The sequence below is a fragment of the Pristis pectinata genome, chromosome 12 (genome assembly GCF_009764475.1).
Source record: "Pristis pectinata isolate sPriPec2 chromosome 12, sPriPec2.1.pri, whole genome shotgun sequence".
NCBI classification, from domain to species: Eukaryota; Metazoa; Chordata; class Chondrichthyes; order Rhinopristiformes; family Pristidae; genus Pristis; species Pristis pectinata.
Genome location: NC_067416.1, coordinates 46680554 through 46752642, shown reverse-complemented (window position 1 = coordinate 46752642; position 72089 = coordinate 46680554). Strand labels below are relative to the sequence as shown.

The 72089-nt window shown below is 42.1% G+C and overlaps 1 pseudogene; it reads right to left on the bottom strand.

Moving 5' to 3' along the window:
• Positions 1 to 32435: 32435 nt before the first annotated feature.
• On the bottom strand, positions 32436 to 63771 carry LOC127576967 (Ig heavy chain C region, membrane-bound form-like; annotated as a pseudogene).
• Between the last annotated feature and the right edge of the window lie 8318 nt (positions 63772 to 72089).

The following is a 72089-nucleotide window of genomic DNA, read 5'->3' as shown; positions in this document are numbered from 1 at the left end:
TCTCTTCTTCCGGTTCTTATAGCTTATTTCCTCTACATTGACATTCCACCGCTCCTTTTTAAATTATCATCTTATATCGTCTGAAAACGTTGTAACTAGGAATGTAAAGCTTACAGGCGTGACCTTCGCACGTTATGTTTCAGGAATAACGAAATTATCATTATTCGTTTTTTTTCCAATAGCCCAGTTCATCTGAATTATGCAGTAACTTCTGCAATAAAATACAGAACGCAATTTCTTTTTTTATGTTACATCTAATGATTAATTTCTCCAAACACTCGATGATAACTTCTGTCATGGGAATAGATTAACAGGTGAGCCACAGGATAACTTCAGTGTTCTTTTTCAACATCTCCTTGGAATATATGCTACACCTCACTGCCTCTTCGGAATTCCAGGCCTATCCCTTCTCAAAGAGAAGGAGCAGTGAATATTAGACATCGATCTTCAAAACATTGATTATGTCAGCCAATCAATGTTGATATTTTTCATTGCAAAACGAAATCCGGGGGTCCGACCCGATGCCGCATGTAGCTTAAAGTTTCGTATCGTAAAGGAACTAAATTAAGGAAATGGCATGTTCGCTGAAAAATATTTCGGAATCCATTTCAGAAATAATCAATAATCTGCTCCAGAACAGTTTCATAGAATCATAGAACTCTACAGCACAATACAAGCCCTTCGGCCCACAATGATGTGCCGACCTTTAAACCTCGCATAAGACTTTCTCAACCCTTCCGCCCACATGTCTCTCTATTTAAAATTCCTCCATATGCTTATCTAGCAATCTCTTGAATTTGACCAATGTACCTGCCTCGACTACCACCCCAGGCAGCGCATTCCATGCATTAACCACTCTCTGGGTAAAATAAAAACTCCCTCTGATATCTCCCTTGAACTTCCCACCCGTTACTTTAAAGCCATGTTCTCTTGTGTTGTGCATTCGTGCCCTGGGAAAGGGGCATTGGCTGTCCACTCTATCTATTCCTCTTAATACTTTGTACACCTCTATAATGTCTCCCCTCATCCTCCTTCTATCCAAAGAGTAAAGCCCTATCTCCCTTAGTCTCTCCTCATAATTCATACCCTCCAAACCAGAAGGATATTGGTAGATCTCCTCTGTACACTTCCGAATGCTTCTACATTCTTCCTATAATGAGGCGGCCAGAACTGGACACAGTACCCTAAGTGTGTTAGAACCAGAGTTTTGTAGAGCTGCATCACTACTTTTCGGCTCTTAAACACGATCCCATGACTTATGAATGCTAACATCTCATAAGCTTTCTTAACTACCCTATCCACCTGCTTTTAGGGATCTGTTGATATGAAGCTCCTGATCCCTCTGCTCCTCCACAATACCCAGAATCCTGTCATTAACTTTGTATTCCGTTTGGAGTTTGTCCTTCCAAAGAGTGCCACCTCACTTCTCTGGGTTGAACTCCATCTGCCATTTGTCAGCCCATCTCTGCATCCTATAAATTTCCCTCTGCACTCCACGACAATCCTCCACACTATCCACAACACCACCAAACTTTGTGTCGTCTGCACTTCTACGCCCTCAACCAAGTCATTAATAAAAATAACGAAAAGCAGAGGTCCTAGACCCGATTCTAGTGGGACACCGATAGTCACAGCCCTCCAACCTGACTGCACGCTCTCCACCACAACCGTCTGCTTTCTACAGGCAAGCCAATTCTGAATCGACACAGTCAATCTTCCCTGGATCCCATGCCCTCTGACCTTCTGAAGAAGCCTACCATGTGTAACATTGTCAAATGCCTTACTGAAATCCATGTAGACCATATTATTGCACTACCCTCATCAATCTGCCTGGTCAACTCCTCAAAGAACCCTATCAGGCTCGTGAGACATGATCTGCCCTTCACAAAGCCATGCTGGCTTTCCCTGATCAGACCATGATTCTCTAAATGCCAATAGATCCTATCACTAAGAATCCCTTCCAACAGCTTGCCCACCACAGACATAAGGTTCAATGGTCTATAATTCCCTGGCCTATCCCTACAATCTTCTTTGATTAAAGGGACAACTTTACCACCTCCAATCCCCCGGTACTATTCCAGTGGACAATGAGGACACTATGATCCTAGCCAACAGTTCAGCAATCTCCTCCCTTGCCTTCAGGAGCAGCCTGGGGAATATTCCGTCAGGCCCCGGAGTCTATCTGATCTAATATTTTCTAACAGCTTTATCAAATGCTCTCTCTTGATATCAACATGCTCTCGGACATTAACCTTACACACACTGTCCTCAGCGTCATCTTGGCCCCTCTCCCTGGTGAATACTGCAGAGAAGTATTGATCCATGCTCGATCCCGTAGGTCATCCCCTTCAATAGCATCGAAATCGAAATACCTGTTATTGAGGGGAGTAGTCTCCGCTGTCCTCTGAACACTCTGCCTGTTCCTTTCTCTTTCTCTCTCCTGATAATCACCCATCTATCTGTATCCTGGACCCTAGAAGTACCTGCTCTAAGGGGAGGGGGTGACTGCCTCCCGATACCAGGCATCTACTAAACCCTCTCCCTTCCTGATGCTTCGCAGTGTTTGAAGCTGCAACTCCAGCTCAGCAGTTCTGAGCCGAAATTATTCCAGCCTCGAGCACTTCCTGCAGATGTGGTCACCTTGCACCACAGCAGGGTCCACTAGCTCCCACATCATGCAGCTTCAGCACATCGCCTAGCCCTCCATCTGAACTTTTGTTTTAGTTTGTTATCTTGCCTTCGACACAGAATGAGATGATGGCATATTGATATCCGCATACATGTTGCATTACCGTAAATCACTTGTTTTAAAGAGAGTGGATTTTACCCTCTTTTGAAATTGTGTATTCCATGTTACCATTGACATGGCAAAGTCAGAGTCCAAATTTTGCTGTTACAGACGGGGTCCGCAGGACAAGTTATCAGACTTTTAGGTCAGTTAAATTTGTAGTGAAGTTGGAATATTGCTCTGCTAAAGACCCCGGTTCTGGAACTTCTTTTCAGGAAATGTCTGAAAAAAGTGTGCCATAAATTTGGAAGATAATTCGAATAGTGTTTTGAAAGTGGATGTTTTACTCACAAGACGCGTGATGAGATTAATAACAGTAATACTTTATTAAAAATAAACATTCCAAATAAAACGTGCAGCACGGCCGCGAAGTAAACCTTCAAATAACAAATGGTATGAGCGATTTAATATTAGTTCCAGATCATTAGCTGACAAACCACTGCAGGTGGCTGAATGGCTTCAGTGCTCAGTTACGGTCCAACACCCACCACATTGCCAGCTGCGCGTTATTTTTCTTTGAGGTAACAAAGATATTATACAACAGTTACGTCCTTTACGCTTTTTATTTAATTGAAAGTGACATTTGTAAAACTACTTTGCTGTACGGTTACCGAACGATGACACCAAAATTAAATTCAGTGTTGCACTGATCCTATCATTTTTTTTAAAGTGAGGGAGCATTTAGGGTAACATTCAGGATCCCGTGTTGCTGTAGTTCGAAAAAAAAACATTATTATGTAAATCGGGGACGAACCCGCCCCATGTCGAGCATTCTCGTATCCGCAACTAAAATCAACATCACTGTTCGGGTTATTATTGAACCATACAAATAAGAAGTGGAACAGAAAACAGTAAAAGGTGTAAGCCAAAGATGACGGGCTATATCACCAATAGCTCCTTGCGATTCGTCACGTTAAAGTTAACAACTGCTGTCAACACCATTATATGATAGTTTTGAAAATGCTGTGGTACAAATCAGTAACTCTCGTGGATAGATTATAAAGGGGTGGAACAGTAAGAAATGCATAAATCCTTCAGGATGTTTGTTCATGAAATCAACAGATTATTGGGTTTTATTAATTGATGCATCGAATATAAATTACAGAGGTTTTATACAACCTGTATTAAACAGTGATTAGACATCACCACGAATCTAAACTGAACGAACAGACTCGAAAGGATGTTAAAAGCGAGAGATACATAAGAGCATGAAAAAACATAAGAAATAAGTGTAAAGTCTGGTCCCTTCAAGGACTCCTGAATTATCCAAGAGATATTGGGTAATATGAACGTGGTCCGGACAAATTGCTGCCTGGTTACTCGAATCCCTGCAGGGAGGGAAAACTAATGCCTGGACATTTCTTCTGAGGATAATGGAGATTAATAAGAAATTTCTTAGAAGTAGTCAAAGATAATTACTATTTTGATAGAAAAGTAAGACAGGATATTTTGTTAAAGATTTGAAGACCGGTGAGCGCAGTTTTAAAACAGTTGTCAATAAAGCCAATGGATGCTTTGTATTTATACACTGAGTCCATACAATCCGCAATGCGGTGCAAAGAAATACAACAACTATTGAAAATTGATATACTGTTAGAAACAAAAAGTTTGCCAGCCGAGGGAGAAGAGATAGGAAAGTTTGACTGGAACTTCAGATTTTCGGAACAGGCCTAATATATTAGCAGTGCAATGTGTTGCAAGATACCATATTTCTCTGAAGACAGTAAATGCTGGCATGCAAAAATGGGATCCGTTGTGAGGTGCGTGAACCCTATTTGTGCTTTTAGTTATGCTATGAGTTTCGCTGAGGGATTTATGCTGTTGTAAACGAAGACAACGCTTTTGGATATGTACTTGTAGAAAATTGTGTACTTATAACCACCTTCTCCCCAAATCCACTTAGAGACAACTTAAGTTTTCAAGATTATTCTTTATTTATGGAAGATTTTTATGTTTTTTTAATCCAATTCAATTCCCGAAGAACAGCATAAAACTCTGAACCATATCATCCGTTTCACTGAGATATTTTACACAGAGTAGAAACGTCATGTTCTTTGAAATAATCGATGAAACCTAAGTACATGCCCCAACACCTCTCACTCTGATCTTATTTGGATGATCTTGTCAATACTTTGATCCTGTGAGTTGGGTGACGGGCGCATACATTATTCCGTTAAGGCTCCTTGTAAATCATATAATTCTGTATTGGTTTATTGATGTGAACCGAATGAGGGACATCGGTGATCTATTTGAATAGAGGCAATCTTTTACCTTGGTGACGTGTATGAGGACATTTTTCTTGTCCTCATTTGAACACAAGATCACAAAGATATGGAACAATTCTGCTCTCGGTTATTTCTGTGCCAAAGCGTCTGCATCGGTGACATCAGTTTTCAGAGAGGACTCTGTGCCTCGGGAGTTGGTCAGTTAACCACCAAAGCTCCAGATATGAGCTGCACCCAGCTTCTCAGCTGTGATTCACTTCCCCTCAGTGTGACAAAGTCTCACGTTCAACTCCCATTCCAAAGATATCTGCACATAAATCTATGCTGGTGAATACCAATTCCATACAGTGAATGCTGCATGGCCGGAGGTGTTGTCTTTCGGGGCATTTGGATGACAGTGTTATGAAGCCAAACGTACCTAAAATAAGTTTAATATCTGGCAATTGTCACATTGTTGTTTGTATGATTTGGCTGCGCACAAATCACTTGTTGCATTTCTGACATTAAACCGTGACTAAAGTTCGAAACCGTTTTATTGTTTAAAGACAGTTTGTGCCGACGTAAAAAAATGGCAATGTTTTCTTCTCGGTTTAGTCATTGTACCTGATGTTTGGCACAATAAAATGTGAACCAGTCCAAATAAATCATGCACAGGCCAATATCTGGTGCCATTAACCATTTTAATGTGTGATCGGTTAGTTCCATCAGCAGAGTTTCGATTTATTAGAAACATAGATTGTTGCAGATGCCATTTTTTGCACCCTCCTTTGGAGCAATCTGTTCTGCCCTATTTCCCTGCTCTTGCCTGCAGTCCAACAAATTATTGTCTATCAATTGCCTGTCTTATTGCTCATTGAAAGCTTCCACTGACCATGTCACCAAATCTTGTAACTGTGAGATCCAGTTCGAAACTAGCCTTTGTACAGAAGAAGCTTCCATCTGCCACTGAAATTTTAGTACCCTCCTCTTCCTTGCCGATGACTGTTGCAGAATACGTATCAGCTTTCGAGCCTTTGCCTTCATGCGTAGATCATCTTATTGGTTCCTAATCAGATGCATTTAGTACCCACATGCCTGTGGAAGGCTTTGGAACTCCTTTTAATATTAACTGTCATTTTCCTCCCTTTTTGTCCTCTTCATCTCGCTTTTCACCTTCCATTAAAGGTGATAACAAGCGCTCAGTTTCTCCCTTGAATTATCCATATTTTTAGTTTCTTTATAATAGAGCATACCTTTCCTTTCCTCCGTGCCAGCGAAGTGTAGGGTATTAAATTAGATTTCAGACACAGGACTAGGTTCTGTTCCTGCCGCGCGTCATCAGCACTGCTCAGAATTGGTCCTAGTGCAGCTTTGCGCTCGTGTACCAGTCTCTGTATTTTTTGCTTCAAGGCTCCAAGTGCTTCAGTGTTTCTGTTTTCCATTAGTCACGATGCAATCTTTCCCTCAGATTACAAGCCAGCATTGACTCTGTGGCAATAAAAGTTATTGTTCAGTGCACAGAGATAAATTTGATAATATGTCATGTTGCCTGAGTTAAAAGCAACTATCTCAGTTGGTGATTTTTTTTGTTAATTTGTACATTTTTGGTTTCTTGCTGTAGCATCCCAATTGTTATGAAGCAGATGGTGTTAAGCTGCATTCTTGAAACGCTGCAGTTCTTATAGTGAAAGTACCATCACAGTGCTCTTGTGCAGAGGGTGTCAAGATTTAGACCTAGAGACTCTAAAGAAAAGAGTGACCTATTTCTACGCAAGATGGCGTGTGTCTCGTCCTTGGTATTGGTTTATTATTATCAAATGTACAGTGAATATGTTTTGTTTGCATGACATCCAGGCACAGTATTCCGTACAAGTGAACATCGAGGGAGTAAAAAATAAAAACATGATGGAGAAGATAGTTAACAGTTATGGAGAATGTTCAGTGCAGGTAGACATAAAATGTGCATAACCACGACGAGGGAGATTGAGAGATCAAGAGTTAATCCTTTAATGTAAGATAATTCTGTTCAAGAGTCTGATAACAGTGAGATGGAAGCTGTCCTTGAGCCTGATGGGACGTGTTTTCAAGCTTGCAGCACGATCTGCTGATGCTTATGTTCACAGGCATCTGGTGTTCTTGTCTGTCATGTTGAGAGAGATCGTGACTTTTTATGGTATTGTCAGAGTTACCTGGATAAGTGACTGCATCTTTAAATGGTACTCTCTGCAGCCGCCGAGAACTGTTGGCGTAGGGTATGAATGCTTAAAATAGTGGCTGCTTTAAAAATCAATTTCGGCCTTGACAGTTTTGAGTTGTCGAAACTGTAATAATCCAAAGAAGTGGACAGTATTCTATCAAGGTCCTTGCCGATGCTGGTAAGTGTTTGCGGTGTCAGTAGATGAGTTACTCACGACAGCAGACCAAGCGATTTACATTCTATTCTAGCCATTGCTCGATCTGTAAAACATCTGGTCAACCGTGACACCCCAGATTGATCTTGAATAACAGAAGGTTATATTCGATTAAGTTAGAGATGTCATCACTTGGCACTTTTTCAATGGAGAATTTGCCTATCAGTTACTAGTCCAGGCTTGACTGTTGTGTCGGTCCTGCAGTACATAAGTATCAACTTTTTTTGATAAAATGACGAGTCTCAGTGGGGCGGCTGGTGGAACTGTTACCTTGCAGTTCCAGCGATTCGGGTTCAGATCTAATTTCCAGTGTTGTTTGTATGGGATTTGCACGTCGCGGTATCACTGCGTAGGTTTCGTTCCCCATCCTAATGATATTCGTAGATAGATTTATGGAGGTATACTGCACGGAAACATGCTCTACAGTCCAACTAGTCCACGCAGTCCAAGATGGCTATTGCGATAATCGCTTTTGCCTGTCCTTGGCCCATTTTGCTCGAAACTTCTCCTACTCCTGTACCTGTGCAAATGTTCTATTTGTTTTAAACGTTGTAATTGGACCTTCCTCTGTCACCTACTTCTGCAGTTCGCTGTGTGCCCTGTGTGTGAACATTTTGCCGCTCAGATTCACTATAAATCTTCCCCACCCCCCTCATCCTGAACCTATACCCTCTAGTTTTCGACTCAACAGCCATGGGGAAAAAAAAGAGTATGGTTAACTTTCATATCCACGCCAATCATAATTTTTTCAAACCTCGATAAGGTCAACCCTCAACCCCCTTCGCTCTGGGGCAAACAGTCCACGCCTGTGCCTTTTCACCTTCACAGTGGTCACCCAACTCCCTGCTGCCTTTACATTCGGATTTACCAACTGGATAATCATCACGCATGCTGCTCAACGAGTCCAAATCCAATTCAGCCTCTCAATGTGGTCAGTCAGGAACTGCAGCTGGACACGCTTCCTTGCAAGTATAGTCACCAGGGACACAGAGGTTTACACTATTAAAGAAGCGGGAACAGAAAGTAAACAGACTTCAGGTACCAAGAGCATAGTACAGCATAAACACTGGGATATATTTTATGACCTTCTCCTGGGTGAATACAGAGGCAAAGTACTCAGTTAGGACCATGCCCACACATTCCACCTCCAAACACATGTTTCATCCGTTATACTTGAGTGGTCTTACTCTCGCCCTTGATTTTGATATGTGCATAGAATGCCTTGGTATTCTCTTTAGTTTTCATTTCCAAGACCATTGCATTGCCCCACGCCACCCCCACCCTATGCAGTTCTCCTAATTGCTTTCTTGAGTTCTTTTCTGGCTTCTTTATTTTCCTCAAGGGCCCTGACCGATTTTAGCTTCCTAAACATTACAGATGCTTTCTTTTTCTTCTTGACTAAATTCACAACTTCTCAAGTCACCCACGGTTCCCTTACCTTCCCATCGTTGTCCTTACTTCTTACTGCAACATACCAGTCCTGTACTCTATGCAGTTGTCCTTTGAACAAACTCCACATATCAGATATGAACTTGACGAAAGACAGATTTTCCAAATTAACTCGCCCTCGCTCCTACTTAATTTTCACGTCAGCTTCCCTCCCCCAATTTATAAGCTGTAGGAATCTTTGGTTAGGCGGAGTTGGATAATTGAGTGCAATTCTGGTTACCACACTGTAATATCGACGTGATCAAACCAGAGAGGATGTAAGAGGATGAACAGAGGTGTTAGTTGTGTTGGAGGGCTTGAAATATATGGAACGACTTGATAGTCTGCGTCTGTTTTTCCCTGGAGCAAAGAAGGCTGAAGTGTGACATAGCAGAAGTAAATAAAATTCTGAGAGGCACACATAGTGTTGATCGCAGAATCTGTTTCCCTTGGTCGGCATGTCTGAAACTAGAATATCTCAGATGAAGTTTAAAGGGGATCTGAGCCGTACATTTTCACACAAATGGCAGATAGTATCGGCAAAGTGTTGCGAGAGGAGTTGGTGGAGACAGGAACACTAACAACATTTAAGACGTATCTGGACAGGAGATTGAATGAGCAATGCATTTTGGGATATGGAATTAGTGCACTCAAGTGTGGATGCTCATCATGGTCAACAGAGACGCGATGGGTCGAAGGCCCTGTCACAACGTTGGAGAACACTACATCTATGTAGAACTTCGTGAAGTAAGGACTGCTCCAGATTTAAGAATTTTAACGAATCTACAAAAGAATAATATGGCAGATGTAGAGAACTGAAAACAATGGAACCGCTCAGGAGTATTGAAAATATACGGGCGTACAAAAACTGGAAGAGAAACGCTGTCATGAAATATCAGTGGCGGACCACATTAAGGAAAATGCCAAAGTACTTTGTTACGATTTTAAGAACAAAAGGGAACTCTTGACCCATTAGGGACCAAAATGACACTCTGTGCGTGGAGCCAGAGGACATGGGTGAGGCAGGATATATACTTACTACAAAATTGTTCCATCTTTCAGAGCGGGGACAGCGAAAGTCAAGAAAACCTTATCATTCAGAATGAAGGCATATTTTGTATCTAAATGGTCTTAAAGTTGGTTAAATCCCCAAAAACTAATGAAATGTATCCCAAGGATGTGGGTGGAAACGGAAGAGATTGTCGTAACCTTGAAAAAGATTTTTAAAACTTGGCTAGACATAGGCAGGTAAAATATGACCGGAGGAGATCAAATGACAACTTATGTAAGAAGAGTAGCAAGGATAAAGTCAAGTTATAGCAGAACGGTGAGTGGTAGGGAATATATTGGTCTAAATTATGAGGAATAATATAAAATAACAATTGGAATGGAAAGAAAGCAAAACTAAAGCCTGTTTAGGGGCAGATCCTAGCTGACCCTCTTTGATAGAATATGTCGAGGAGGAACCAAAAGACATCGATGAGGGGAGTGTGGTTGATATAAGTCATGCTGAATTCCGTTATTTCTGTGACAATGTCCCTCATGGGAGACAAGTGATAAACGTTAGAGTCCATGCAATCCAAGTATGTTTGGCAAGTTTAATACAAAATTAGTATTTCTGAAGAGGTAGACTTTAGTGTTAAAGCCGCTAATCCCGTCAACGTTGTAGCACTGGTCGATAATTAGTCAATAAGGCACTCGAAGACTTCAAGTTATTAGATGTCGAACATAAGAAAAGGAGAGTGATAGTTTAACATTACAAAATATTCTTTGGTCCATATCTACAGTACTGTGTGCAGTCTGGACGTCACACGATAAGAAGGACATGATTGCACAGAAGTGGTGATTCTACAGGTTGATATATGCGTTGAATTATGAGTATAGACTGTGTCAGGTTTCCTCTTTCTTCTCTGGAGTGGAGGAGGCTGTTGACACCTCATGGAGTTACGCAAAATTTAAGAACATTTTTAGGCTGGATGGCAATAAAAAGTCATGGAGTAGAAGTATATAAAATAAAAGGGATAGGTATATGATGAGGGTTGAGAAGATTTGACGTAATCTGGGGAAGAATATTTTTTCACTTAGAGTGTGGTTGGAATCTGGCGCGCATTGCCCAAGTGGGTCAAGGGGACAGCTGTTCTCACGTGCACTTGAATTGCCAATGTACAGGAAGCTGCTGATCCATCGCTGATAAATGACATTACTATATTTTATTTGATGGTTGGTATGGACATGGTGGGCGTATGGGCTTGCTCTGTGCTGTACGACTGTAAGACTCGAACCCTTTTCATGTGTTATCTCGCACTTCAACAAGTGGAGAGGACATGACCGAATATTAAAACTGAATCTGATATAAATCAAATACGCAGCAGCACAAGCGTGAATGCAGTGTGACGGTAATTAGAACGTGGAACATAGAACAATTACAGCACAATTCAAACCCTTCGAACCACAAAGCTGTGCCGAACATGTCCCAACCCGAGATATTACTAGGCTTACTCATAGCCCTCTATTTTACTCAGCTCCATATACCTATCAAATAGTCTCTTGAAAGACCTTATGATATCAGCCTCCACCACCGTTTCCGGCAGCCCATTCCATGCACTCACCACTCTCTGAGTCAAAAGCTTACCCCTGACATCCCCTCTATATCTACTCCGCAGCACCTGAAACCTATGTCATGTTGTGGCCACGAATTCAGCCCTGGGGAAAAGCCTCTGACTATCTACCCTATCAATACCTCTCATCATCTTATACACCTCTATCAGGTCCGCCCTCATCCTCCGTCTCTCTAAGGAGAAAAGGCCGAGTTCCCTCAATCTGCTTTCATAAGGCATGTTACACATTCCAGGCAGCATCCTTGTAAATCTCCTGTGCACCCTCATGATGGCTTCCACATATTTCCTGTAGTGAGGCGACCAGAACTGAGGACAATACTCCAAGTGGGGTATGACCAGGGACCTATATAGCTGCAACAATACCACACGGCTCCGAAATTCAATTCCCCGATTGATGAAGGACAATACACCATATATGCCTTCTAAACCACAGAGTCAACGTGCGCAGACGCGTTGAGCGTCCTATCGACTCGAACCCCAAGATCCCTCTGATCCTCCACACTGCCAAGATTCCTACCATTAATGCTATATTCCGCCAACATATTTGACCTACCAAAATGAACCACTTCACACTCATCTGGGTTGAACTGCATCTGCCACTTCTCAGCCCAACTTTTCATCCTATCTATTTCCCTCTGTAACCTCTGACAGCCCTCCAAACTATCGACAACACCCCCAACCTTCGTGCCATCCTCAAACTTAGAAACCCACCACTCCACTTCCTCATCCAGGTCGTTTATAAAAATCACAAAGTGTAAGGGTCCCAGTACAGATCCATGAATTACACCACTGGTCACCGACCTCCACTCCGAATACGACCCTTCTACAACCACTCTTTGCATTCTGTGGGCCAGCCAGATTTGGATCTACAATGCAATGTCCCCTTCGATCCCACTTATCCTCACCTTCTCCATAAGTCTCGCATTTGGGTACCTTATCAAATGCCTTGCTTAATTCCATATACACTATATCTACTACTCTCCCTTCATCGATGTGCTTAGTCATATCCTCCAAAAATTCAATCAGGCTCGTAGGGCAGCACCTGCCCTTAACAAAGCCATACTGGCTATTACTAATCATATTATACCTCTCCAAATGTTCATAAATCCTTCCGCTTAGGATCTTCTCCATCAGCTTACCAATTACTGAGGTAAGACTCAGCGGTCTAAAATTTTCTAGGCTATCCCTACTCCCCTTCTTGAATGAGGGAACAACATCCTCAACCCTCCAATCTTCCGGAACCTCTCCCGTCTCCATGGATGACACAAAGATCATCGTCAGAGACTCCGAAATCTCATCCCTCGTCTCCCACAGCAACCTGGGGAACATCTGATCTGGTCCCGGCGACTTATCTAACTTGATGCTTTCCAAAACTTTCAGCACTACCTCTTTTCTAATATCTACATGCCCAAGCTTTTCAGGGCGCTGCAAGTCCCCACTACAATCCCCAGATCCTTTACCGTGGTGAATACTGACGTAAAATATTCATTAAGTACCTCCGGTATTTCTCCGCATACATACACACTTTCAAGGTTACCTTAAATCTGCCTGATTGTCAATCCAGTGTGAACTATTGCAGTGACGATATTTTCAAATTAACAAAGTGTGTGTATGGAAATGTGACAAAAGTTTGATGAGTAAAGTAAAGATCATCTTCCTTTGATATCTATTTTTGACACGGGGCAATAGAGCAAAATGTTCACAAAGTTATTGAACTCTGTGATCGAGAGGTATTCCAGTCCAGCACTTCCCCAGCTCTGGCTGAACGATCAACCGAGTGCACTCTCAATGGCTACAGCAACACAATAAATAACGAGATTTGTTTTTACAAGTCAGGTGGAGTTTTGCATTTACATTCAAATACAATAGAGGTAATTATTATTGCGCACCAGTGTATTCGCAATGGAAATGGGCAGACGTTCAAATTCCAAAATATTTCGATGAGGTAGAGATATTTGTGCTCTGAACTTCCGCATATTTTCCCAAGGTCAATATATTTAAACATAGCTGTTCGCACAATGAAGTTACTTCATTGGATTTTGGGGAAATAGCAGTCCCGGTTGGTGTCTCAACCGTGTGTGAAAGGAGACTGGCAGGAACAATATCCTTATTTTCCCCATTAAACAGTGCTTCATTTTTCTGTCATTTCTCTCTGTGTGTCTGTCTGTCTGTCTCCCTCTCTTTATTTGAGCAAGTGATTAGAAATTATCATCTACCAGACTGCGATAATAATCATGTCTCTCGAGGATATGTTCAGTCATCGACCCTGTTCAAACATTCATCATAATTAATTATTTTCCTTTTTAGCAAAAGAAAATAAATTACTGATCTAAAATTATCAGCTTAACTGATGTCACTTATGACTCATGAGGGAGTTTTGTACTCCCCAATCGCCAATTATGTGAAGAAAACTTTGCCGTACTCCTGTGCTAGATAGCCTGGCTCTGATGCTACCAACATGTTCCTTTACACCAGACTCCCGCATGAAGTGAAAGTTCGCTTTCGTTTTCCAATTAATTAGTATAAAATGTTCTAACTTGTTCTTCTCTCTTGAATAAATTGTGTGGTGCAGGCATAAATGCTTTGGCCCATACAGAGAACCAGATAGTGTGGCCTGAATCATGTTGACCGATAGTAAATGTCTTCGGAGGAAACCGGTCGCATTCAGCCATTCAGACTTCAGCAACCTTAACTGTTCAGGATTGTTAAAGAGTGTACCAAAACGAAGTAACTTTTTCCTCCCTGCGAGGTATGGTGAAGGATTTCTACAAAAAAAGGAAATGACGTGGAGAAACCTTCCAACCTCTTAAAAGATTCGAAGCTTTAAAACGCGCTCCCACAACAAAGTACACTTCTCAATTATTCTGATTGAAGCCACTTGATTTAGTAAATATCCTTGGAGGTTATGAAGGGAAATTTAGGTAAGTTATCGAGGAAAGCGTTAAATTCGTCAGAATTTTGATGTTTGATGGAACCTGAACAAGGAGAAGAAGGTCCGATCCTGTTCCCATGTTTCCGTGCTTTCTCCCAAAACTAATCCCCCAGGCTCTCTAAGGGCCTGCACTACACCTAAATGAGCATCGGTCACTTCACCCGCTACATAACACTGAATCGTTACCAAACCAAAAAAAACATTTCGTTGACAAAGTGAAAACAACTGAACTGATGCCTGAAATTTCAAATAAAAACAGAAAATGACGGAAATACTCAACATGTCATGCCGCACCTGTGGGAAGAGAAACAGAGATAACGTGTCAGATCGAAGACACTTTGTCATAACTGGGAAGCAAACAAAAAACGTTGTTCAATCGCAGTTGGGTTGGGATAGGGGAAAGTATATCAGAGCCATGGCCTGACCTGCTGAATATTTCAAATATTTTCTGTTTTTCTTTCACATCCTTTCATTACTGCTATAGTTTTTGTATCAATAACAAGGTCGTCCGATCGGGATCCCGTATTTAGTTATCAGACATTATTATTCCGTTTGGTCCATTAATTCAGTTACTTGTGTGGAATTAAATTATCTTCAGAGGCAATGATGAACATAAAGCCGTCACTTTATCAGAGAAACCCTCATCTTGTTCATTGGTATCTTTAGGGAACGAAATCTGTTATCATTACTTTGTTAGACCTGTTACGGACTCAGTGAAAGTCCCTTTAAGATAAAGAGTGTGTGTGTATGTGTGTGTGGGGCGTGCTTACGTCAATAGAAGATAAAGGACGTAATGACGTTGTTGAAGAAGTCAGAAGCAGAAGGAGAGAGAGAGAGAAGGGAGAGAGACACCAGCCTGCTTGTTTTCTCTATCGATGGATGAGAAACAATAACTGTGTTTGCCACTGAAATCCATGTATGGAAGTTGGAAGTAATCCGGTGGAGTTCACTTTGTTGCTGACCTGTAGAAGGAAACAGGTATTTGTGTGTGGACGACCACGGTTCGGATGCTTTTCGGGGTGAGGAAGTCACTACCGAGTAAACACTGAAGTGTCGTTTGGGTTCCATCGTGGAACATTTGGATTTCGTATGTACTCTCTCTATGTTTTTCTACATCTACATCTTATCTTCAGACAACGGTGGTTGTTGAAGAAGCCCTTGCTCATGTTTCACCTTATGGCTTGCGGAACTGAACTTTAAGAACCATTCCGGAACTGGGAGTTTTGGACTTTGTCACACACACACACACGAAGAGTTTAGTTTTGGGGTTAACGTTCGAGGTTTAACATTTTTGAATTCTAACATACTAACATTTTTACTTTTATTTTACGTATTATCATAAGTAGTGATTAATAAAATAGTTTTTAACACTGAATCATGCTCAGTGTGTTTCTTTTGTTGCTGGTTTGTGACAGACCGAAATGTGAATTGAGATCCACTGCAATGGGTCTTAACGGACTTCTGGTGCCCCTTTAGATTGGGAGAGGCGTACAGCATATTAATCAACATTGGCGTTGTTTACAGCATCACACTTTTCAGGCAAATAGTCAGACTCTTGTTTCATAAGAGGAAATTAAATAAAGTTTTCTTTATTCTCTAGTTCAGACGAAGAGTCTTTGTCATGAAACTTTCTGTCTGTTTTGCCTTCACGTGGAACTGATCTGCTGGATTTCCCAGCATTTTCGGCCGTCATTGTTTTCTTGTTTGCAATGTCTGGTTCTGTCCAGTCTGAACTATCAGAGAGACGGCCCAGAGGGAACAGTACGGTGGTACAGAGCCCGAGGAGTTCTCAGCCCGATGGAATTTCATGGCTTCCGAACAAACAATATTACCACCTACCATCATCCACCTCCCTGATCTGATGAATCAGGGTTTCCTAAGTTTGAACAGCGCTTGGAAGAAAACACTAAAAACACAAACCATTCTATTTTACTGAGTGTAGATTTTTGACACCAAAGACAATCGAGTTGGCCGAGTGCGAGAAGACGTTGCTGCAGGAGGGAGGGTTTTAGATTTCTGGATCATTGGGATCTCTTCTCGGGAAGGTGGGACCTGTACAGAGAGGAGGGGTTACATCCGAACCAGAAGGGGGCCAATATACTTGCGGCGAGATTTGCTAGGCTGGTCCGGGAGGGTTTAAACTAGATTGTGAGGGGGAAGGGAACCGGAGGAGTAGGTCAGAGGAAGAAGGGAATGGGGAAAAGTTAGATCAAACAGGTAGAGAGACTTTGGGGAAGGAGAAGCAGAATAAAGGCTATAAAAGTAGTAAGGTAGATGGACTGAAGTGTGTTTACTTAAATGCAAGAAGTGTCAGGAATTAGGGGGATGAACTGAGGGCTTGGATAAGTATGGGGGACTATAATATCGTGGCTATTACTGAGACGTGGCTGACGTCAGGAGAGGAGTAGATATTGAATATTCCTGGTGTTCTTTGCTTTAGGAGGGATAGGGAAGGTGGGCGATGAGGGGGAGGGGTGGCGATACTGGTCAGGGACATTGTTACGGCTGTGGGAAAGATGGATGTTGTAGAAAAATCATCTCTAGAGTCTGTATGGGTGGAATTAAGGAACAAGAAAGGAGCAGTTACTCTACTAGGAGTATTCTATAGGCCCCCCGGTAGCAGTAGAGATATAGAGGAGCAGATTGGCAGACAGTGTTTGGAGAGAAGCAGAAATAACAGGGTTGTTATAATGGGAGACTTCAACTTCCCAAATATAGACTGGAACCTGCTTTGTGCCAAAGGTTTAGATGGGACGGAATTTGTTAAGTGTGTCCAGGAGCGATTCCTGACGCAGTATGTGGACAGGCCTACTAGAGGGAATGCCATGTTAGATCTAGTTTTAGGAAATGAACCGGGAAGGTGAAGGATCTATTGGTGGGTGAGCATTTGGGGGACAGCGACCATTGCTCCATAACCTTTAAAATTGTCATGGACAGGGACAGGTGAAGAGAGGACAAGTGGTTTTTCAATTGGGGAAGGGCTAACTACGAGGCTATAAGGAGAGAACATGGGAGTGTAAATTTTGATGTCCTTTTTGAAGGAAAATGTACCATGGAGATGTGGTCGATGTTCAGGGATCTTATGCAGAATGTTAGGGATAAATATGTCCCGGTGAGGCAGAGAAGGAATGGCAGGGTGAAGGAACCGTGGGTGACGAGAGAGGTGGAACGACTTGTTAGGGAGAAGAAGGCAGCATACGTGATGGATAAGCAGCAAGGTTCAGACAGGGCCCATGAGGAATATAGGGTAGCGAGTAAGGAACTAAAGAAAGGGCTGAGGGGAGCTAGAAGGGGACATGAAAAGGCTTTGGCCAGTAGGGTTAAGGAAAATCCCAAGGCCTTTTTCAAGTACGTGAAGGGTAGGAGGATGGCTAGGGTAAAGGTATGTCCGATTAAGCACAAAGGTGGGCGAATTTGCCTGGAGGCGGCGGAAGTGGGAGAAGTTCTCAATGAGTACTTCACTTCGGTATTCAACAGGGAGAGGGGTCTTGATGAATCGGAAGGGAGTACTGGTAGGGATAATGTTCTCGAGGTTGTAGATATCAAGAGAGAGGATATGCTGAAGTTGTTAAATAATATTAAGATATATAAATCTCCGGGGCCTGACGGGATTTTCCCCAGGCTGCTTCGACAGGGTAGGGAGGAGTTGCTGAACCACTGGTAAGGATCTTTGAGTCCTCGTTGTCTACGGGGGTGGTGCCGGAGGATTGGAGGGCTGCGAATGTTGTGCTCTTGTTCAAAAAAGGTAATAGGGATAGGCCAGGTAATTATAGACCGGTGAGTCTCACGTCTGTGGTGGGTAAGCTGTGAGAAAGGATTATAAGGGATAGGATTTATGAACACCTAGAGAATCATGGACTGATTAGGGACAGCCAGCATGGCTTTGTGAAGGGAAGATCTTGCCTCACAAGCCTGATAGAATTCTTTGAGGAGGTGACCAGGAAGATTAATGAGGGCAGTGCGGTGGATGTGGTTTACATGGATTTTAGTAAGGCATTTGATAAGGTTCCTCATGGTAGGCTTCTTCAGAAGGTCAGAGGCCAAGGGATCCAAGGAAGCTTGGCTGTGTGGGTTAGGAATTGGCTTGCATGTACAAAAAGCAGAGGGTTGTGGTGGATGGAGTGCCCTCGTATTGGAAGGCAGTGACAAGTGATGTCCCGCAGGGATCGGATCTGGGACCTCGGCTTTTTGTGATATTTATAGATGACTTAGATGATGGGGTGGAGGGCTGGGTTAGTAAGTTTGCGGACTACACTAAGATAGGCGGTGTTGTGGATAGTGTGTAGGGCTGTCGGAGCTTACAGAGTGATATTGATAGGATGCAGATCTACTCTGACAAGTGGCAGATGGAGTTAAATCCGGAGAAGAGTGAGGTGGTACACTTTGGAAGGACAAACTCCAGGGCAGAGTACTGTGAATGGCAAGGTACTTGGCAGTGTGGAGGAGCAGAGGGATCTGGGGGTTCATATTCACAGTTCATTGAAAGTTGCCTCACAGGTGGAAAGAGCAGTTAAGAAGGCCAATGGGATGTTGGCATTCATAAGTCGCGGGATCGAGTTTAGGAGCCGCGAGGTGATGATGCAGATTTACAAAACTCTAGTTAGGCCACACTTAGAGTACCGTGTTCAGTTCTGGTCGCCTCATTATAGGAAGGATGTGGAGGCATTGGAGAGTGTGCAGAGAAGATTTACCAGGATGCTGCCTGGATTGGAGAGTATTGAATATGAGGAGAGGCTTAAGGTGCTAGGGCTTTATTCACTGGAAAGGCGCAGGATGACAGGAGACATGATAGAGGTATATAAAATACTGAGAGAAATAGATATAGTGGACAATCAGCGCCTCCTTCCCAGGGCACCAATGCTCAAGACGAGAGGTCATGGCTTTAAGGTTATGGGTGGGAGGTTCAGGGGAGATGTCATTGGGAGGTTTCTTCACCCAGAGAGTGGTTGGTGCATGGAATGCACCATCTGGGGTGGTGGTGGAGGCAGATACATTGAACAGGTTCAAGAGCTTGTTGGATTGGCATATGGAGGGATGTGAGATAGAGGGATATGCGGGAGGAAGGGGTTAGGTAGTGTGAGGGTGGTCTGATGGACGGCACAACATGGTGGGCCGAAGGGCCTGTTTTGTGCTGTATGGTTCTATGCTTCTATGGTTCTATGGTTCAAGATTTGCTCCAGGTTATGTTTTGCGCTAATCAACCCGAGTGATAAATCTACTTGCACGAACAACCAAATTGCACAGAACACTTTGATGGTCGATCTGCCATTGTGTGATTTCAGTTGTAAAATTTATCACGTCGGATTGTCTTGCCTTTAATTCAAAGGAACTTAAAATCATATAGAAATAACAATGGAATTTACAACCCTGATTTCCCTTGCTTGCAACGAGTAATGAATTTTTCACACCTTTGTGATGCAGTCTGAAATCGACCCCGCTGACTCTCGTGTAATGGCTCCCCACGGAAAATGTAGTCAGGAACTGGTTTGGATGACTTGAGATGGAGAGCCATGCAACGCAAAGAGTTGAAGAGCATCTGATACTTCATGACTAGCTGCTCTCAGCCACAGCGATTGGACAGGAAATGCCCGCAGCTGCATGTGCTTTTCCATGGAGATCTCTTTGTTTATCCAAGGAAAGCAATCAGGAAATGGATACAAAGGTAAACGGCTTTAAGCCGAATAATTTATGGTTACACTTTGAAAGAATGGGAAATAAAACGCAGATATTGGCTGACACTGTTATGTTTTTGAAGGTTTTGCCTTGTTTTTTTTCCACCAAACAGCTTCGGGTTTTGGCAGTTGGAGTAGACTTTTTTATAATAAAATATATCATTTTTTTCTTCCTTTATTAACTATTATATGTGATTATTACTTTAGAGTATTGTAATATTAAGTATGAATTAACACATCGTACTCAATTAGTATAATTACTCTCTTTTTTGAAGCATGTACTTTATTTTCTTCATGGATTCAATAAAAATATTGTAAAAGAAAGAATAGTTACACTCAAAAACATACTCCCGATTGAAGCTTCGGCTCAGTCCTGAGGTTGTAGTGTCCTGTAATGTATTTTGTTGTTTTTTTTTGCTGGAAATACAAAGAGCGTTGGTTGGCAACGGAAATAAAAACATACCTTTGGTCACTACTTGAAGTTGGATTCGCAGTGCAATCTTTGAATCTTTCGGGGCAAATCTAAAATACTCCGATCTCTCCTTCTGTAGGGGTAGGATCATAGTCGGGATGATAGTGTGTGATGTGAAGTTTCAAGGTATATTGATCACATTGCCCCATCATTCAGTGAGCCGTCTGTACTTAAGGAAGGACCAAGAGTGACCTCTGCAATCAAAATGCGATGAGGGCAGTAGGGGAAGGATCCAGGAGAAGATCCGGAATCACCTAACAACTGAACAACAACATGGAAAGGAATAAGTTAATATGTTGCAGATTACATTTATTTGCTGCTTGCCGTAGCTTGGGGGTAGGTAGTTCCTGGAGTGATTATTTTATCATCACATAGAAAGAGGTCATTTCGGCCTATCGAGTCCTGCCGACTGACAGAGCAATCTTACCCACCCCAATAACTTTCATTATAACGCACCCATCCCAAGTTCTCATTAACCTCCCCATCTCCATATCGCCAAATTCTCTCACTCATTGACATACTCGTGATAATTTATGGTGACAAATTAACGTACTGACAGGCACTTTGTTGGTGTGGTGGAGGAAACCGAAGAACCCGTGGAAACCCACGGAATCACGGGAACGTTTCCAATTTCTGCTCCCACCGCCCGCCAGAAAATTAGATCGAGACAGACTTTGGATTAAACTTCTTCACCTAGATCTCAGTTTGGGGAAGCAGCAGAGCAATAAATATGTATTAGAGAAAGATAAACCTGAGGGTCTTCTTAAATCATGATTGTCCTAACTGTGGATCAGAAAACATATTGAGGACCCCATTTTAGAGAACAATAAACGCTTACTGGAAAGTAAAAAAAAATCCCATACACCGCCTAAATAAATGTGCTTTACATCGGAGATGACAGGAGGAGGTGGTGCTGGTGACGAGGGCTGAAATAGAAAGGGGAGGCAGACATGTGCAGATTAGGTTGAAGTTCAGTTGAATGAATAATTGAACGTTTACTTCTAATGTAGCATGCTATAATCGATGCTCACAGTATAGACTCCTGTGCACTGGGAAAGCAAACGTTAATTGTGTCACCGTTTGGCAGAACACATACGTTTGGTCCGCAGGAACGACGGCGAGCTTCCACTCGCATGTTAATTTAATCTTCCGCATCACTCCGACTCCAGTCCTTTTGACTGCACAGTTCAATTAATTTTTGAAAATTAGCTATTGTACTTCAGACTGGACATTGAATTTGGCAATTTGGGGGCGTATAGCTCTTATTACTACTTTCCAACCTGTTAACCGCTCTTTTGATCTCCGTGTCCACCTGTGGCATGTCTTTCCCTTCTGCCACTTTTATCTCCATCTGGCGTAACTCTCCACACTTTTTCAGTTGGTACTACTTTTAGGGTCATTGACGATGTCTTGTCCTGGTCTTTTCGCCTCCCTCCCCCTTTGTTTGCTGTATACAGCTCCTTTCATTGTAATGTATGAAATAGAAGCACGATTAGGCTAATCGTTGCACTTCGATGCCGATATCCTTTACCAACCTCAAATTCGTCGTTACTTTACCATCGATTTTGCTTTGAACATCCCAACTCCTGAACCTCGGCAATGCTTTTGGGCAGAGAATTTCAAGGAGTTCCTATTATTTGCCTGAAGAAATGTCTTCAAATCTCAGTCATGATTGGATAATCCTCATTTGGAGATTCTCAGCCAAGCTTCATCATCTTTGATTCATTCTGTGAAGCCCCAAATGATTTCGTGTATTTCAAAGGCATCGCTTTCCATTGTCCTAATTTTATGCAGTGTATGTCCAGTTTCCCTAATATTTCCTCATCAGCTAATTCCAATCGCCACCCTCGCCACCCAGCGCTGGTGCTTAGACACAGTCTTGATAACACTAATTAATCGGGAAATTTAACAGAATGTTATTGTTTATTGCCAGGGGAAATGAATGTAAAAGTTGGGAAGTTATGCTTCAGTTTAGTAGGATATTGGTGAGATTACACCTAGAGATCTGTAAACAGCATTACTTTCTTTATTGTGGGAAGATATTAATTATTTGCAATTAGTGGCTCACTAAATTCAAAAGTAGAATGGGAAGGATGTGTTACTTGTCTCATGAGGAAAGATTGAACAGGTTGGATTTGTATTCGCTGGACTTTCGAAATGTGTTGGGAATGGTTGATAAATGTAATATCCTGAGGATTCTTGACAGCATGTACGTAGGCAGGTCGTGTCCTCTTAGGGTTGGATCTATAACCAGAGGTCAGCATTCTCTGTCTCTCTCTGTCTCTCTCTCTATCTCTGTGCATCTGTCTCTCACTCTGTCTGCTTGTGTCTCTCTCTGTCTCTATGTCTCTGTCTCTTTCTCTACTCTCTCTCTCCCTCTCTCCCTCTCTCTCTGTCTCTCTCTCTCTCACACACACACACACACACACACACACACACACACACACACACACACACACACACACACACACACACATTTTCTACAGACCTAATATTCCGACATTGAATCACTAGAGTTCTGCATAATTTCAGTGAAGTCCTTTTATTTTCAGTTTTCAATTTTCTCACTTCCAATGCAGTTATCACCTTGAAATATCAGATGGATTCTCGCCCAGCAGATGCAACGAACTGCTGATTATTTCCAGAGTTTTCTGCTTTCTAGTTGTATCGAATCTTTTTTAGAACTCATCTGTGGTACACTTTATTTATGACCACTGCATCTCAGCAAGCTTGCATTGATAAATGCTGAATTCCATCCACACTGGAAATCCTTGGTAAAACAACAACACAAAATGTGTTTGATCGAGCTTCTTCTGTTAGAGGGTCAAGGAGGTTTAAAATTGAACTGTCGTTCATCAGACTAGGGGTTTTGTTTCATTAACAAGTATGCTGTCCGTGGGGAGTACTGTGCAGAATTAGTGGAATTATATCAGGGCTCAATATGTACAATGCTAAGAGAAGACTGTTGTCCTTCCTGAAGTTAAGAATACGATTGATTGCACTGAAGAGTTAAAAGTGGTCAAACGTGACAGAACATAATGGAATAAAATAACGCTGGTGTGCGATTCTATAAAACGATTTGAGTAAAATTAGGGAACAACTTTCTTTTTCTTTACCTCTCAAATTTACACAACTTTTGCCCAAAAGTTAACAGAAAAACAAGAAATTGAAATGAGTGCTGGCTGAAGGCAATAGGTTTCATTTTGTTTGATGCTATTATCAATGTATGTGAAATATAGCGGATAAATTGAGTTAGAATACAGAAATTGTCATTTTCGAGATTGGCAAGCTCCTGACTTGCTATAATCAGCAAACAAGATGATGCAACTGGAGTCGTATCACATTAAATTTCTTCCAGAATCAGAATCACAATCAGAATCAGGTTTATTATCACTGAAGTGTCTGTCGTGAAATTTGTTGTTTTGCGGCAGCAGTACAATATAAGAACATACAAAACAATAAAAAAACAAAATAAGAAAATAGTACAGAAAACAATGATGAAGTCGTATTCATAGGTTCATGGACCATTCAGAAATCTGATGGCGAAAGAGAACTAGCTGATGCTCTGTCGTTGAGTGAGGTCGTGTTCAGCCAATAAATTAAGAACTCGAGATTTCAATTTACGCTGTGATGCTGTTCCAGCTCTTCTGCTGGCATCAACCCAATGTGGATTATCTTTGGAAAAACAAGAATTATAAATGTTTCGTGGTAAACGGCAAGAAGTTCAGTTTGTGAGAATGGTGTGACATATAAACCAGACTGGTGAGAGAGTGCAGATACACTTTCCTGATTGGCACGACAGAACCAAATGAGCTTTTACGATAATCCGGTACTTTGGCTCTTGTTTATGATCTGCTCAAACTAACTTCAAAATAAAATCCAGGGTGCATTTACTTAATGATTTCCAATTCTCCAGTTGCCATGGTTAGATTCCGGCTCATGTTGCTGGCTGTTAGTCCAGCAGCAGCTTAACTATCCTGAAGTTAACTCTCTCCATGTTATCAAATGTCACTCAGTTTCTATCGGCCACCACCCTCCTTTCTCCCACGTCCCCAAACCTATCTTGGCACAGTATTCCCTATTCCTGCTGCAAATCTTCTCTCCGAATAATGTCCCACTCTCCCTGCATTCCATACGACCATAACATGTGGGAGATTGCCATAAATGTATTGGTCACTGACAGAGAGAACATTTGTTTCTTTGTCCTTGACACTCCTGTCTTATCCACTGAAACGTTTAAAAAATCGTTCTTAACGCTGCCCAACCACAAACTAACTGTTGTCTCTATTGTCTTTTCCCATTGCCAATCCGTGTTAATCTTGACAAAGTGAATCACATCTTTCGCTCTCAATGGTAATGTCATCAAACTGCTGAGCATCCTATATCTTTCACCTCAGAAAACACGATTGATCAGAACAGTTCAAAAAGTGATTGGTTTCCGGTTAAAAATGGATGGACATGTACATTTCTCCAATAGCAAAGAAATGCAGCTTCGGGAGGATGTTCATGTGGGAATTTACAGTCACTTGGAGGAGAAAAAGTGAGTATATCCAGTTGGCAGTTGGCATAGCAGACGGGTAAATGCCGATGTGGAAAATGTAAAACTATTTGCATCTATTTTAATGCAAGAGGCCTGTCTCGTGCTGTCGTTGAATTCAAGGCTTTATTTTAAAACGTGGGGCTATGATATTGTTGACATCACTGATACATGGTTGAAAAACGGCAATCTGTCAACTCACGATACTCGGGACAGCATTTTCGGATGAGACGGGGTGAGATGTAAAATGAGACGTGGTATTGCACTATTAGTCAAATAATTCATTACGACAGTATTGAGGTATGATATCACAGAAAGCTCCTCAAATCAGACCATATAGAACAAAAAAATGTCGTCAATTTGGTGGAGCTGTATTGCAGTTATGCATGTCAAAGTTGTTATAGAAAGTGACAATGACAAACCAGGAGGAAACGTCTTAAATCGGTAGAAGACCAATTTCATTTTAGTCAGCGTGACATGGTAAAGATAGACTGGGAGCATCGACTTGCAAGTAACTTTACACCTGCACGGCGAAGACATTAAAAGGAAAAAGAGCGAACGTCTCAGAGAAATTATTCCAGTTAGGGTGAAATCCTGGTCCATCTGTGTCATTTTCTATAACAACTTTGTGTTGTTTGTAAGTGTGGAGGGTCGCCTGAGGCTACAGAGTGATATCAATCTGTTTGTGAAGGGCTGTAAATGGCAGATGGAATTTATTCTTGATAAACGTGAGAACATGCCTTTTTGGAGTACCGATGAGACTGGGCATAGATCTCAGCAGAACATAGGAAAAAGAGGTCACGGTATGCAAATCCCAAGATGTGAAGGTATTAGAGCAGGTAGACAACGTGGTTAAGAAGCCATTGGTGAGACTGGCTTTCTTATGTCTAGGCACTGAATACAACTGCAAGAACGTATATATAGTGCAATTATCATATTTAAGATAGCGTACCAATGTAGTTCTGCTCACCGCACTGCAGAAAGAATGTGGTGATGCAGGAGAGGATACAGAGGAGATGCACCGGGATCTAACATGGGATAGTGCTTTTCATTTATGAGGAGAGACTGGAGAAGACCTGGAGAGCAGGATGTTCAGCGCGGACATAACTGATGTGCGGAAAATTGCGAGCGGTATGCATGGGGTAGACTGCAGGAAATGTTCCCTATTTTAATAGTATATAACATTGGAGGACACAAATTTCGGCCTTGGGGCAAGATACTTGGAGGGGATCTGATGGGGTCTTTTTAACAAGAGCGTGTTGAGTATCTGGAATTCACTACTTTGGGGTGGTGGTGGTGGTGGTGGTGTTGGTGGAACAGAGTAGCTGACAACATTTACGCAGTGTCCGGAATAGAACTTGAGTCACCCATACAGCTTCGGGTCAAGTGCTGGAAGGTGGAATTAACACGGGTGGGTGCCCACTGGTCGCCGTGAACGTGCTGAGAAGAATGGTCTATTTCCATTCTGCATGATTGCCTGTATCAGCTTACCTGCCATTAAATGAATGACTCATGCAATTGTTAACTTTAAGCGGGACTGTTCAAACACAAACATTGTACATTTCGTTTATTCCGCCCTCTATAACAGTGAAGTCATCAATTCTTTTCGAATCATCAGCCTTAAACTCAACTGGCTCAATCTTGAATATTTTCAATATAATTCCTCGTCTTATTGGTTGCTATTTAGGCAGTTTTCAAATTCTCGACTCTCGTCTGAATTCCTCCATCATCTTGCTTCTCCTGTCTCAGCATCCTCTATGTCGAATAGCTTCGAAACCATCTCCATTTCCCTAAATCTTCCCTGTTGACCATTCCCAAATTTTGTCATATTACCATCCACATTTAAATGTCGAGGCCCTTGAATTCCTTCGGTAAACATCCCCACTCTAGATTTGGCTTTGTTCATTTTACAACCACCGCTTTACCCTAGTTTTCTTGATCAGTTATAATATACCCTCATGGGATGCGATGTTAAGTATTTACGACTCTGTGTAGCACAGTGAATGTTTCGCCATTTTAAGATCTATTCCATCATGTTCTGAATAAAGTTATGACTACTTTGCACGAGTATAATATTACTTTTTCGACTTCATTTCATAAAGGTCTTCAAATATCAAATCGTATGTTAACGGATAACTCCCGGAAGGTGCGAAACTGGAGGGTATCATAATCAGAAATTTCCATAATTTAACTCCCGACGGCTGCTATGAATTTTAATTTAAATAAAGTTGAATTACATATAGTAAATTTAAATTGTTTAAAACATTTGTTGGGAAGGTCACCGATTACATGTCTTTCTTGTTCATAAATACAATAATCAAAATGATTGACGTTGTTGCTAAGGCAGAACAGTTAAAACATTTTTTTAATCATCATCATTACAAGTAACTTAATCGGTTTATTGTTTGGGTTATTTCAGTAACACGCCCAGCTCTCCATAAGATCGTTGGAATAAACCTGTGCTTCAGGCGACGTAGTATCCCAGTTGCTTGTCTGAGCTGAATCCCTATGTTATTTTCTTTATACAACATGCAGTTTTATTTCTGATTACACCGGATTTTATTGACATTCAGTTGAGCAAGTGAAAGGTTCATTAAAATGTAATTGAAGACCAATGAAATTTCGATCAGAATTTTCAGCTGAAGAAAATTCAATATATCATTGAGCATTTTTATTGCATCCTCTTTGTTAGCACTTTAACAGTAATTTAATACAAGTGAGCAAAGCATAGTATCATCAAAACAGAGATAAGCAAATCATCTATTTATGAGTGCATTTATTTTCCACCAAAATTTGTCAGGATATACGAAATTCAGACGAAGTAATTGAATTGACGTAACCATGGTCTGAATTTAATTGCCAATGACTGCAGTTGTTCCTGATATCACAATATCACAGAAACCTAAATTCAGTTTCAACCAATTTGTAACTTTACGATTGATGATATCAAAGTTCAGACTGTACAATTGAAGCTAGGTGTGAATAGCATCCAGTTTTTAACCCCCGGAACTGGTGTCATACAGGTTGTGATGTAGTTTTCTCCTGGGTTCCTGCAAGGATGTAAGGCTTAGATTCTGACAAAAAAGTATGTGGATTTTACTCATGTTATTGTGGTGAGCGAATGTGTTCTCCGCCGGGTGCTGCTCATTTCAAAACCCTAAAGACATCCACGGAATCTCCTTTCTCGAATCACCAAGTATTTGATCGACCTCAACGCCGTCACGATTCGGGAATGGCAGACGTTCTCATAATTTAAGTGTGCCACCAGCGCAACCAAACAATAGAGAAGAGTATACTTTTACAGCTTGATTGCATTTCCAATGTGAAGAGTCATTTAGTTTTTGAGTTACGTTGATGCATTCTTTTGTACACAGTGACTGCCTCAACCTATGTATACGCTGTGACTTCTTACTGCGGTCGGTTGTCGAGAGGGAGAAGAGAAGCCTTTGACTCTCTGCCCAGCGGCCGAGGAACATGGTAGTACAGTTTCCATTATCATTCTTTATGACATCATGATCATATGCTTTACAGTCTACGCAGGGAATACATTATGCATTGTAACTCATTGTGAGGTGTACACCTTGTCTGTGAGATAAACCTGAAACTCCACTGATCTCGGTTTTGTAACATTTAACGATATGAAACCAAAAAGGTGTTGCATGTTTGTTCTCCATAGCTTATGCTTAACAAAATCGCACGTATATCGCTGCTATTTATTCTACGATTTTCTTTCATAAAACCTGCACTGCAATTACATTATGATCTAACTTATTCTATGATGGCCAACCTCTTCATAACCTAGCGAAGAATTTAGTACTTGAGTAGGAAACAAAGGATTTCCCTGTTGGAGCAACGCAATTGCAGGTGGGACGTGTTACTTGAGGTCGTTAATAGAAATATCCTGATTCTGCAACAGCTCATGCGTTTAGCGCGAGAATTGTTCTGGGAAATATCAGTACCATCCCAGTCAGAGTCTGATGGAATACTGACAGGCGTGACAGACAGTCAGTAAGCAATAACATAAGTCGAATTCTAAATATTCCTTTCGAGAATTCTACCCTGAGATAAGGACTCCAATGGAGCAATGTGATTAATTTACAGAAACGCTGCAAATTCCAATAAAAATTGCAATTAATTTTGTTATTGGGAAAAAATCCTTATGGTAGTTCCACTGGATTTGATGATAATGATGTCTCACCCCAACCCGGAGTTTCTTTCAAACCAGATTATTGATCAAACTGCTGAACTCTGCAAAGACAGGCAGAGAAATATCGTTTGGTTAATACTCTGGCACTTTCGTAGGTTCATGGAATTATTTGGCACTTATAGCAGATTCCAGTATGCCACTGCTCGATAACAGTTTCCCCTCAATTTACTTTATTCCATGCTGAAGGATATATTTTACAGTTCATTGAGTTGCTACTGATTTATAAACCACTAGCGGTTCTTAAAGCAGAAATAGGAATCAAACTGATGGGAAAAAGGGAATCAAAGTCGTTAACGATTCGCAGAAATAATAATACAACCGACATAAATGGTCAGGTAGGTAACGGTGAGGAAGCAAGCTTGTGCAGTCCTCACAACGTCTGCGTTCCCCATCTGACGGCGGGTCCATTAAAATGTAATCTGGCGTTGCCTTCTGGTTCAGCATCCACTAATTTACCTGCAATGACAGAACACGAACTGAGAATCCAGTGAACATCATAGTGAGGTAAAGGACAACCAGAGTGAATGGTCGAAAGTGTGCATCAGCAAACAATTATTTTCTCATAAACTGTCAGGTCTTTTCTCTGTTTCAGGCGGTCTCGCAATCGCATGTTTTCGTTAGCTTCTGCATGACAAAGGAAACACGTGATGTCTCTATTACACATACTGATACAGTAGAATTTAGATATTGATATGATTTGTCGTCAGGCTCCTAGTCTCTGTCCGTTCCTAATCAACATCTGATCGTTTATCTCAGATGAGGAGGCGTTGGTGGTATCTCTAAATTTTCTCTTCATCATTTTATCTGAAACATGGTGGCATGTGGTATAATGTTGACTTGATAAAGGACTGTCTCTTCATATTTAATTAACACGTCATATTCAGCTAATATTCTAAAGCACACCGTGCACAACTTCACACATTACTGCAGTGAACAAGAGCTGTAATCATATTTCTAAACACAACGCTTGAATTTTCATTCAGTTTCATCAACTTTGTCTCCAACATCCACCCTGTCCTCAAATTTACATGGCCCTTCGCCGACACCACTCTCCCCTTTCTGGATTTCTCTGTCTCCATCTCCGGAGACAGGTTAACCACTGACATCTTTTACAAACCCACTGACTCCCACAATGACCTTGACTATACCTCTTCCCACCCTGTCATCTTCTTCTCCCAGTTCCTGTTTCTCCGCCACATCTGTTCCCATGATGAGGCTTTCTACTCCAATACATCCGAAATCTCCTCCTTATTCAGTGAACGGGGTTTCCCTTCCATCACCATCATTGATGCCCTCGCCGCATCTCCTCCATTTCCGGTACGTCTGCAGTCGCCCCATCCGCCCTCCCCAAGAAAACAGGGACAGGGCTTCTCTTGTCCTCACCGACCACGCCACGAGTCTCCGCATCCAACTCCGCAATTCCTGCCAGCTACAACAGGATCCAACCTCTCAGCACATCTTCCCCTTACTCCCCTCTCCGCTTTCCGTAAGGATAGCGCTCTCCTCGACTCCCTTGTCCATTCGTCTCTTCCCGCAGATGACCCTCTCAGCACCTATCCATGCAAACGCACTAAGTGCTACACCTGCCTCTACACCACCCCCTCTCACCCATACTGTCCTTTCAGGTGAACAGCGATTCACGTGTGTATCCGAATGTGTCATTTATTGCATCCAATCCTTCGTGCACGAACGAAAGTAATCAAAATACAAAAAGCGACAGAAAATGCTGGACGCGTATTGCAGGTCAGGCGGCATCTGGGCAAAGGGAAAAGAGTTAATGATTTGGGTCCAAAGCTCCTCGTCAGTGCGGCGATAGTGATAAATTTGTTAACGAGAGAGCTAGAAGCAGATTATGCTTCTGTGTCTGTGATATGTTTTCTCAGTAGGCGTCTGTTTCACGTGCCAAGTGGGACAGGCTGTACGAATGGGGAGGGGAAAACTGAGCGAAAATCACTGACTGACGACTGACAGAAAGGATCAGTTCTCATGCAGAGAGAAAGAAAGAGCAAACTGCCTAAAGTTGGGGCATTTGATAGTCAAGACAGCAGGGAAGATGGTGGTGGGCAGGGGTTGAGAAAAAATGACTTTCTCTGATAATGTGAAATAATGTGGCCTTTAAGATCAGACCATGTGAATTAAAATGGAATGAAGTACTGCAGGCAAAGTGAAGAGCACAGAAACCGTTCGTTCATTCCGTCAGTGCCTATCTATACTTATCCCATTTGCTCGGATTAGGTGCATGGACTTTTACGGTTTGTCTATTCAATTGACTATCCAGATGTCTCTTAAATGTTGTGATTGTATCAGCCGCCACCACCGACTCTAACAGTGTGTCTAGATATGACCGTTCCAAGTGTGGAGAACTTTCCGCTCACATGTAAATTCTTCACTTTCAACATAAAATTACATAGTCTTGTGTTAGACAAAGTACAAGGAAGAGACAGGATTCCTGCTGTCTATCCCATCTTTACTTTTCATAATTCGACTCATCATACCTCAGCCTCCTCTCCAGGGAGAACAAACCAAGCCTAATCTCCTCTCCAGGGAGAACAAACCAAGCCTAACCAACTCTCCAGTTCAGCCAAGATAACGGAGAAAATGGAGAACATCCTCTGTATCCTGTCAGCGCCATTACATCCTTGTTACTGAGTAGCGACTAAACTGCACACAGGACTCCAAGTGTGGCCCATTCAATGTTTCGCAAAGTTGCAACATGGCATCCCAATTCTTATGTTCTCTTCCTCCTCCAATGAGGGCAAATGTTCCATATGCCTTCTTAACCATCTTATCGTTTAGTGTTGCCACTTACAGGGAACAGTTGACGGACCCGAATGTCTCTCTGTTCATTCTTAGTGCCCTGCCATATACCATGTATGCTCGACCCTCATAGTGTTTAACTTTCCATTACACTCTAGCTCTTATCTTCCAACTGGCAACGCCCCTTAAAACTCTCCTGCTGATATCCCTCTGTATTCTTTGACAAACCTTTTCGCCAGTTATGCCCAGACTTACCAATAAAACCTTCCCCGTTCACATCCAAGTCGTTAATAAATATTACAGTCAGCAAGGTTCCATAAGCAAACATTCCGATACCTCCCGACGGACAGACATTCAATCAGAAAAAACATCACTCCATCAGGACGCTCTGCCTCTGATTTGCAAGCCATTATTGGCCACAATTTGCCAGCTCAGCTTGGATCCAGTGTGCCTTAATTGCCTGGACCAGCCTACAATGCAAAACCTTGTCAACGGTCTTACTAACGTCGTAGTGGACAACATCTATCGTCTTTCCAAGATCAATATTCTTAGTTATCTGCTCGAAAGAAAATCGATCAAATCATTGAGGCAAGCTATCCTGCGAACAAAGGCACCCTTAATATCGCAAATTATTCACTACCTTTCGCAGTAATAATAACACCCGTCCTTTTGATTTTCTTCCAATGTTGATACAAACAGAAAGAAAGAGTAAGTTATTTAAAGTTCGACAAGATGTTATTGACACCGAAGGATGCAGTATGCCCAGATAGGAGATGAAGTGTTTTTAGTCCAGCGTGAATTGGGTCTCATTGTAGCTGTAAAGGAAACAACTGGCAGATCGTTCAGAGTGGGAGTTGTATGGAGAAATAAACGGGGAGGTAACTGGAAGCGCCATGCCATTTGTGAGGATTAAGTGTCGGTGTTCGGCAAAACGATCACAAACCTTCATTTGGTGTCTCTAAGGAGGAGGAGACCACACTGTGATCATCGAATGCATAACATTGGTTTAGAAGAGGTTCAGCTGAAAGACTGCTTCACCCGAATAGTCTAGATCTTTGGATGATGGCAAAAGGAGAAAGAACAGATGTTGCATTCGGCAGATGTATGAGGGAGTGGAATTTAGTTGAAGCCGTGGAAATAATGAAGGATGATCCGTTGAATAAGGCAATTATGGCGTGAAAGCTAAGGACCCAGCTTGCTTATCTCCTGAGATGGAGCCGGATAGATTCAAAAAGTAAAGAGAAGGGTTAGAAATTGACCACCTGAAGGCGAGAGCAGGGTTTCAGGGAAAGTGATAAAATTTAAGAGTTCTCTGTTAGCTGAAGAAACAGCAACAATGCAGTCAATATTATATCGGAAAACGTGTTGATGAAAGGGGACCAGTAGAACTGAAACAAAGACTGGTCCATCCACTTCACGAAAAGGCACACCTCGGAAAATGAGTTTGTTGGTGGAGGGAAACCTTCATTCAAATAGATGGTCATTGCTCCAAACTCTCCCAAAATGGGCCATGAAAAGGCTTTGTTTACCAATGACAGTTATAATCAAGGGGCAATGAAGATTGAAATTTACCGCCATTGACAACCTTGTGTTATTTCAACAAACTTCTCATCCAAATAATAGTGCTTACTCTAGGGTCACTCTTGTAATGTTAAACAAAGTTGCAGCCAATCTACGTAGAATATTGCTCCCACAGACATGTTTTCTGATGCAATGCACTTAGAGAGTTAAAAGTTCGTCTGGACGTTGAGTATATTTTCGTCGTTCTTCGTCTGAATGTCAAACATGAAATCGGTTTAAAACTCCTTCTAAAGCATTTTGCAATGTGCATTGTTCCGTTATTGCATAGTAGAGTGGGCGAGATATGGAAATCAAGTTACTGCAGGTGGATTTCGGCCCGCGTGATTTTGTTTCAAAAACATTGGTGTTGAAATCTATTTGATGGCCTGATGGAGATTTATAAACGAGATACTGGAAGCACATTGCATTACTTACAGCTTTACCAATTCATACTTTCACAATTAGTTGTTTATTATTTGACGTGGAACAGCTTATTGATTTTCAGAAAGAATAATTATTTCTGTATAAAGTACTCGATCAGTGACAGCTGTGGACATAAGCCTATAAATCGAAATGGCATTTGCAGAAAAAAAACCTAAAAATAGTGGAACATCCAACGGGTCGGGCAGCATCTGTGGAAAATGACCGTAGCCTTCTAACTTGATTTTCCTCATATGTCTTTGAAAGTCCTGATTAACTCTATTTCCAGTCTTTTGGACAGTGAATCCTAGATGATTGTATTTCTCTATATAAAAGACACCCTTCCTGTATCTGCGAATCATCAGATCCTAGGGAGAGAACCCTTGTACTTGCCCTGGCTATAACATAATCGTTTACGGTCTGTCAACAAACAAAACTTCTCCATTTTATATTGCAGCTTAAATCCCTCATCCACAGAACTCTTCTTGCAAGTTCCTTTGCGTCCTCCCTGGAACTTATACATCATTCCTAAAATGTGGTAACTATAATTAGATATAATAATCCAGCTATAGAGTTACGGGTGTTTCATAAGTATCTAAAATGACCTCTTGTTTTTGATTATCTGAAATTATTCCAGAAACGCAGAATCGCAAAGACTTGATTAACTGAACTCTCAATTCTCACTTCCATGGAGTTAACGACATTTGCACCTCTCTAAATGCACATTCTTGAGTACAACGTCAAGATTGCTCACCTCTGTTCGTGTACTTATCTATATTAGCTCTCGTCTACAATGTTTCGGGCTATTCTGCGGATGTACCTGTGCCCTCTTGCAATCCACTGCAGTCCATCATACCGTTTACAATATTTTATGACCTGGTTTTAATTCCAACTTTGAAATTTTCCCCGGTATATTCTTGTGCAAATCCTTATGTACAATTAGAGATCACTGCACCGAATCTTGTTGGAATCCAACGACTACCATCCACCAATCTGACAAACAACCGTTTCCCACCATTGTCAATAGGGTGCTGTTCCTGCCGTTTGTGGTCGACGTCATTGTGACAGTGAACTCGCACTGGACCATGCTACTCATTGCACTGTTAGAATGTGGCCCAACGCAAGGCTGAGGAAGAGGATTTCATCTTCCGCTTGAGCATGTTTCAAACTTCTAAACACAATATGGAATACTACACATTCACGTAACTTCTGTATATCAGAAGTCAGTCGGTAATATTGACCTAACCTGTTTTTTCCCTTTTAATTTCTTCAAGTGGAGGACGCGTACAGACATTTTTTTTTCTGCTCTGCATTTCGGAACTTCTTTATTATTTTTTCCCCAAAATCATCTTCCTGACTTATCAGATTCCAGTACGTGTAACCATTGTGTCCCCCCTCCAGCTTCTCTTCCCACCTTCACCGTCCTCTCCCTCACTTGGCTCCATCCACCTGATTCTTTACTTTACCTGTGTCTGCTTCCACCTATCAGCCACCTGCCCCTTTCTCACAACTCCGGCCCTCCCTTCTCACATCTCGTATCTCTCCCTGTGATCCGTCACCACTCCGTCGTCCATTTTTCACCTCCCGGCCCCTAACTGTGTCATCCTCTCCCTCTCCTCTTCAAACGTGCTATTTTACCGATCCACTCTCAGTATTTATATTGCGTCTCGACTCAAAACATTGACCATTCCTCCTCCCCACCCCCACATATGCTGTCCGACCCGGTGTCTTCCTCCAGCAGATTGATTTTGCTCCAGATTCCAGCATATCCGGTTTATTGTGGCCCATTCCTTTGTCTATGTTACTCTGTCTATGTTCTAATTCTCCAAGTGTTCTCATTCCCTCTTTACCAATCATGATTACATCTTATCGCCGTGGTCATGCCCTTTTTACCCTATCAGACATCCCTTCGTCCCTTCATTCCAACAAGCTTCTTTTGTCTCTTTCATAGTTCAGAAGAAGCGGCTTCGACCTCAGTGGTTACGTTTGGTTTTTTCCCACATTTTCATCTGCGTCTTTCCAGCATTTCAACATGTTCTGTTTATTTCGTTTGCGGTGTTGCAGGGCAGGAGAGTGTAAATTATTTCCTCCCGATAAAGATGCTACAACAAGGTGGAAATTTTCTTAAATTCTTCCTCGGCCGCTCACATCGACGTTTGCGCGGAATACTTTCTCCCAAGAAGCTTATGGTTCTGCAGGTGATGTTTTAAACCTGAGTTTTACTGATATGTATTAAACAGGCAAGCTACATAGAGGCAGGTTGGGCATTGATCAGAAGCAAGCATTATTTAATTATGTGTTGGAAAAAATAGTGGATTCAATTACCTTTCCTCTGTTCTTATGCAACAACCTCGAGTCAACTTCTAACTTCAGCATGTCTTAGCTTGTAGACTATTTAGTATTGTTCTTTTTATGAACAGATACTATGTGGATTTCATCGTAAAATATGATTACCACGTTTCATTATTTATTCAGTTATTAATCTTTTAAACGTCGCCGTTGTTGCGTTTACATAAGCTCGTACTTATTACTGCAATACTAACTTAGTATCCCCACCATTCAGTCCTCTAATTACACCCCTTCTTTCCTTTCATTTATCATATTCTCTTGACAAACCCACTGACGTTATATATACATATCCTTTCATTAGAGATTTAATCTCCTTACATTTTTCTTTAGTCCTCCTATACACGGATATCATATTCAGAAAAATTATTAGATGTGCAGTTAAACATAAGAGTAACACTGAAGCCCGAAATTACTCTCTGGGGACAATATAAATTAGCCGTCTGTTGAAATGCTTAATTCACAGATCCTACCCTATTATACCTGAAATATGCGCCAGCATTCAATTGGATTTGTAGTAGGAACTTGCATCACTGAAATTCGCTATTACCTTAATAGTCGTTGTAAATGCACTGTACATTATACTCATCATAAAGAGGATCACGAAGGCGATTAATGTTGCAGGAGATCTGACAACCTCATCCAAGTTTTCTAATATTTCTTCACCGACTGCACAGTTATCCAGGTCTTCCAGGATTTCGGAGATTTCTGGAATCAATAAATACGCATTATTGTTGACTATTTTTGTGTGGAAAGAAAAATAGACCAAAAGCCATTGCAAGGACATGAAGCTTGAGTTACGAGGGACATAATGCATTAGAACATCAACTGTGCGAATATTCAAAGTTGTTCCATCAGACGAACTGCAAACACTTCCAGGCATTACGTAACCGAGGACAGTCGCAGACACAAAAAAGAAAATCTGGGCTTCTGCCCGTATCACTATTATGTTTTACATTATCAGCCGGGGTGACTTCAGAGTCTATTTTCTGTTGTAAAAATTGGATTGTGGTTCACGCGACCAACTCAGAGAAATGGGATACTGAGACAGTAATAGATAGTTTTGACATTGAAACATCCGTATTCGCCAGCTGTATGACCCATTCCCTTTGAAAAAATTAGTTAAAAGAAAATTCTCAATTTCCGGTTTCGATGAAACAATTGGTCCAATGCAGCTAAATTCATGGAAGTGAGGTCAAATGAGGCAGGATACTATCATGCACTTAGGTCTTGGGTTGAAGGATGATATTCACTTCCACATTAAAACAGACTCGACCATGCTCCAAACGCGCCCCTTCCGCATCCCCATAGAGTAAAGGGAACGTATCATTCTATAAATACACATGACGTACCTTTCCCAAGGCCAGTAATCATTTCCTACCATCTGGAGCGCAGCATTCATGCTGGGCTTTGCTTTATATAGTTGCAGCATAACTGCTACATCCAACTTTTACTCTTGCATATCCAAACGCATACTGCACTGGATTTGTTAATGCTTTAGTCTGTGCCATTATTGTATCCTGCATCAATGAATTTCCTTTGCCTCACTGGAACTGCTTCTAAGACGTAAGCATCTTGAACCTAATTTTGATTTGTCCTCTAAACTGAACTGACGCTTCAAAATATTTGCCAATTCTTGAATATATTAATTTATCTTCATACGGTCACATTGTTTACAATGGTGCAATTATTGGGGATGGCGGTAATTTGTAATTCTCCATACTACCAGATGAACTTTTAATAACTGTAGTGATGACTCCTAACCAGAGTGCATGGAGCCCTCGCCGAGAAAGACCATAAAATATTCTGAGTGAATACTCAGTAATCTGCTAACGAGCCGAGATAATAGGAAACTCGCTTAAATATATCACCATAAAAGATCCGAATCAGAATCAGATTCAGGTTTATTATCACTGACATATGTTGCGAAATTTGTTGTTTGTAGCAGCACTACAGTGCAACAACGAAAAAATGCGAAACATTACAAAACTAAATAAATCGTGCAAAAGACGAATAATGAGATCGTGTTCATGTGTTCAATGACCGTTCAGAAATCGGATAGCTGAGGGGAAGAAGCTATTCTTAAAAAGTTGAGTATGGGTCTTCAAGCTCCTGTACCAGCTCCCTGATGGTAATAAAGCGATGACGGCATATTGCTGATGGTGATGATCTATCTAAGATGTTGTTTATGATATATCTTCGAGTGCACTTGGACTCATGATGGTCTAATACGAGAACGTGGAATTGACTTCTGGCGCTGTTCAGACAGCCGTTTAGAAATTAACCACATGTGGCCTCCTCCTTACAGATAGGTTAATGCCTGACATGCAGCAGCCCATTTCAACGGCAAAGACGGCATATTATTAATTTCTAACCCTGTTGGTGTCTTTGAAATAAATTCTATGAAATTTATTTTTAATGTTTTAAAATGTATTCATTTAATTACTTTAATTAATTGAAGGGATATTCATGTATCTAATATGAGGCATAATTAAAAGCTGTTAAAGGTTATTTAATCGTACGAAAGAACACCAGGACGGAACAGGATTAGCACTAATAGGATCAGTCACACGATACTCCATTGCCAGTTGATATTCACACGGCTCACACCTCAGCTTTAGAAACCAATCTTGAGCTCCATCCTGCATATCATGCTGCAAAAACTAAGTGCGAACACAGAAAAAAACGGGCACAGGTGGGGCTGCTAGATAGAGGAAGCTTCGTCTCCTTAATTTGGATTTATTTAGAATTTCACAGGGCCCTTCAGGGGAACGTTGCGGGACAGCATTTAACAGCAAACATCTTCGGTTTTTACAATAGGTGATATAAAAAACTTTCGTTGGATTCAGCTCTGCATCTCATGTGGAGAGGTGCAAACAGTTATTGAAGGATATGCAATGTTTGGGATCTTCACATGGCGGCCAGTGTTTCCACCAAAGTGCCCAGAAAGACATCAAGGGTAGAGTAGAATGAAGATGTAGACCGGAAAGACGAGTCTGTTGAAGATTTAGTTTCCAGGACAAATATGGTCCCAGGTATGCTTTGACAGATAAGTAACTCGTGTATGTCAATGTGCAAACGGAGGATAAACAAAATAGCTAGAACACGCTTGCAGAGTCTAACCCTGTCAGGAGAGCATCAACACTGTCATGGGTGCTCAAACAATTGCACGGATAAACGGTTCGGTACCTGTTCATTTGAGGAAGAGTAAGAAGCAGATTATGACGAAGAGCATTGTACAGTGAAAGCAAATACCTCCTTCCGTTTCAGCCAATTACCAAGAACAGGGATGGTGACAGGTTAACGATTTTGGAGGGTCTCTTATTTCGAAGGGTTATAGCCTTACCAATACTAAAGTGCATTGAATGCCGGATAAACAGCGTCAGAAACCAAAGGAAACATGGAAGAGTGTGGGAAAATTAAAATCTCTATTTCTGTGGAATCTGATGTGTTACCGCTTAAAGCAAGCAAAGATGCATGATGTATTCACAAAGAAGATGAGGGACAGGAAAATATTCCCTCGCGAAACGACAGAGTAATAATCTGAGACTAAGAAGAGAGATTATTGGAACACATTTCCTAACGAAACCTGGATGGACAAAAGTGAAATCAGAAAAGCACCAGTTTCAATGGAAATTTTCCACCATTATTTTGAGATGATGTCTATCCGCCTTTATTTCCATAGTTCTGTTGAGAGATAACTCATGCACGAATGAGCCACGTAAGTCAAATAAGTCCTCGAATCCGATCTAACACGAACTGTGAGGATCTGCTTCACCTGAGGAATTCTCGGTCGATCCACCCCGACCCCTCTCCAACCATCTCCCCGCCGCGATCAAGGTTTGTGAAAAGCGAGAGAATGGAAGTGAGTCATTTATTATAGAATTGTCGCACAATACTGAATCCTGGATTACTTCTTAATTGCAAAGATAAGAGCACACATCGGGAAGCCAAAAGGTTTAAATTCTGCATTTATTTCAATGTAAAGCTGCATACAGGACAAATCACCATCTCCTATCTATTCAATAGCTGGCTAATTTCTCCGAAGCATTTTCAGCGTCAAAAACCGTTGCAGCATTATGAGTTGTTCATCACAATTTTCTCTGACTGATGAGATTACTGAAATATTTCAACAGATGTTGAATAATTTGAAGGGGGACTGTGGCTTTTGATAAATATGGGATTTACCTACTCGGCAGCTCAATCAGTTACGAACTTAACGACAACTTACAAAGAATTAGCCACTGATCACGAATAACTAGACGCAGGATTTAAAACTGTCCGTTAGAACGAGTGACACATTAACGAAAGTAGGTTTACCGTGAGATTTATTTATACTTCTGACTAAATTCGTCGGGAGGTATGGATGTCCAACCAAACAGCTGAAGGTGTTCCTCTTCTCCCAGTCCTCTGCTGTCACCCTCAGTTTGCTGGCAACTGAGCTGGAGCCGCTTCCTTATCGGTGTCAGGTTGGATGGAATATCCCGAATCCAGGTAAGTGTCATTGGCCATCTAGGCTATGTATATGTCATCTGGGTAAACCCGGTGGCTAGGCAAAGTAGGGACGCTGTTTTCTTGGCTTGAATCTCGTCCGATGATGGGTGCAGTAAGCAGACATTGGGACGTTGCATTTCAGTAACTAGAAGGATAAAAGTAATCGATTAGTAGTTTTATTTTCTGACCTGAGGATCACTCTTCATTCTGTCTCTTCAGCAGAACCAGGGTGGTGAATAATCTTTGAACTCAACAAACGAGATCAGCGTTTTAAACGAGTGCTTAACTGTTCTCGAAATAAATAAAGTTGCGTGTACTCGTTATTGATAAAACTACCATTTATAATTTTGCTCTTTCATTTCTGTGAAGGTGACTACATGTTTTCTACGCAACGACGCGGGTCTTAAACTTTATTGTTTATTGTTATTTGTTGAACGGCAAGCAAATGATTAGGGACCATTCGATTTTTCATTCAATTGACTGGGTGATGAATGTCAATGTCCCAAACTTTCTTTCATGGGCTATGTTGTCTCTGAGCGACGGTTAATTGCGCTTACCCTCAGACTTTTTTGTGGATATTTTCAATGGTGTTGGCAGTTCACTGCCTTTTCCGAAGCACAGGTATTCAACTCCACTGTTCCACTCCTCCACGCTGACCTTCAGCTTGCTGACGATGGTGTATTTACTTCCCCTCCACTCAGGACTGTGAGTCTCAACTCCATCCATTCTCCGACTCCCATTCACTCGCCAGGAGACGTTGACGTTTTGTAAATTGGCGTAAACCACTTCACAAACAACGGTTGCTCTTTTATGTGTCCAAATCTCTTCAAAGGATGGTTTTTGTATGATGGCACTAATGTCGGATGCATGGCAATCTTCTGGAAACGAGAAGTGGGTATGGTTATTTTTAATCTTTCATGTTCAAGCTGCGGGTAATATCGTCTGCAACCAGGTTACTAGAAACTGATAATCCCACTTACTACTCACTTTTCTCCGATTACCTCTGCTTCGCTAATAACGCCCTTCCGCCTTATGGGCTTGCTTCCTCTGTCCTCTTTGGATGATGTCTTCAATAATATTGCGTTCAGTAATACCACAGAGCAAAAATTAGATTGACAAAAATTTAACAGTGACTAATTTCTGCCGTTCCGGGGATGCGAAGGTTCACCCGTCAGAACATGAGAATATTTAGAGCAAACATTGCCTAATCGCCAAACTCTGGCTGCCGCGGAAGTGATTAGCATAATATGACCATATCGTTTCTCTCATCCAATCCTCAACTTGATTATTAACCAATCTTGACGAATAGGATAAATACACGGCAAGTTATACTCAGTACAAACTGCAACACTTGACTGCGATTTCTCCATTATGGACAGAGTAGATTGCGCTTAGAAATAAAAGAAAACATAAAACATGCCAATGAATTCTAATAAAGAGCACTGTTCGATGTTTAACATTGTACACCATCATTTTATGACTACAGAAATGACTCTCATCTGTTCAATATTTTCGGTCATATTATGTAGAAACAATTCCACCAGAAACAGGAACACGCCTCATTACTTTCAAATTGAAGCGGTCATTCTAACGTCGTAAATTATCACGTGCCGGAAAATATAATAGAACCAACATATTCTCAGTTCCTTCTTGCCAAACAAGTTATCCTGTATATTACTAAAATATTCCGCAATGTAAGCACCGACAACGACGATATTTACTTTCCAACTCATTCCAGAAACACAGTGGCATTTTGAAAGAAATACAGTAAAATGTGTCCATATCTTTTAATGGTGCCAATCCGATAGAAGGCAATGTGGCAGAAATTGTTTATGGGGCGACAGAATAACCACAATTGTGGTTCTGGTGTGAGCATGTGAAGAAATACCATGCATTAATTTGCATGACTCCTTAAATGTCATGGCGCACATTATAAAGTCTGTCATACAAGGTTTCCATATATTTTCATTTCCAGAAACTGTCGGGATATTGTAGGTGGCTGGGATGGGGAGGGGCAGCAAAATGCATTAGCATGTGAGGAATAAAAGTGTGTGCTCCAGATCATTTAAACGGCAAATGGATCTAAACGCAACTGAGGGCGTGGCAGAAAGATCCGCAGAAAAGATACCCTATTAAGGGTATCTTTAAGTGGGATGATTTACTGTCAAAATATTTTCTTCCGCCTTCATTCAACGAAATAGCAGCATCTTAACTTTAATTTCCTATTTGTTTTCTTGCAACTGCGTAAGCAGCGGGAGCCTCATTAAATATGTTTAAAAAATGCGAGCTGAATTACCCCAGCACAGATTGTTTGTTGATACAGACACCACTATTGTCGTCAGACGTATGCTTTGAAAATGGACATTCATGCTAGACCACCAAAATGTGTAAAGGTCAAACAACTGTTTCGCAGAGATCTTGCTGAGTTCTATTCAATCCTTACGTAATCAGAATCACATAATTGGCGACTTCCACCTGAAAGTCTCCCCTTGGTAAGTTTGACTTCTTTGGTCCATTGAAACTTGCAAACGGCCATAGTGAATTCAGCAAATATTGCAGGTGGGAAATTGGACCGTGAAGGATGAGTAGTTCGCTTTCCAAAGGTACAGGCCTTTAAAGTTGTTATTTAATTCCTTTTCTTTTGGAATATGGGTGCAGCTGGTTTGACCAGTATTCAATTGCCACACATGATTAAATTGACCAAGTGAACTACATTCTTGAAATGTTGCAGTGCTTCTGGTGACGCATAATCTGCACTATAGTTGGGTAGGGTCGGGTAGGGAGTTACAGTTTGTAGACCCAGTGAAGCTGAAGGAAAGACGATATATTTCCAAATCAGGACACGGCGCCCACGGAGGAGAACATGCAAGTGAAAGCATTCCCTTTTATCTGCAGCCTTTGTCCATCTTGTTGGCCGGGCGCTGGGAGGAATTGTCGGTTGCGTAAATAAATAACATCTGTGAGTGTTGTATATGTTAAAGAGTACAGCAGCTGTGTGCCACTGGTGGAGGAAATAAGGGTTTATGGTCGTGGAGGCTGCTGCTTATAGGGAATCGCGGCGATCGGTACTGGAGCCGCAGCTACTATCAATCTATTTCAATGACCATAGTGAGGGGATTTGGTGCAATATATTCATGATAGCTGAGAATACAAAGTTGGCGGCATTATGGGCTGTGAGAAGGATTCATAGAGAATCTAGTGGGATGTGGACGCTTTGAATAACTGGGCAAGTACTTTAGCGATAGAATATGAGGTGGAAAACCTGAATACATGAATTTGCGAGAAATAAATGGAAAAATGGGCTATTCATTAAATGGTTTGTAAACAATTGGTGGTCAGAGAGGTCTGCATGTTCTTGTGCGTGAACTATTGAACGTCAAAAGCACATTGTTAAATCTCCATCTGTATTTTAGCAGATATATACTGTATGTTACTTGCTACTTCCATTCCGTTTTAGAATGTGGTAGAGATATCCATGCAAGCAGACGCGGACAGCCTCATTTCCTGATGTTCTGCGAATAGATTTGGTAAATATGCATTTGTATGCGAAAATAAAATCTTGCTATGGAGAGAAGTTCTTGAAATAAGCAGCTGAAGGTAATTAAGCATTTCCCTGAACATCTCTTACAGTGATGTCTTGGTGTTTGGTGAACTAATCTCCATTATTTTTGTTGGTGCAAGGTGTGGCTCCAACCATCGCAATGATTCCCATTGCAGATGGATTTCAAATTTAACAGACCTACTTGATGACACACTCATTCAAATGCTACATGATGTCACCTTTCCCCTTGAATTCAGATCTTTGTTAAAGTTCGAATGAATGCTCCGAGAAGTCTGGTTTTCGCGTGGACCCAGCGAACCCCAAATTTGGCATTATCGACCAGGTTTCTGCTGGGTAATTGAAGCTTGGCAGTGATTTGGAACAGGATGACTGATTGCCAATTAATTGGAATCGAATTGCCTTACTTTTGTGGGACATAACGTCCAGTTGTCTGCCTGGTGGGGTACTTCTCTGTGCTCAAGTTGTACTGCAACAATTTACATCCTCGGCTTGTTTTGGAGAGCAGTTCTCCATTTCTGGACGAGTGACACTTTATTTCATGTGGCATGGGATGTAATGGTCCAAATAATTAGATCATTTATGTTGACTTTGTATCAACATAAGTACTATATTTCAAGCTTTACCATAACACTGGTACAGCAGGAACTCCTTGCTGCGCTAATGGGTACTCCTTGTCCATCACGGATGGCACGAGGAGTTGTTGCGACGTTAGGGCTGAAGATTATCGAACCCAAGCGAGACAAATGTGCCAAAAGTGGGGATTCACTCTCAATACTGAAGAAATTTGAATATTTCCCTCCCCCGCGGAGAAATTATTCGTGCTCGAATATTTCAAGATAGTTAGCAACAGAAGTTAAACTAAAAATAAACGAAACTTGCGAACACAGTTACACTCGTCGTGTCGAATTCACTCCATTCACACTTTGTTTCTCCAGTGACCGGAATTTTAAAACAATGTACAATGTATCCCATTGATTAGTGCGCCCACTTTTCTATCTAATCACTGAACAGTGTGCTTTGAATATAGTCTACGGTGGCCAGGTTGCTCAGCAGTGAATTCAGAGAAACTGGATTTGGTCGTAACCAAGCTATTCACTCAGCATATAGTGAAGATTTATCACTAAACCATCTTTTCACTGCATATTTGTGATAAATAAGCTTATTCATACCCATTGATCACGTGCTACCTAACGATGAAGGAGTATGATGACAAGTGTGATCCATTAGTCGACGTTCCCAGATTATATTCAAAAAGGCCAAGGATGGGTTCCATCTATATTGTAATTCATCAGTTAATACCCATACACATAGATCACGCTTTATTCCATTCGGGTCCTATCACTCGTGGGGTATATTAATTTTACATGCAGTTAGTGTCCCTGTACTCAGCAGAGATCCGATTATATGTGTGGAAGCTAAGTTGATATTCATAAATATTATTTTACCAGACCATCAGAGAGGTCTAATCACTACAATCGTATGATAAAATGGTCCATTAAACCTGCTCAATGCAGACTGTTATTGGATTTTACCTGTAGACTGGGATGTAGAGCGCGGATTGGATGTGCGAATTTGGTTAAAATGTCCTTACCTTTCCGGGTCTTGATGCTTCTCATCACAGTGGATTTTTAAGGCGGGTGTGAGACGACACAGGAGTATTTTGCGTCCTTATTCTAATCGTCTGTAGTCAAATAGAGGCGGCTTTTTGTGCTGAAAGTCATGTCCTGCTGAAGTGCTGTGGGGAAGGTGGTAGCGATCGAGAGGAATGAAGCTCCGCCTTTCTGCCAGTAAATGGTTTTGTTGTCGGGATAGAACCCTGTTATCAAGCATGTGAGTGTAGCGGTGCGCGCCGTTTGAATCTCCTCTGGAGACGGGGACAAGAGTCGGAGCATAGATTCCACTGGTTTGGCTGCAGGAGAAGGTCAATGTTAATATTCTGAGAACCACCTTCCGGTAATGTGGTTGGAATGAAACACTGGAAATATCCATCAGGACTTATGAAATCGAGAGAAGGAAACAATATCCCCTTTTCTATTTGAGAAGGTCGCTAACTATGGGCTGGTCCAGTTGTATAATGCAAATGGAAACTGTGGTGAACTGGTTATTTGTTAGTGGGAGGCAAAGGGTGGTGGTGATGATGATTTTCTGTTTAGAAATCTTTCACGAGTGGCGTACTGCAAGAATCAGTCCTGACACCTTTGTTGTTGATGATATATAATAACGATTTGAATGTGTCTATACGACATATAGTCACGAAACTGACAAATGACACGAAACCTGGTAGTGTTGTTGATATCGAGGAACGGCTTCTAATGTTACAAAAGGTGAAAGATTAGAGAGAAAGTTGGGCGGAACATTAGCAAGTGGACTCTAATTCCAACAAATGTATGTCAATGCATTTTGGGAAATAAGAAAGTGGGTACGCCTTACACAGTGAATGGTTCAGCATTAAGGAATGTTGATGAACGGAGAGACCTTGGGGTTCAAGTCTATAGTTCCCTGAAAGTGACAACACAGGTGGATATGGTGGCGAAAAAGGAATATGACATGTCTGACTTTATAGATCAGGGCATATCATACAAAAGTTAGGAAGTTGTGTTGCAAATTTGCCAAACACAGGTGAAGCCTCACTTGGAATATAGTGTTCATTTCTGGTCACCACACTATAGGACGATTGTAATTACACTGGACAGAGCGCAGATAAGATTAAGTAGTATGCTAACTGGATTCGAGGACCTCCGTTGTGGGGCGGAATTGGATAGACTGGGCTTGATTTTTCTGTGCTGAGGGAGATAAAGACCCGATAAAGACATATACAATTATTGGTTACTGTAAATTATCCACAGTGTGAATATGGCTGGTATAATCTGTGAGAAGTGGTTGGAATTATGAGGAAATTAAATAGGATTGAGCTGGAACTCATGTAAAATGGGTACTTGACGACGGGGTCGGTTTCGGTGGGCGGAAGAGCTATTCCTATGATGTTGGACTCCATACCTCTTACATTTAGGTCAATAAAGAATAGGGAAATGTGCACCGTTAGTGAGAACTTTCCTCTTTCGCCCTGAACATGAAGATGCCTCACCTCTGCTACCAGCGTCCACCCCTCTCAACAACATACCTGTTTTGTTCTGCATGCTACTGCCTGACATCAAGCAGTTTATGTTGTTGTTTGAGTATCTACATTGTTTTACTTTTCTGTTGTTGTTATTGCACCCACCTTTTGTCTTCCCTGTCAGCTTTGATATCGGAGCACCTGAATGATTTTGCTGCGCCGAGAACGAATATTCTGCCCCACTGTCCCACTCCGCCATACTGCTGGTCAAACGGCCGACTGTCAAGTACTGGTTCCCGACCTTTGTTGTTTGTTGGATTTCCACACCAACAATCCTTCCCTTCCCATCCACTGTCCAAGATATCAGAACCTCTTCTGAAGTTGTGGCGATCACTTCACACAGCCGGGTCGCGGTTTTGTTGATCCAAATTTCTTCAACAGTCGGATTACTGAGAAATATTGCGAGTTCTGAAATCCACAATTGAGACCAATATCTACTGATAACGAACCGGATATTTAGCATCGGTTTCAATTTCATCTTAATCTGTTACGTGTTAAGAACTTAAGTTGCCACTTATTCATTGTTAGCATGCTTACGTCGTCATTTCGTGAACCCTTGAGTCAGATCATGGCAATGTACAACTCTACTACATTACAAAGGGAGAAAAATGACAGGAAGTGAATGACATAAGGTCATTCAGAGAAAAGAGTAGAGAAGGATGGATACAGCTAGGCACCCCCGGCAATAATGAAAGTGACAAAGTCCAGGCGTGGGGAAGGGGTTTGGTTTGGGGCAGAACAGCCAGAGGGGTGCAGATAGGTCAACAGATGGATAGATAGATAGATAGAGAGAGAGCGAGAGAGGTGGAACTCAGAGGGATAGAAGTTGGAAGCTCCTGTCAGAGGGAACGTGACACTAATTAAATCTGTAGTGCCGAAGATCACTCGGCCTATTGCGTCCAATTGTTCCCTGAAATTTCTTCCGCTGGTAATATGTCCTTCGTCTTTTATAAACTATTTTATAAAGAATGAACAGTTTGGTTGTAGTTTTACTGTGATTAGTCCAGTGGTTGCCTCGCCACCCTGTGAACTCCACCTAGCCCATCACCACGTAATTTCTTCCTTTCATTTGTCTCTTCTTCGACCGTTTCGTTTTTGCATGCCCAAATCTTGTTACCAGGTAACAGATGCAACGCATTAGCACAAAATAACGAGCAAACAGACCCTCAATGATAAAGGGTAAGACATCAGATTTCCCCTGTGTTTGTCGTTCAAAATGCTGGATTCCTCAGAATTGTCTTCAATAAACAAATGCTATTTGACGCATCAGCGTGATCATTTCTGTATGTAACAAGATTTTCCTTAACTGCAGTTTGCAGGAGTTACTTGTACTTAGGACCTCTGATACCTCATGTTTGCTGCCAAATCATTGTGAATTCCCTTCCCGTAACTGCCTCGCCCAAACTTTACATTGACACACAGCTTAGTCTTTTTGAATCCATGTCGATATCTGATCACAACACCCCAACAAATCAAATACTGAAGATAAAAATGGAAATGTTTCATCTTTGATGACTGTTTCTCACCTGACGCAGCTCGTATGTCTTTGTGAATGTTGCTTCTGGTTTCAGAGTGGGCTACTTGGCAGGAATACACGGAACCGCTGGCCCATTCCTTCAGCGGTACCTTGCAGACACTTGTGGAGGTAAACGTTGCGTCAGAAGTTTTAGCGGGGGACGTGGTAGTAAACCCAGACTGTACGGCTTGTCCATTTTCTGCCAGCTCACTCTGATGTCTTCTGGTTCGTATTCGCTGATGAGACAAATCAGTTTCACAAATCCCTTTGCTCTTTGTTCGTCGGTTGCAGAGTAAACGAGATTGATTGTTGGTGGAGTCGGTTGATTTACTAAAATTAACAAAAATACTAAATTCTACAGTTGTGGTTAGACATCTTAAACCGCGTCCTGCCCAATATCCATTCTCAGCTAAATCAAATTTTAAATGATCGGATCAGTCTTACGTTGCTCTTTGTGACCTGCTGGGTATAACCTGGTAGCTGCAACATTTCATAAATTGCAAAGGTGATCCCACGTCAAGAGGTCTGCTATCGATTCCAACGCTTTGGCTGAAGTGGTAATTAAAATCAGGTATTTCGTTTCGTATACTGATATCACTGCATGCAGCGAATTGTCATCTATTTCACTTAATGTTCTTTTTCTTGCAAATTCACCCCAGTACTCTTGATCATCACTAGCAGAGAATTACCCGCAGCAAAAAACAAGCACAAATTATGTCAGGGCTGTGATAAGTAAATATATCTGAACCGTCGCCCAACTGTCCGAATTCCAAAGCATCTTATTTTATCATCTGCGCGGTGGTTGACTCGGTAATTGCTGCGACGGGCAAAAAGGTGTGTTGCGACTTCATCTTGTTACCATTTTCGTCAAACTGCACCTTGCAATTTTACGATGGTTGTGGTGTACTTCAACTGCGTGGAAACATGGTGAGGGTGCAGTGTACCCACAGATAAACGTGCTCACCTAAGCAATTACCTGTTATCAAACCACCTTGGGCATAATAGTCTATCAAGAACCAAGTCCATTTTTACAAACTTTCTTACCATGATTATTTGTGTTCTCCCCACATCCTCAGCGACTCCTCCCTGCCCAGCTGCCCCAATTTCTACTTTGAGGGGCAACTTGCAGCAGGCAGTGGGAGTAAATTGGAGCAAACCAGGATACTGACAAGGAGAATGTGTAAACTTGACACAGACAGCACAAGAAGTTAAGATTGAACTGTCGGACAGCGCCTTTACCAGCTGATCCACGCTACCGCCCACAACTGTACACTTTCCCATTTATGAAATTGACAACGAATTAACATTTCCAGCACGTCCCTGCTCCTTGAGAATTTTAACAATAATCAGATATGCACATATATCTTATTATCGAGTAAAAGTTGAAAGTATGGGCGATATGACTGGCAGGTCTGCACATCTGATCTGGCATGGCCATTGTGTTCAAAGAAATTTGAGGACGAAAATAATCCTAGAAATGTTCAGCATTTAGCGGTTGCTACCGCGGAATAAAAGAAGACTCTACTCGGAGGATTGCCAAACAGAGCTGGTTTATTTTCCCGCCTTGCGCGGGCCCTTTAAGGGAGAATGTTCCCGCCCAACAAAAAACGGCAATGACGTAAGTACTACGTCATCATGACTTGCCCGAGCGCGGGTTCTTCCCGTCGCTCGGATTGACGATGCCCGCCGCCATATTGGGCCTCGTCGCTCCGACGCCGCGCGACCCGACTGCCGAGCCGGTTCGCCCGACTAGACGGTGAGTCGCCACACAACCCCCCCCCCCAGAACCGGCGATACAGTCCCCAAGGTCCGTGGGCTGTGCCAGCTGCCGCTTAGGGGGGCGGCCTCTGCGTCGCGGCGTGGCAACCTCGACAGGCTGTCGCAGATCCAAATGGGCCGGTTTGAGGCGGTCCGCCGTGAAAACCTGTTACCTGCCTCCAATGTCCAAAATAAAAGTGGAACCGTTATTCCGTATGACTCGGTACGGTCCCTCATATGGTCGTTGCAATGGCGCCCGAGGTGTGCCCCTGCGAACGAAAACAAACTTACAGTCCCGTAGTTCCTTGGGCTGGCAGGATGGGGCTTGACCGTGCCGTGAGGTGGGAATCGGGGCCAAGGCGCCAAGCTTCTCGCGCAGTCTTTGTAGGACTGCTGGGGGTTGTTCCCGTTGGTCCCTAAGGGCAGGTATGAAATCCCCGGGGACAACTAGTGGCGCCCCGTATACGAGCTCAGCTGACGAAGTGCGGAGGTCTCCTTTGGGGGCCGTGCGTATGCCGAGCAGGACCCAAGGCAGCTCGTCAACCCAGTTAGGACCCTTCAGGCGAGCCATCAAGGCCGATTTCAGATGGCGGTGAAAACGTTCCACCAACCCATTTGATTGAGGATGGTAGGCCGTGGTGGTGTGCAGCTGCGTCCCGAGCAGGTTCGCTAATGCAGCCCAGAGACTGGAAGTGAATTGGGTGCCTCTGTCTGAAGTGATGTGGGCCGGAACGCCAAAACGTGAGACCCAAGTTGTGAGCAGCGCCCGGGAGCAGGAATCAGTTGTGATGTCAGTCAGGGGGGTTGCCTCAGGCCACCTAGTGAACCGGTCCACGATGGTAAGGAGGTACCGGGCTCCTCTTGAAACCGGCAGAGGGCCCACGAGGTCGACGTGTATATGGTAGAACCTCCTACGGGTAGGCTCGAACTGCTGTGGTAGGACCTTGGTGTGTCGCTGGATTTTTGATGTCTGGCAGTGCGGACCAGTCCTGGCACACTCACTGACCTGTTTGCGCAGGCCATGCCAGACAAACCTGCTGGCGACCAGTCGGACAGTCGATCTGATGGACGGGTGCGCCAACCCATGTACCGAGTCAAAAACGCGTCTCCTCCAGGCTGCAGGGACTATAGGGCGGGGCTGACCAGTCGCACCGTCGCAAAGTAGGGTCCGCTGACCTGGACCAACCAAGAAATCTCGGAGCTTCTGACCCGAGACTGCGGTTCTGTAGCTGGGCAGTTCGTCGTCGGCTTGCTGTGCGTCAGCTAGGGCCGTGTAGTCGACACCCAAGGATAGGTTGTGGATGGTTGGTCTGGAAAATGCATCAGCAACGACATTATCCTTGCCGGAGACATGTTGAATGTCAGTTGTGAACTCGGAAATGTAGGATAAATGTCTCTGCTGACGAGGTGACCAGGGATCGGAGACTTTGGAGAAGGCAAAGGACAGAGGCTTATGATCGGTGAAAGCGGTGAAAGGCCTGCCTTCTAGAAAGTATCGGAAATGCCGGACCGCCAGATACAGCGCTAGAAGTTCCTGATCAAAAGCGCTGTACTTCAGTTTGGGTGGTCTAAGGTGCTTGCTGAAAAATGCCAAGGGTTGCCAGCGGCCATCGGGTAGCTGCTCCAGTACCCCACCTACCGCGGTGTAGGACGCGTCTACCGTGAGGGCAGTCGGGACGTCAGTCCTGGGGTGTACCAGCATCGTGGCATCTGCCAGGGCGTCTTTGGCCTTAACGAAAGCAGCAGCAGCCTCGTCAGTCCAGCTGATGTCCTTGCCCTTACCAGCCAGCAGCGAGAACAGAGGGCGCATGATACGGGCTGCTGCAGGGATGAAACGATGGTAAAAGTTGACCATGCCAAGGAATTCCTGTAGGCCTTTGACTGTGTCGTGGCGGGCAAAATGGCGGATAGCATCCACCTTAGCGGGAAGGGGTGTTGCCCCGTCGCTGGTGATTTTGTGACCGAGGAAATCGATAGAGTCAAGTCCGAATTGGAAATTGGACGGGTTGATCGTGAGGCCGAAATCGCGGAGGCGGGAATACAGCTGGCGGAGGTGGGAAAGGTGTTCCTGGCGGTTACGGCTGGCGATCAATATATCGTCCAAGTAAATGAACACGAAGTCCAGGTCTCGGCCTACCGCTTCCATCAGCCGCTGGAAGGTCTGCGCGGCGTTCTTAAGGCCGAACGGCATCCGAAGGAATTCGAACAGGCCGAATGGGGTGATAACGGCAGTTTTGGGGACATCATCCGGATGGACAGGGATTTGGTGGTATCCCCTAACGAGGTCCACTTTGGAAAAGATGCGGGCCCCGTGTAAGTTCGCTGCGAAGTCCTGGATGTGAGGGATGGGATAGTGGTCCGGGGTGGTGGCGTTATTCAGCCTGTGGTAGTCGCCGCAGGGCCTCCACCCTCCGGTGGCTTTGGGGACCATGTGCAGGGGGGAGGCCCAGGGGCTGTCTGACCTGCGAACAATCCCCAGCTCCTCCATGTGACGGAACTCTTCCTTTGCCAGGCGGAGCTTGTCTGGAGGTAATCGTCGTGCACGGGCATGAAGGGGTGGCCCTGTGGTAATGATGTGGTGTCGTACCCCGTGTGTGGGCCTAGAATTTGTAAACGAAGGTGCCAAAATCGATGGTAATTCGGCGACGAGCTTGGCGAAATCGTCGTCAGAAAGGGCAATGGAGTCCAGGCGCGGGGCTGGTGGGCTGATTTCACCCAGGGGATAGGTCCGGAGAGTGCTAGAGTGGACTAACCTCTTCCTTCGCAGGTCGACTAACAGGTTGTGGGCCCGAAGGAAATCGGCTCCTAGGAGTGGTCGGGCGACGGTGGCAAGGGTGAAGGTCCAGGTAAAACGGCTGCCGCCAAAGTGTAATTGAAGCGTACGGGTGCCGAAAGACCGTATCGTTGTACCGTTGGCGGCATTGCGTAGAGGACCTGGTGGCCTGTCACGAGTGTCGCGGCCTGTCGGGGGCAAAATACTGACCTCCGCTCCAGTATCAACGAGGAAACGCCGTCCAGATTTCTTGTCCTGAACGAAGAGGAGGCTCTGTCGGCGGCCAGCCGCCGTAGCCATCAGCAGCGGCTGGCCCTGGCGTTTTCCTGAAACTTGCAGGGTGAGCGGCATCTACGGGCCTCCGCACCCCACCTCTGATGGCAGAAGCACAGCTGGTCACCCGTGTCGTCGTCTGCGTTCCTTGGGCGTGGCTGCTCGGTTGCTGGGGCCAGGCGAGGCGGGTGTTGGGCTCGCGGCCTGGTGATTTGACTGACGGACGAACCGCTCTCGCGCTTGGCCCTCCACAGGACATCTGCCCGGGCGGCCACCTCACGGGGGTTGCTGAAGTCGGCGTCAGCTAACAACAAGTGGATGTCATCGGGGAGCTGTTCGAGGAAGGCCTGTTCGAACATCAGGCATGGCTTGTGACGGTCGGCCAATGCCAGCATCTCATTCATTAGGTCGGATGGGGATCTGTCCCCCAGGCCATCCAGATGAAGCAGGCGGGCGGCGCGCTCACGACGGGAGAGGCCGAAGGTCCGGATCAAAAGGTCTTTGAAAGCCGGGTACTTATCTTCCTCCGGAGGCGACTGGATGAAGTCTCCAACCTGGGCGGCTGTCTCCTGGTCCAGAGAGCTAACCACATGGTAGTACTTCGTGGAGTGGGAGGTGAACTGCCGAAGGTTGAATTGCGCTTCGGCGGGGTCAAACCAGACGCTGGGCCGAAGTGTCCAAAAGGTGGACAGCTTGAGGGCCACTGCGTTGGCTGCTGCGCTGTCGTCCATTTCGCCGGTCCAAAAGCCGCTTGGACCGTCGGGGTCAACAATAAAGCGGTTGCTACCGCGGAATAAAACAAGACTCTACTCGGAGGATTGCCAAACAGAACTGGTTTATTTTCCCGCCTTGCGCGGGCCCTTTAAGGGAGAATGTTCCCGCCCAAAACAACCGGCAATGACGTAAGTCCTACGTCATCAGGACTTTCCCGCGCGCGGGTTCTTCCCGTCGCTCGGAAAGACGAGGCCCGCCGCCACATTGGGCCTCGTCGCTCCGACGCCGCGCGACCCGACTGCCGAGCCGGTTCGCCCGACTAGACGGTGAGTCGCCGCAAGCAGCGGTTATTTTTACCATTTTCGGGAAAGAGCAAGTGAATCTGCACCAGCGAAGAAACTCGGCTGCGCCAACTAATGGCGGAAGTAGGAAACGCACTTTCAGCAATCGACCATTCTCGGCCTGTGATTTTATGGGTTGATCGCAAGTAAGCTGAGGCCCGTTCTTTCGTTTCTAGTGTCTCTTTGCATCTCAAATTCCTTCGTTCGTTACCTTATTACTCTCAACCTAAACCCAGCATCTCATTTTTTTGACATTGCAATTAAGTAGATGATATTTTAGAGAGGTAGGAACTCCATATTCAGCCCAATAATGAATGAAGAATGCCTCCTAATTCCACTACTGAATATTCCAACTCAGCTGTTAAAGATATAGTTTAATGTTATTTCTTCTTACTGAAGAAATAGTTAATCTTTATCTAAGTTTGGTAATGCTTTGTTCGTCACAAGCATTTCAGTTGAATCATCTTACGCTCCGAATGGTACATAAGCCACAGCATATGGCATAATTTAATCCTTTCAGAACTGGTGCAATCTACATAAAGCTCCACTTCACATTCTAAAAATCCAACATCTTTTTTTAGACGAAGAGTACAGAGTTACTTCATTCAGAGTTTTTTTTTTCAGGAAGAGTTTGACCTTTGGTACTCTCTGCTGGGTGTAGTTTCTAAACGATGTCACTGAAAGTGAGTATTCATTTCTATAGTGCAAGCTTTAATGTTTTTATCTATTTATCAATAATGCTTTTATCAATCATTAGCCGACAGCCTAATAGATTATGCAGTATTTTTACTACTGGAGGAAAATAAAGGGCACGGAACCTCTGACACAAGTTCTGTTCTCCGGAATCTTTCATTCGGAACATTTACAATTTATTATCAAACATTTTCGCAGATTTATTTCTTAGCAATACACATTTCTCGTCCGTGGTTATCTACGTCGAACTCCTCCAGATAATCCTCAGCTATTCTTGACTTCTCTCTCCTCTAACCCCCTAACCGCGTTTGTTTTAATTTAAATCGACAAGGCAAAGAATGTGGCCCTAATGTGGGCATGTGGGTTTAGTGTGAGGAGATTGCAGAGTGTAAGCTATAGGTCGGAGCAGAGTGAGTTGAGGGTATGTTTAGCGCAAAATAGTCGCCATGGACATAATGTACTGAAGAAATCGTTTCATTTCATTGCAACTCCATGAATCTGCGACCCTGTGCCTCACTTGCTATGTTAGAAACTCAAGGCAAACCCATTTTAGCATCTTTTCAGTTCATTCATCTTTCAAGAGAAACTTCCCAATTTCACTTCGTATCAAATAATGCCCGGAGATTTCTCAGATGCAACATTCTAACTCTTAGTTTTCTCTGCCTTTTCAGAAAAAAATAATTTCTCCATAAACAATTATCTTTCCGATAATCTCCCCAGAATACTTCTGGAATTTTAGAACAGTAGTACACAAGGATGCAGACGGACGTTGATCGTGGACTTGGTTTGGTAGGCATTTCATCATGCTTGTCGTGAGTATTGTCGAAGGAGATTTTAGGGAAGAACTGACGTGGTTAGAACTGACAGGTGATGAAAATGACTCTTCATGAAATGTGGCATTATTTTAAGTAAATTATGACCCTATATCAATCTGTAACCCCACGCTGTATTTTTGAGTTAACTTCCTTACCACTGCTTGAGACACAGGCTGCCTGTTCGCAATCTCTACTTCCTGCTCATTTTACCGGCGTTGTATCCTTTTCAACGAGAAGCTCGCATCGCAATGACAGCAGAATTCATCCTTTCTAATATCACCGCCACTAGAATACCTCAGGCTGTCTGTAACTGACATGGTCATAGATGTCTTTGTTAACATTAATCCCTTAAAGGTAGTGCCTACCCTCTTTAGGATTTGAGAGTGGGGGCGGGTTGAGCAAACTCCGTTTCTCAGTGCTACAAATCTGAAATGAGAGTCTTTGTATGCTTCCGGGTCCTTCCCCGAAACAGCATTCAGAATGATTTCATTTATTATCAAAACCTGTTAGTAAAAGCAGAATGGGGTTTCTGGAACTGTATAGTACACTGATCCGACACCTAATGAGTATTGCTCAGTGTTGGAACTCATCAAATTGTAGCTCACTCGCAGTTCAGAAATATCATAGTCACATGGGGAATAATAAATTCAAAGAAATCAAGATTTCAGCATCATTAAATTAGTCCACTTAACTCTGTTTGAAATGATAACGTGAGACAGGATGAAGATGGGATTAACGAGAAAGGAAGTAATTTGCGAAACAGCAGCTGGAGTCCAAGACCATTGATTGGGCAGCATCATCTCGAATTCTGTCATGCAAATTTAAATGAAAATAAAGAAAAAAAACATGTCTTACTAATAGGGACCCCGAATAAATCGGACTGATGTCAAAACATCTCCTGTTGAATAATATTCTTCAAGGAATGAAGGAGTTCTACAATTTTTTCCAGGCCTACCCTTTAAATAAATGCAGACTTGCCAATGCATTGTTTTTTAATTGCTTTCTCTACTCGGAAGCAATAAGGAAATCCCCAATTATATCCACATCATCAACGACATTCACGTGACAAAAATAATAAATAAATAATAAGAAAGTTACATTGGTTTTAATTTTCCAATAGTCCAGCTATTCCGGTGTGGTTCTATTAGACAGGAAAATACCAAATTTATCTCAAAAAGACAGATCGACAGAAAATAGGAAGCTATGTCAGTTAATCGAGCGCCTGTCATATGGAAATATTATAAGCTGTTATCAAAATAATATCCCAGAGTATTTAGAATAAAAAACAACATAATCGGACAAATTCATTATGGCTTTGTGGAAGCGAAATTATGCTTAACCATTTTACTGGAGGTATTTGGAACAGTAATGTGCGCGTTGAATAAGGGGAACTAGCGAATGCACTTTCCTCGAATTTCTCGAAGGCATTGGTAAACTGTTGCATCAAAGATTACTACGGAAAATAAAAGCTCATGGTGTGACATATTAGAGTTCAATAAACACCAGTTGGCCACAGAAATCAGAATATGGGCATAAGTAATTATTTTTCTTCTTGGTAAGGTGTATATAGTGTATATAGTGGAGTGCTGCTAGAATAAATGCTGGGCCTCAACTTTTACAAATCCTGCAAAAGATTTGAACGAAGGTACTGAGGATATATAAAAAGATACAGAGAAATACCACATTGAAACAGGTTGATCGGTCCACCAAGGTCGTGCCACTAATCAACCTGTCATTTACACGAATTCCATATAAATCCATTTTAGTTTTTTCTCCCCACGTTCCCATCAACTCCAGCAAAATGCTGACGTTTAATTACTGGGGGTAATTTACAGTTGCCAATTGACCTACCAACCTGTAATCTTTGTGATGTGGGACGAAAGCCGAACACACGGAGGAAACTCACGCGGTCACTGGGATTATATACAAACTCCACACAGACAGCACCCAAGGTGAGGATTTAATCCATGTCTCTAGCACTGCGAAGCCAGAGAAAATTAACACAACGCCACCGTTTATTTCAAGGGAATAGCATGCAAAACAGGGAGGTCATGATTCACTGTTATTGAGTATTGTTTACACCACACGTTGAGTATTGGGTGTTATCTTGATCTCCTTATTTATTCGCAGAAGTGAAATGCTGAAGCGAAGCTCCTTCAACGAAAACAACTTAACGCACCGTGACATGTAACAAATAAATTAATATTTTCCAAGCAGTATCAAAAAAAATTAAATGGTCTAAGAGCTGGAATGGACGGTTTACCTCGTGAGAAAACGTTGTACGAGATTGGGTTATATCGGTGTAAGCTTTCAAGGGTGAGAAGGGTCTTTATTAGAACACATAACATCCTGCCGGGTCTTAAATGATGTGGGTGTTCCAAGGATGCCTCCACTATTGGAAGAATCTGGAGCTATGGCTGACCGTTTATAATTAACGCGTCGCCGATTTAAGACCAGGATGAGGTGAAGTTTTTTTTCTCTCTCCGAGGGTTGCACATATTTTGGAACTCTTGAAAAGCTAGAATTGGAACCTCTACAATGTTATTAACATAGAATTAGATGGATACTTGCAAAACAAAGGGGTAAATGGATATTGCAACGAGAACGGGGGAGTGGAGTCGAGATTACAATCAAATCAAACCTAAAATCTTAAGGGCCGGAATTTCCTACTCCTGCTCCTAAAATATATGTTTGCATTTTTGTATGAGATGTTCGTTTCAGGAAAGGACTCAGAACAAAAGTTTTTAAATGAATTGTTCGAGTATAAGTGGGAAATGAGGTGGGGGATCTCATTGAGGATATTGCTGTGATCTGCAACTCACTGTCTGAAGGGCTGATGGAGACAAAAGCTCTCATCACATTTGAAAAATACTCATATGCCCACTTGAATTGCTACTGCTTGCAGGACTCACAAAGATGGGACTAGATTGGATACGATTGGATTAGTTGCCTCCTATGGACTTCCATGTTACATGCTACTGTGTCATCCTTCAACTCTCAATCCCCTTCACAATTTACTGAAAGGCACAGTTTGAATGCCAATTCATGGAATTGTTTGTAATATTGCTGTATATTTGAGGTCATGAACTAACAATGTAAAACATAAATACATCTAATATTGGAGCTCTAATGGTCGTCTTGGTGAAACGTGGGGAATCGGTGCTGCAGAGGAGGAATCTGCTTTTATCTATTGCAGGAGATGAAGACTTAGGATGGTTACTTTCAAATGCAGGACAGGAGACATGTTCTGTATATTTCCTTCGACTGAAGATCAGGTGCTGGCATTACACAGCTTCCCATGCAATATAAAGTAGTACAGTAATATAAAAAGGACAGCGATAACACAGGATCTAAGCTTTCCCAGGGAACCAATGCTCAATACAAGAAGGCATGGCTTTAAAGTAATGGGTGGGAAGTTCAAGGGAGGTATCAGAGGGAGGTTGTTCACCCAGAGAGTTATTGGTGCATGGAATGGGCTTCCTGAGGTACTGGTGGAGGCAGATACATTGGTCAAGTTCAAGAGATTGTTAGATAAGCATACCGAGGAATTTAAAATAGTAAGACATGTGGGATGAAGGGGTTAGATAGTCTTAGGCGTGGTCTAAAGGTCGGCACAACATGATGGGCCAAAGGGCTTGTATTGTGCTGTATCGTTCTATGGTGATTTTGGTGGGAAGTATTTAATAAGTTTAAACTCTCGTACTCCTCTCAGATGAGCAATCATACCCAGATTATCAGACAGGTTCAAAGAATGGGCTGGGCCGAATGTGATATACCTTCCTTTCTGAAAAGGGTCAAAAACTGAGGGGAATAGATTTATATTAATTGCTAAAATATTGGAAGGAAAGTTGGTAGGGAGCCTCTACAAGGATGCGTCAGTAGTATATACGAATAAAGACTATCGTGTGTATTTGCACATTTAAAGGGCACGTAGGGTTAGATGGCTTCCAACATGAATCCAAAACAATGAAGATCCCGATGAATTCTACGAGCAAATACGCTTGCACAAAAGTGCTTTAACGGGTATTTGAAATGAAGAAAGATGAAGCAAACAAATGACAATGAGATCAAATTATTTGTCTGGATGATGAAGAAAAATGCAATTATAACATTGCATCACTCCTCATTTGTCCCATGATACCAACAGCGAAAGGAGTCAGGTTTAGCTTTGACTGGGAAAGAATTCCTTGGACGTATGATCTTTCAGTTGATCTAATAAAGATGATACCCCATTTTTCTGTAATGCTTCTATTGTAACCATTCTCAACATTCTCACCAACTGTTCACCATGACAACAGTTTTATGTTCTGAGCTGCAAAAAATTCTGTTTAACGCTGAGACTTTTTGCATTAAGTGTCTGGAGCTACTCTGAAATGTTGACATGTCATCCAGTTATATCTGGAGTGTAACTTATCTTATGCTCGATTTCAGTGCCGTGCGCATTAACCTGGAAGCATTTCTAGAGGTGGCGGAGTCCCAGGTTGTGTACCTCTTTAGGACTCCTGCATTGATTATATTAGATACGGTGACTGTTCCAGTTTTTTTTATGCAGATCCACCTTTCTCCTTCCGCTGCCCACCCTGAATTCTCCGATGTTTCATACTAAAATATAATTAGGGTGATCAGAAGGCAAGAGATTTTTGACAACAGAAATCCTGCTTTATCCTTTGCTTCCAGACGCGGACTGAATTCTCAGGGTTATTAGATCATGATTTACGTTTCTAAATCGAAGAGAGCTTATTTCATTCCAGGAAAATTAACCATCTGTTTTCGTATTGAGTATGTGCTTGAACATCCTCTTGAACTATCAAATAATGAAAATACCGTTTAAATGTCCATTGATCCCTTTCTGCACTGAAACGTATTGCAACTTGAAAATTGTCTGCTATTCGGATCCATATTATGCAAAACCATCCACTTCAAACTGAACTGAGAAACTGGGTTCCTTGAATACCAGTGTCCCACATAACTGCAGGTCGTGTCTGTGACAAGTGATGAGCTAATCCATATTCACAAGTGGCAAGATAATATATGTATACCTTTATATCAATGCAGCAGGTAATATTGTAAAGTGAAGTTTTACATGTGGCAGGGTGGGGGTCCGGGGTTGTCGTTCTGCTGGGCGACGGGAATTTCTGTGCTTCATTTTGTAAAGTTACTCTAAGTTCAGTTTACTTTTATTTAGACCAAGAAGGTTTTATCTTTGTTGGGAGAAAAAAGACGCACATTTACTGTATTCTGGAACATCTGAGTGAGTAAATATGTTTCTACAACCTTTTCAAATAAGCATCCTAAGTAATTAATAGGTGTTAGTAATATATTTATGTTTGAGGGTAAATTATATGTTTTAGAGCACGTTCGTCGTATTCTCGAAAGAGATTATTTTTAATTTTTGTTTTAAAGTTTAAGCCCATTACACTGAGGGACAATCAAACCAAGGCTTCAAAAAGACAATATCGCAATGCATTGCTCGTTTCCCGATATTTCAACGAGAATATTAATTAATCTTTTCTCCTCGAGAAAATAAGGACTTGGCTAAAGTGTAATAAGAGAGGTCACTTACCAGGTTTCACTGTCAGCTTTGTGTCAGGTCCGTCAGAGCGTTAAATACACAATGATTGACTTCCTCGTCGGCCCATTTCATAAAATAGTCTTTGAAACTGAATTGTAACAATAGGTTCTCCATTACAACACAGCTGCAAGAAACAAATCGATGCTTTGTGATCGGTGACGAGTCTCTGTTTCCTTCAGTTTTCATCCGTCCAGATCCCTATTCGGTGCAGTATAAGCGCATATGATACTGAAACTGGAATTGCGTTGAATGAGCACCAGGGAATTCGGGTAGATTTCAACGAAAAAAAGAACTGAAGTTAATTTTCTTCCGTATTAAGTAGTATCCTTGAGCGGAAATAAATATTTCGTTATCCCATTCACGAGTAGCTGAATATTAAAACCTGTCTCGGATGTTTGTGCTATGGCTTGAGCTCCTGTGGTAGCACGCCCACATCAATACACTCAAGCATAATAACTCCACTGTTGCAAAGAACGCAGAAATCCATCCGATATTCCAAAGTGCTACATAAACGAAGTAGTTGATGTGGATCAAATTGTTGCATTGACTTCTTGGGACTTTGTGGAAAATTATAACTCTCAGCCACACAAGTATCGTAGGAAATATCAAGACTGTATTATTGATATAATTATAACATGTATACAGTATTTTCTCAACTATATAGAGATAAGGCCCTGTTATGGCTACCAGTTGCTTGCAGAGGCAAGGAATATTTGGCAGTAAGGAGTGTAAGTTACAGAAGGAATTGTTTCCGTTAACTTTGCATTACGAACTTCGGAAGGGATTTATGCAAGATGGGGGTTCAAGATTCTTCACTGTGATGTATCCCAAACACACAATCATAAAGGCTAGTACGAAAAGGGTCCTTGTACATTATTACAAGATCCCGATGTCAAGGGGAAGACTATCATCAATCTTTATCTCACAATACTTCTGGACAACTTCTCTTCTACAACCAACAATTCTTAGTAAATATGTCTGCATTTTTACATTCAGCAATGGGTGAATATTGGCCTTGCTCCAATTACCAAATGTGTTCGTGGTTAGTGAATGACAGGTTCCGTCTTTTCGAATACTGTGACACATATCACAGTGGTAGAAGCCACTGCAGAAAGGTTTCCATCTGCATAACTCTGGGGAGAACAGCGACTAAATGTGCCGCCTTGTTTATATGTGGTCTGGTAACTGTCACCAGCCCATTACAAATCTGCCATCGTCCTTCACTGGAATCAGGTACTGCTCAATAATTTTCTTTTCATAAGAGTGACACAATCACAGTTTCTTCCGCGAGAGATTTTCTCGTGTTTTTGTATTGACGGGTGCTCAGATTCAAGACTGTGGTCTGTGCCTTGCAATAATACGTGGCAGTGTCTTCAACAATCAGCTTGCTGATCTTCAGGGAAGAAGACTTTGCTCCCTTGTTGACTGATTCAGCATATCGGCCTCCAATCGATAGACTTTCCCAATCCTTTTGACTTGGAGGCTGGCGGAACCAGCTTGTAGCATGTAGATCCCAGCTAGCATCACGTAAAACACAGTTGATTGTCAGAGTGTCACCTGCTTCTCTTATTACCTCTCTTGGTGTCTGTTCTACCTGTGCACTGAAGGCATCTGAAGGGAGAAAAAGAAAACATATTTAAAACACAGCACATCTGTGGCAATACAAGATTTAACAGGGAATGGAATTTGTATAAGCTGGACGCATCCGCACAACAGTGATCATCAACCTCTATAAACAAAATGCGCTTACTCGGTAACCAAGCTAAAAATATCGAAACCCAGAAGACGTTCATTGTTCCTTCATGACCTGAAAATCCGTTGAACAGAGAGGGTTCTAGACCTGAGCGCCGACTACCTGTGTAACCATGTGGATCTCAGCAAAGACTTTATAAGACTCGAGAGGCTAGGCTGATTTGCATAATGCGAAATGAAAGAGCATTGACTGCGAATACAGTTCGAGTAATGATAAGAATTATATGCAACATTTCCATAATTTAATCGTTGGACTCTGTGGTGCATTAACGTGAACATTTAGATGGAGATATCGAGAATGATCTTCATTGCCTAGTTCCATCCGCACTGAAAGTATTTCCATTAACTTTTGATTTTATAGTCTTGGGATGCTTTCCCGGGAATACATTACAGGTTTCCATGACAAACTATCAACTTGAGAGAGCAATACTGCAAAACCACTTCAGTTAATCACCAGTAATTTAAAAAAATATATAAAGCTTTATTCCAATTTATGTAAATGTATTGAGCGCCTCCGTCCCCCGTTCGTTTTTTTGTTATTCACCATCGGTGGTCAACATGAATGTGAGGCCAGCCGTGGTAATGAAATATGACCCCAAGTTCAATTTCAACTGTGGTATTTTCGAAATTGGTGACTTAGTTTGCAATGTACTTCAATACTAAGCAAGCAATACACAAGAAGCTGGATGAACTCAACCAGTCAGAAATCATATCGCACATTACTGCGGTAAAATGTTGTACGGATTAATTTGTGCCTAATTAATAGCAATAATATGGATAATTTGAGCTCAGAAGATGTGGAAAAGGGAATAGGCAACAGTCAGATTTCTGGAAGAAGATTCTGTCAGCATGTGCAGTGTGAAGGACTTCATCGAAATTTGAAAACATAATAATATAAGAAGTACAGTCCATTATAAAGTCAAAAGTAGAAGCAGATAGGCAACATATGTGAAAAATAACCAAACTCCGAGAGCAGTTTATACATATTTCATAAAATATATAATTTGAATGGAATATATAATTTAAAGGGAACCTTGTTTATGAATTTAGTCAAGAAGAAAAAGAAAGCTTATCTAAGCTTCGAACATGACCCATAAGAAGCCAGGAAAGACCTCAAGAAGGTAATTAGTACAGCCAGGTAGAGCATGAACATATCTTGGCAAAGATGATAAAAGAGAATCCTAAGGCATTTTATTCATACATCTAAAGAAAGCGGATAACTAGTCGGTAGGTAGAACAACTCAAAGTGTTACGGACTCAGTGAAAGTCCCTTTAAGATAGAGAGTGTGTGTGTATGTGTGTGTGGGGCGTGCTTACGTCAATAGAAGATAAAGGACGTAATAACGTTGTTGAAGAAGTCAGAGGAAGAAGGAGAGAGAGAGAGAAGGGAGAGAGACACCAGCCTGCTTGTTTTCTCTATCGATGGATGAGAAACAATAACTGTGTTTGCCACTGAAATCCATGTATGGAAGTTGGAAGTAATCCGGTGGAGTTCACTTTGTTGCTGACCTGTAGAAGGAAACAGGTATTTGTGTGTGGACGACCACGGTTCGGATGCTTTTCGGTTTGAGGAAGTCACTACCGAGTAAACACTGAAGTGTCGTTTGGGTTCCATCATGGAACATTTGGATTTCGTATGTACTCTCTCTATGTTTTTCTACATCTACATCTTATCTTCAGACAACGGTGGTTGTTGAAGAAGCCCTTGCTCATGTTTCACCTTATGGCTTGCGGAACTGAACTTTAAGAACCATTCCGAAACTGGGAGTTTTGGACCTTGTCACACACACACACGAAGAGTTTAGTTTTGGGGTTAACGTTCAAGGTTTAACATTTTTGAATTCTAACATACTAACATTTTTACTTTTATTTTACGTATTATCATAAGTAGTGATTAATAAAATAGTTTTTAACACTAAATCATGCTCAGTGTGTTTCTTTTGTTGCTGGTTCGTGACAAAATTGGGGGCTCGTCCGGGATAGTTCCCAAGGTTAACGAGATTCGTCTGGGATCCAACCCGAAGGTTAACGAGTGTCGTCTGGGATCGTTCCCCAGATTGACGAGATTTGTTCGGGATTCAATCCAAAGATTTTTGAGGGAGGTCTGATAAATTCTTTTTAATTGGCTTGTGTGTGTGGAAACCAGCAGCAATGGATATTAAGGCATTTTTGGAGTCACCAACCCAAAAGGGATTGGAGGTGGCGAAAACGGATGATTTGATAAAGATTGCTACAAGGTTAATCCTTACAGAAGTAAAGCAGTCTATGAGAAAGGCAGATATTCAGAGACTGATAGGTGGCCATTATGTGGAAAAGAAGGTGTTTGAGAAGGAAGTGTTAAAACAGTTTCCTGGCAGTGAAATAGCAATTTCTGAGGCACAGGTGCAGCTGGCAAAGATAGAGGCTGAACGATAACAAACCCAGTTAAAGATAGAAGCTGAACGAGAGCAAAAGAGATTAGAGGCTGAACGAGAGCAAACCCAGTTAAAGATAGAGGCCGAACGAGAGAAATTAGAGGCCGAACAAAAGATAACTCAGATGAAGATAGAGGCTGATCTAGCAATGAAGCAGATGGAATTGAAGAGGATGGAGCTGGATAGTGAGGAAAAGGAGAAACAGAGGCAGCATGAGTTACAAATGAAGCGTAGGAGTTTGGAATCTGATTCTGAAGATGGTTTTTCAGCCAGTAGGGAGGTTCGATTAGTCCCTCCGTTTGATGAAGATCAGGTTGATCAGTATTTCCAACATTTTGAAAAGGTTGCTGTGAGTTCAAACTGGCCAAGGAAAGGATGGGCTCTTATGGTACAGAGTGTGATTAAAGGTAAAGCTCAAAAAGCTTATTCTGCTTTGTCTGCTGAGGATGCAGCTGATTATACCAAGGTAAAACAAGCTATTTTGAAGGCCTATGAATTGGTACCTGAAGCTTACAGACAAAAATTTAGAGACTTGAGGAAATCTGCAGATCAGACTTATATGGAATTTGCCAATGGAAAGAGAATATGTTTTGAACGATGGTGCCTGGCTAAAAATGTAGATGGGGATTATGATAAATTGACAGAATTGATACTAGTGGAAGACTTTAAAAGATGCGTTCCAGCTGAATTAACAACATATTTAAATGAAAAGGCAGAGGAAACTTTACAAGAAACTGCTAGGTTGGCAGATGATTATGCTTTAACCCATAAATCCAAATGGGGACAACCTAAAACCTTTCAAAAGTGTTACAAAGACAATCCAGGTAAACCGGAGATTAAATTGGGAGGTAATCAAAAAGGAAAAGATGAAAAGAAGCCAGGGCTGGAGAAACCTGTTGAGCGTACTTGTTATTACTGTAGGAAAACTGGGCACGTGATATCTAATTGAGCCCTTTTGAAGAAAAAGAAGGAAGCTGTGCCCAATGCTTGCTTTCAGGCAATTAAAAATCAAAAAGGTTTAGGAGATGCTGTTAAAGACCAGTCCTTGCAAGAAGGAAAAGCGGAAAAGTAGGAGGAGGTGAGAAAGGAATTCCGTTCGTATGTATCAGAGGGTTTTGTTTCACTGAATGATGAGTCACCCCAGGTGCCAGTGAAAATTCTTAGAGATACTGAGGCTAGTCAATCTCTCTTGCTGGACAGTGTTTTAAATTTTGGTGAAGAAAGTGAAACTGGTGCAGTAAATCTAGTACGAGGCGTTACAGGTGAGACCATGTCTGTCCCTTTTCACAGGGTGATTTTAAAGTCAAAGTTCATAGAAGGACCAGTCAAGATAGGGATAAGACCTAGTTTGCCAGTGGAAGGAGTTTCTTTGTTATTGGGAAATGACCTTGCAGATGGAGAAAGTGTTCCTGTGGTACGGTTAACGACCAAACCAAGGATTGATGAGTCTGAGAATGATCCAGATGTTTACCCATCATGTGCGATGACTCGAGCTAGAGCTAGAGAATTAGCCAAGACAGACAGTCCGATGCAGTCTGATGTAGTTCCTTGTGACAGTCCTAAACAGGAAGAAAATTATGATGCCTTATCTGAGAGTTTTCTGTCTTCACTGGAGGATCAACATCCTTATAGTGAGCCTGAATTTAAAGATTTGTTTTTGTCGAGAAAGGATTTTATGGTGGAACAGACAAAGGCCCCTGAGTTGACAGAATTGAAAGAAAAAGCACTCTCATGTGAGGAGATTGAAAAAGTGCCAATTGGATACTATGTCAAAAATGGAATGTTAATGAGGAAATGGAGACCTCCTCATGTTCCTGTTACTGAGGAATGGGAAGTTATTCATCAGGTTGTTGTTCCAAAAGTTTATAGGAATGAGATTTTAAACCTGGCCCACAGTATGCCTTTGGGTGGTCATTTTGGTGTGAATAAAACTGTAGGGAAGATCTTGAAACAATTCTATTGGCCTGGTTTGAGAAAAGATGTGGTGATGTTTTGTCGAACCTGCCACACATGTCAGATGGTAGTTAAACCAAATCAAAAACCCCTGTGGCTCCTTTGAAACCAATTCCTGCTTTTGGGGAGCCCTTTTCGAAGGTGATTGTGGACTGTGTTGGCCCCTTACCAAAGTCTAAGACTGGAAATCAGTATTTGTTAACCATCATGTGTGCCACTTCTAGATTTCCAGAGGCAATACCCCTTAGAAATATTAAGGCATAGACGGTGTCAAAGGCTCTTGTAAATTTTTTATCTTGTTTGGTTTGCCAAAAGAAATCCAATCTGATCAAGGGAGTAATTTTATGTCAAAAATTTTTCAACAAATAGTCTATGAGCTGGAAGCAAAGCAGATTGTATCATCTGCATATCACCCAGAATCTCAAGGAGCTCTGGAGAGATTTCATTCTACTCTCAAAAATATGCTGAAGACTTATTGCTTGGAAAACACCAAGGATTGGGACGAAGGTATCCATTTACTTTTGTTTGCCGTTAGAGAATCGATCCAGGAGTCAATAGGATTTAGTCCGTTTGAGCTTGTATTTGGACATAGGGTGAGAGGACCTTTGTAGTTGTTAAGAGAGCAATGGGTTAATGAGGAAGTGCACTTGAGTCTGTTGGACCTTGTCCAAAAATTTAAAACTCGGTTGGAGAGAATCTGCTAGATAGCGAGAGAGAATCTGAAAACAAGCCAGATAAGAATGAAGACATATTTTGATAGACGTGCTCGGCCCAGGACATTCGCAGTGGGGCAAAAGGTGTTGGTATTTTTCCCTAGCCAAAATAATCCCTTGCAAGATCGTTTTTCTGGACCCTATGTTATTGAATCTCGAGTGACTGATCTAACATATATAATCAAAACACCAGATAGACGCAAGAAAACACAACTCTGTCATGTAAACATGCTAAAACCTTATTATGAGAGGGATTCAGTTGTGGCCTTGGTGGATGGTGTAAAGGTTGTTTCTAGAATGCCTGATGTTGATGTTGAGGAAGGCCAATTTAGACCAAATATTGTTCCATTGAAACTAAAAAACCAAAATATCCTGGAGAACCTTGAAACGAAGTTGGACCATTTACAAGTTTCACAAACACAACAGATGAGAGAATTAATTTTAAAATTTAAAAATCTGTTCCCAGATGTTCCAAACAGAACATCGATAATTACCCATGATGCTGATGTTGGGGATGCAAAACCAATCAAACAACCCCCATATCGAATGAATGTGGAAAAAAGTAAACTTGTTGATCAGGAGATAAAATACATGTTGGAAAATGATATTATTAGACATTCTACTTCAAATTGGAGTTCGCCCTGTGTTATTGTACCTAAACCTGATAGAACTGTTAGATTTTGCACAGATTACAGGAAAGTGAAAACTGTAACAAAGTCAGATGCTTACCCTATTCCTAGGGTGGATGATTGCATAGACAGAATGGGAAACGCAAAATTTCTTACAAAGATTGACCTATTAAAAGGGTACTGGTGTGTTCCATTAACAGATAGAGGAAGGGAGATTTCAGCCTTTGTAACCCCTTCTGGATTGTATGAATACATTGTTTTGCCATTTGGAATGAAAAATGCTCCGGCAACATTTCAAAGAATGATTAATTCAGTGATTCATGGGTTAAAACATACAGATGCCTACATTGACGACTTAGTGACTGGGGATGATACTTGGGAAGATCACATCTCTGCGTTAGAAAGGTTGTTTGAAAGACTTTCCAAGGCTAACCTTACAGTTAACTTGGCTAAAAGTGAATTTGGCCATGCCACTGTGACGTATCTTGGTTATGTTGTAGGTCAAGGCAAGCAAGCTCCTGTTCAGGCAAACGTTCAAGCAATATCTGAGTTCCCTATTCCCACAGGTACGAGGACTGTTAGAAGATTTTTGGGAATGGTTGGATATTACCTAAAATTTTGTAAAAATTTTGCTGATATTGCTCTTCCCCTAACTAATCCTCTGAAGAAGGGAGTAAAGTTTGTTTGGACAGATTCTTGTCAAGAAGCATTTAAGAAGCTGAAAGCCATTTTATGCTACCATCCTGTGCTCAAAACACCTGACTTTGAAAAGCCATTTTCATTAGCAGTAGATGCCAGTGATGAAGCTGCAGGAGCTGTGTTGTTGCAGAAGGGTGACCTTGATGATATTGACCATCCTGTAGCTTACTTTTCAAAGAATTTTAATGAGCATCAAAATAATTATTCCACCATAGAGAAAGAATTACTGTCGCTTGTTTTAGCCTTGCAACATTTCAGTGTATATGTTTGCACTGCTCAGAAACCATTGACTGTGTATACAGATCATAACCCATTGGTGTTTCTGAGCCGAGTCAAAAACAAGAACAGAAGGCTGTTAAACTGGAGTTTAATTTTGCAAGAGTTTGATCTCAGGATAACTCACATTAAAGGCAAAGATAATGTGATTGCTCATTGTCTTTCTCGATGTTAAATGGGAAACATGTATCTGTACTAATCTGATAGTCTGTAGTTGTGTAGCATGATAATTATTAACATTTTTCTTGGGAATTTTTTTTTAGGTGGGAGGTGTTACGGACTCAGTGGAAGTCCCTTTAAGATAGAGTGTGTGTGTGTATGTGTGTGTGGGGCGTGCTTACGTCAATAGAAGATAAAGGACGTAATAACGTTGTTGAAGAAGGCAGAAGAAGACGGAGAGAGAGAGAGAAGGGAGAGAGACACCAGCCTGCTTGTTTTCTCTATCGATGGATGAGAAACAATAACTGTGTTTGCCACTGAAATCCATGTATGGAAGTTGGAAGTAATCCGGTGGAGTTCACTTTGTTGCTGACCTGTAGAAGGAAACAGGTGTTTGTGTGTGGACGACCACGGTTCGGATGCTTTTCGGGGTGAGGAAGTCACTACCGAGTAAACACTGAAGTGTCGTTTGGGTTCCATCATGGAACATTTGGATTTCGTATGTACTCTCTCTATGTTTTACTACATCTACATCTTATCTTCAGACAACGGTGGTTGTTGAAGAAGCCCTTGCTCATGTTTCAACTTATGGCTTGCGGAACTGAACTTTAAGAACCATTCCGAAACTGGGAGTTTTGGACTTTGTCACACACACACACGAAGAGTTTAGTTTTTGGGTTAACGTTCAAGGTTTAACATTTTTGAATTTTTAACATTCTAATATTTTTACTTTTATTTTACGTATTATCATAAGTAGTGATTAATAAAATAGTTTTTAACACTAAATCATGCTCAGTGTGTTTCTTTTGTTGCTGGTTCGTGACAAAAGATAAATGAGGGAACATGTGATTAGAGGTGACGAATGAGGGCGAGATCCTAAATGAGTGCTTTACCTCGGTATTCACCAAGCAGAAGGATATAGAGGATCGTGAGATGTGCGGAGCGTGCTAATATGCTGGGGTATCTTGAGAAACAATTGGTTCGATTGAATGACATTAAGGTGGTTATATCGCCAGGGCTTTATCGACTATACCAAGGTTATTGAGAGAGGCAAGAGATGAGATTGCTGGGGCCTTGACCAAGATCTTTTTGTCGTCTCTATCCACAGGCAAGGCACAGAAGGACTGCTGAGTAGCATATTTTGCTCCTTTGTTCAAGAAATGAAATAAAGATAATCCTGCAAATGATAGATTGGTGTGTCTCACGTCAGTGATAGCGACGCTATTCGGCAAAAGTCTTAGGGATAGGATTCATGAGAATTAGGAAAGGCATGGCCTAATTAGGGAGAATAAACGTGGCATTTTGTGGTCAGATCATGTCTTACAAAACTGCATGAGGTTTTTGAGGAGGTGATGAAAATGACTGATGAAGGTAGAGCTGTTGAAAATGTCTGCATGGATTTTAGTAAGGCATTCGACATGGTCCCCCACAGTAGGTTTATAGTAAGATGAAAATGCCTGGGATCCATGGAGACGTCCGTCTAAATCAGTATTGTTTTGACCGTAGAAAAAAAAGG